This window comes from Heterodontus francisci, unplaced genomic scaffold, assembly GCF_036365525.1.
Source record: "Heterodontus francisci isolate sHetFra1 unplaced genomic scaffold, sHetFra1.hap1 HAP1_SCAFFOLD_221, whole genome shotgun sequence".
NCBI classification, from domain to species: Eukaryota; Metazoa; Chordata; class Chondrichthyes; order Heterodontiformes; family Heterodontidae; genus Heterodontus; species Heterodontus francisci.
The window spans coordinates 592,514-664,602 of NW_027141485.1; the positions used below are offsets into that span (position 1 = coordinate 592,514).

At 45.8% G+C, this 72,089-nt stretch overlaps 3 protein-coding genes across 3 annotated transcripts; 2 read left to right on the forward strand and 1 right to left on the reverse strand.

The window, feature by feature from the left end:
- Positions 1-3,211: 3,211 nt before the first annotated feature.
- On the forward strand, positions 3,212-29,564 carry LOC137363829 (histone H2B-like). Its single transcript, XM_068027387.1, has 3 exons — positions 3,212-3,450; positions 21,942-22,032; positions 29,220-29,564. The coding sequence occupies exons 1-3, from the start codon at positions 3,212-3,214 to the stop codon at positions 29,562-29,564; spliced, it is 675 nt and encodes a 224-aa protein (XP_067883488.1).
- An 856-nt stretch (positions 29,565-30,420) lies between these two features.
- Positions 30,421-30,777, forward strand: LOC137363831 (histone H2A-like; the record flags this gene model as incomplete). Its single annotated transcript, XM_068027389.1, has 1 exon — positions 30,421-30,777. A coding segment is annotated over exon 1 (357 nt), but the record flags the coding sequence as incomplete, so codon positions are not given.
- An 899-nt stretch (positions 30,778-31,676) lies between these two features.
- Positions 31,677-32,087, reverse strand: LOC137363833 (histone H3-like). The gene has a single exon (XM_068027391.1). It carries the CDS (start codon positions 32,085-32,087, stop codon positions 31,677-31,679), a length of 411 nt encoding a protein of 136 aa, XP_067883492.1.
- Between the last annotated feature and the right edge of the window lie 40,002 nt (positions 32,088-72,089).

The window sequence follows — 72,089 nt, forward strand, 5'->3', positions numbered from 1 at the left end:
AATGGGGTTTGGGGAGGGAATCTGCAATTGGATCCAACTGCTCTACACAAACATCAGTAGCGCAGTGTCAATCAACGGGTGGGAATCTGAAAGTCTCCCGATCAAATCTGGAGTCAGACAGGGCTGTCCTCTGTCCCCGGTCTTGTTTGTTTGCTGTATTGAACCCTTTGCTGAGTCTATTAGGAAGGATGCGAGCATAATAGGGGTGACAATCCCAGGCAGCGGAGGCACTCAGGTCAAAACCTCCCTGTACATGGATGACGTCGCCGTCTTCTGCTCGGATCCGCTGTCCGTGCGCAGACTGATGAGCATCTGCGACCAGTTCGAACTGGCCTCGGGAGCCAAAGTTAACCACCGCAAGAGCGAGGCCATGTTCTTTGGCAACTGGGCTGACCGATCCTTTGTCCCCTTCACCGTCAGGTTAGATTATCTGAAGGTGCTGGGGAAATGGTTCGGAAGTGCCGGGGCGTGCACCAAAACATGGGAGGAGCGAGTAGCCAAGGTACGACAAAAGTTGGGCATGTGGGGGCAGCGATCTCTCTCCATTGTGGGTAAGAACCTGGTCATCAGGAGCGAGGCGCTCACGTTGTGGCTTTCCGTGGCGCAGGTCTGGCCCATACCCCACTCCTGCGCCGTGGCAGTCACCGGAGCCATTTTCCGCTTCGTCTGGGGATCTAAAATGGACCGGGTCCGGAGGGACACAATGTTCAAATCTCTGGACATGGGCGGGAAAAATGTACCCAACGTGGCCCTCATCCTGATGACCACCTTCGTGTGTGGCTGCATCAAGCTATGTGTAGATCCCCAGTACGCAAACTCCAAGTGTCACTACGTGCTGAGGTTCTGTCTGTCCCCGGTGTTGCGAAGGATGGGCCTGGTCACATTGCCGCGGAACGCACCATGCAGTTCGGCGGCGCCGTCCCACCTATCCTTCGTGGAGCATTTTCTGCGGAAAAACACCTTTGACCACCGGTCCATCAGGCAGTGGTCTGCACGGAATGTCCTCAAGGCCCTACGGGAAAAGGAAACGGTGGATCCTGTCGGATGGTTCCCCGAGCAGACCGTCAAAGTCATTTGGCGGAATGCCTCATCACCAGAACTTTCAAGCAAGCACCAAAACATAGCTTGGCTGGTGGTGATAAGGGCCCTCTCCGTCAGATCCTTCATGCACACCCGAAGTCTCGCCCCCTCCGCACAGTGCCCCCGCGTTGGCTGTGGTGGGGAAGAAACGGTCGCCCACCTCCTCCTGGAATGTGCCTTTGCAAAGCAGGTGTGGAAAGAGATGCAGTGGTTTTTGTCAAGGTTCATCCCAAGCAGCTCTGTAACACAGGAGTCTGTGCTCTACGGGCTGTTCCCAGGGACGCACACCGAGACAAACATCAACTGCTGCTGGAGGACTATCAATTCGGTGAAAGACGCCCTTTGGTCTGCCTGAAACTTGCTGGTCTTCCAGCGCAAAGAGTTGTCCACCACCGAATGTTGCAGACTGGCACATTCCAAGGTCCAGGACTACGTGCTGAGGGACGCACTGAAGCTTGGGGCAGCCGCAGCAAAGGCTCAATGGGGAAAGACCACAGTGTAAGGTTCCCCCACCAAGCTGGACTGAGGGGCTGGAACCATGGGAAGCCCCTCGAACTGTATCGTTAATATTCTCAATTGCTGTAAATGTAAAACTGTAATTGACATGACAATTGTGAAACGGAAGAGTTGGGAAGAAACTCATGACATTATTGAAAGAAACTGATCTCTTTTGCAATGTTTGTATTTTTTCGTGCTGTTTGGAAACTGTTTGGCAATGTAATTTTTACAGATTTTTATGAATAAAGTATATTTTGGAAATTAAAAAAAAAAAAAAAATAGTAGGCGATTTTAACCAACATGAACTGGGATAGTTTTAATATGAAAAGAATTGAGGGAGCAGAATTCTTGAGCTGCATTCGGGAGAACATTTTTAGCCAATATGTCGCAAGTTCAACAAGAGAGGGTGCAGTTTTAGACTTAGTTTTAGGAAATGAAGATGGGCAGGTGGAAGGAGTGGCAGAGGGAGAGCATTTTGGTGGGAGTGATCATAATTCAGTCAGTTTTAACATAATTATGGAAAGGACAAGGATACAACAGGAGTTAGAGTTCTCAATTGGGGCAAGGCCAACTTTACGAAGCTGAGGAGTGATTCAGCGAAAGTGGATTGGAAACAGCTACTTGAAGGTAAATCAGTGTCAGAGCAGTGGGAGTCATTCAAACGGGAGATTCAAGGGGTTCAGAGTCAACATGTTCCCACAAAGAAAAAGGGTGGGAAGGCCAAATCTAGAGCCCCATGGATGTCAAGGAGCTTATGGGTATAATAAGGCAGTAAAGGAAAGCTTATGCCCGACACAGAGAACTCAATACTGCAGAAAGCCAAGAGGAGTATAGAATGTGGAGGGGGGAAATCAAAAATGAAATTAGGAAACTGAAGAGAAAGCATGAAAGAATATTGGCAATCAAAATCAAGGTGAACCCAGAGATGTTTGATCAATACATTAAGAGTAAAAGGATAACTAAGGAAATTGTATGGCCCATAAAAGACCAGAAAGGTAACTTGTGTGTCGGGGCAGAAGATGTTGGTAATGTTCTTAATGAATACTTTGCATCTGTCTTCACAAAAGAGAGGGGACGATGCAGGTGTTGTAGTTAAGGAAGAGCGGTGTGAAGTATTGGATGTGATCAACAGAGGGAGAGAGGACATATTAATAGGATTAGTGTATTTGAAAGTTGATAAATCACCAGGGCAGGATGAAAAGTACCCCAGGCTGTTAAAAGAACAAAGAGAGGAAACAGCAGAAGGTCTGACCATCATTTTCCAGTCCTCACTGGATACAGGTGTGGTTTTGGAGAACTGCTAACGTTGTACATCTGTTTAAAAAGGGAGTGAGGAACAGACCGAATAATTACAGGCCAGCCAGACTAACCTCAGTAGTGGGCAAATTATTGGAAACCATTCAGAGCGACAGGATAAACTGTCACTTAGAAAGGCACAGATAAATCAAGCATAGTCAGCATGGATTTGTTATGGGAAGATCCTGTCTGACCAACTTGATTGAATTTTTTGAAGAAGTAACTAGGAAGATAGACGAGGGTCGTGCAGTTGATGTAGTCTACATGGACGTAAACGTGCGGGTCACGATCCAAGAAATTTGCAGATGACACAAAGATTGGCCATCTGGTAAATAGCATGGAGGATAGCTGTCGGCTGCAGAAAGATATTGATGGTCTGGTCAGGTGGGCAGAAAAATGGCAAATGGAATTCAACCTGGAGAAGTGTGTGGTGAAGCATTTGGGGAGTTCAAACAAGGCAAAGGAAGACACGATTAATAAGAAAATGCTGATAGGTGTAGAGAAAGTGAGGGACCTTGGAGTAAATGTCCACAGATCCCTGAAGGTAGCAGGACAGGTCGATAATGTGGTCAGAAGGTATGTGGAATCCTTTTCTTTATGAGCCGAGGTATAGAATATAAGAGCAGGGAGGTTGTGCTGTAACTGTATAAATCATTAGTCAGGCCATAACATGAGTACTGTGTGCAGTTGTGATCATCTCATTACAGAAAGGATGTAATTGCACTAGAGAGGGTACAGAGGAGATTTACGAGGATGTTGCCGGGACTGGAAAAATGCAGCTATGAGGAAAGATTGGATAGGCTGGGGCTGTTCTCCTTGGTACAGAGAAGACTGAAATGTACAAAATTTTGAGGGGTCTGGATAGAGTTGAGGTGAAGGGTCTATTCACCTGAGCAGAGAGATCAGTGACTAGGGGCATAGATTTAAAGTGATTGGTAGAAAGGTTACAGGAGAGGAGAGGAAATGTTTTTTCAACCAGAGGGTGGTGAGGGTCTGGAACTCACTGCCTGAAAGGGGAGTTGAGACAGAAACCTTCAACTCATTCAAAAGGAGTCTGGATATGCACCTCAAATGCCATAATCTGCAGGGCTGCGGACCAAATGTTGGAAGGTGGGATTCGAATGGGTAGAATGTTTTTCATCTGGCACAGACACAATGGGCCAAGTGGCCTCTTTCTGTGCCTTCAACTTTCTATGATTCTATAAATTACCCAGCTGCTTTAGTGGAATTTGAACTCATGTCTTTGGACCATTCGTGGAGACTTCTGGATTACTCGTCCTGTAAAGTAACCACAAAATCACCATACCTCTGAGATTTTTTACTGGTTTGTAATGTGGATTTCAGTATACACAAATGGAATTGATAATCTGTTTCACTCTGATAATGTATGAATTTTTTGACTGGTAAGTAATGTGTATCTCTGTCTTTGTATTTTTCAATTCCGCAGTCTGGATGAGTTCTGTACAGGCATCTAATTTATATCACAGTTTACACTTCATATCAGTTTTGCTCAATCTAATACTGTATGTGATTTTTGGATTGGCAATGTTTAGATCAATCTGCACTATTGGAATTTATACTGCATCTTTCAATTTCACGGTGTGGGTGAGTTCTGAACTGGTATCTAATTTGTGTCTCAGGTTACAGTATCTTTCAGCACCTTTGAAGCTTTCATTGTAAAAAATGTTGGACTTGTATGTCACTCAAGGTACACTATGGGGATATTTAAACATCCTTTATCATGGGTGTGAGCTTTGGGTATGGTATTTAATTTAAATATCAGGCTACATCATTAGGTCAGATTCTGTGCCATTCAATCAGTACCGTGGGCCAATTCTATCTGATATTTAATTGCTAGCTAAGTCTGCATTATATTTAGACTGACACATTGCATTTCAATCTGCTAGTGGGTGTGATTTTGACCTGGGATTGAGGTATCTGACTGTCAATGGGACTGAATTGGGGTGAAATGGAAACAACCTCTTTCTCTCCTGCTTTGTTTGATTGTTGGATTGAAAATGTGCCTCTGGAACTTGGGATCAATGTGAGCCTGACTACTTCTGCAGTCCGAGACTAGGGACCTGATGAACTGTCTGTGCCTCTGTACTCTGAGTGATAATGTACCTACTGTGTGAGAGAGGAGCTGGCTGCACAGTTCCTTGTGCCTCAAGTGCAGGAACCATCACAATTCCTTCAAGTATCTGCCTGCATGAAGAAAAAGTATATCTTATAACTCAAGAACAGATGCGGTGCAAAATATCAGATGAATTAAATTTCTCAATGAATAATCATTAATAACAGCCACAAATGTAGACCAGTGTCAGTATCTGCCTCCACCGAAGTACTGAAGCTCCCAGCTCCTGCATCACAAGTGTTCTGGGCAGATCCATAGAGTCATAGAGTCATACGGCATAGAAACAGGCCCTTTAGCCCACCGCGTCCATGCCAACCACAATGCCCATCCATACTAATCACACCTGCCTGCATTAATTCCATATCCCTCTATGCCTTGCTCATTCAAGTACCTGTCCGGATGCCTCTTAAATGTTGCTACTGTTCCTGCCTCCACCACCACCTCAGGCAGCTCATTCCAGATACCCACTACTCTTTGTGTGAAAAATCTACCCCTTTGATCCTCTTTAAACCTCCTCCCTCTCACGTTAAATCTATGCCGTCTAGTTTTAGTCACCCCTTCCATGGGAAACAGACTCTGGCTGTCCACCCACCTATGCCTCATAATTTTATATACCTCTATCATGTCCCCTCTCAGACTCCTTCGCTCCACGGAAAACAGACCCAGCCTATCCAATCTCTCTTTATAACTCAAGCCCTCCAAACCAGGCAACATCCTTGTGAATCTTTTCTGCACCCTCTCTAGCTTAATCACATCTTTCCTGTCGTGTGGCGACCAGAACTGCACACCGTACTCCAAATGCAGCCTAACCAACGTTATGTACAACTGTAACATGTTGTCCCAACTCTTGTACTCAATGCCTCAGCCGATGAAGTCAAGCATGCCATATGCCTTCTTCACCATCCTGTCTACCGGTGTTGCTACTTTCAGGGAACTATGTACTTGCACCCCAAGGTCTCTCTGCTCAACAACACTCCCCAAGGCCCTGCCATTCACTATATATGTCCTGCCCTGGTTTAACTTCCCAAAATGCATCACTTCACACTTGTCTGCGTTAAATTCCATTTGCCAATCCCTTGCCCACTTTCCCAGTTTATCTATATCCTGTTGTAACCTTAGACAACCTTCTTCACTGTCCACTATACCACCAATTTTGGTGTCATCTGCAAACTTACTAATCATGCCCCCAACATTCACATCTAAGTCATTAATATATATGACAAACAGAGGGCAAAGCACCGACCCCTGCGGCACACCACTGGTCACCGGCCTCCGATCGGAAAAACAACCCTCCACTACCACCTTCTGCCTCCAATCACCAAGCCAATTTTGTATCCAATTTGCTAGCTTACCCTGGATCCCATGTGTTCGAACCTTCCGGACCAGCCTACCTTACGGGGCCTTGCTAAAGGCCTTGCTAAAGTCCATGTAGAAAACGTCCATCGCTCTGCCCTCATCAATCCTCTTGGTCACCTCCTCGAGAAACTCAATCAAATTCATTAGACATGATTTCCCACGCACAAAGCCATGCTGACTATCCCTAATCAGACCATGCCTTTCCAAATGCATATAAATCCTGTCTCTCAGAATCCCTTTCAATAACTTTCCCTCCACTGATGTAAGGCTCATCGGCCTGCAGTTCCCTGGCTTATCCCTGCTGCCCTTCTTAAATAAAGGCACAACATCAGCTATCCTCCAGTCTTCCGGTACCTCACCCGTGGCTAACGATGATACAAAAATCTCTGTCAGGGCCTCAGCAATCTCCTCCCTTGCTTCCCATAGCATCCTAGGATACACCTGGTCAGACCCTGAGGATTTATCCACCTTAATGCACTTCAAAACCTCCAACACCACCTCCTTTGTAATGTTGATATGCTCCAGGATATTGCTGTTCCCTCCCTTGAACTCACTAGATTCCATGACCTTCTCCACGGTAAATACGGACGAAAAATATTCATTTAAGACCTCGCCCATTTCCTGTGGCTCCACACATAGATTGCCACACTGATCCTTAAGGGGACCTACTGTCTCCCTAGCTACCCTCTTACTCTTAATATACTTATAGAATCTTTTAGGATTCTCCTTTATATTATCTGCCAGGGAAATCTCATGGCCCCTTTTCAAAGAACAAAGAAAAGTACAGCACAGTAACAGGCCATTCGGACCTCCAAGCCTGCGCCGATCTTGATGCCTGCCTAAACTAAAACCTTCTGCACTTGCGGGGACCGTATCCCTCTATTCCCTTCCTATTCATGTATTTGTCAAGATGCCTCTTAAACGTCGCTATCGTACCTGCTTCCACCACTTCCCCCGGCAGCAAGTTCCAGGCACTCACCAACCTCTGTGTAAAGAACTTGCCTCGCACATCCCCTCTAAACTTTGCCCCTATCACCTTAAACCTATGTCCCCTAGTAACTGACTCTTCCACCCTGGGAAAGAGCTTCTGACTATCCACTCTGTCCATGCCGCTTATAACTTTGAAAACCTCTATCATGTCGCCCCTCCACCTCCGTCGTTCCAGTGAAAACAATGAGTTTATCCAACCTCTCCTCATAGCTGATGCCCTCCAGACCAGGCAACATCCTGGTAAACCTCTTCTATACCCTCTCCAAAGCCTCCACGTCCTTCTGGTCATGTGGCGACCCTCCTAATTTCCTATTTCCTTCTTACGTGTAGTCCTACATCCCCTATGCTCCTCGAGGGACTCACTCGATCCCAGCTGCCTATACCTGACATGTGCCTCCTTCTTTGTCCTGACCAGACCCTCAATATCCCTCGTCAACCAAGGTTCCCTAAACTTGCCAGCCTTGCCCTTCCATCTAACAGGAACATGCTGGCCCTGAACTCTTCCGATCTCACTTTTAAAAGCCTCCCACTTGCCAGACGTCCCTTTACCTGTAAACAACCTCTCCCATTCAACTTTTGAGAATTCCTGTCTGATGCCATCAAAATTAGCCTTCCCCCAATTTAGGACTTCAACCTGAGGACCAGTCCTATCCTTTTCCATAACTATCTTGAAGCTAATAGAATTATGTTCACTGGTCCCAAAGTGCTCCCCCACTGACACATCAACCACCTGCCCATCCTCATTTCCTAAGAGGAGGTCGAGTGTAGCCCCTTCTCTAGTCGGGCCATCCACATACTGCTTCAGAAAACTATCCTGGACACATTTAAAACATTCTTACCATCTGATCCCTTAGCACGAAGGCAGTCCCAGTCAATATGAGGGAAGTTAAAATCACCTACTATTACAACCCTATAATTCCTACACCTATCTGTGATTTCCCTACCTATATGCTCCTCCACTTCCCTCTGACTATTGGGGGGTCTATAGTATAATCCCATCAAAGGGATCACCCTTTTATTATTTCTAAGTTCTACCCATTTGGCCTCACTGGACATTCACCCCGGGATATCCTCTCTAAGTACTGCCGTGATGTCTTCCCTAATCAATAGTGCAACTCCCCCTCGTCTCTTACCTCCACCTCTGTCACACCGGAAGGATCGGTACCCCGGAAAATTGAGCTGCCAGTCCTGCCCATCCCTCAACTACAATTCCGTAATAGCTATAATATCACAATCCCATGTACCGATCCATGCTCTGAGTTCATCTGCCTTACCTGTAAGGCTTCTTGCATTAAAATAAATGCAGTTTATCCATCCAGACAAAACACTGCACTGGGATTGTTCCAACTGCTCTATGCTCTACATATATTTCCAACCATCTTGCTTCATATGAATGAAAGATAAATAAAGTCCGATATGTATATCTCTCAATTCCTTTCTCCCCAGACACTTGTTCCACCTTCCCTGCATCGATACTATTTGCCTCAACCTCTCCCTGTGATAGCAAATCCCAGCTTCTAACCATTCACTAAATAAATACATATTTCATGAATTCCTCATTGGTTTTATGAATGGCGATTTTATATTTTTGGCTCTTGTTTCACCACAAAAGTAAACATGCCTCCTTGTACTTTATAAAAGCCGTTCATTATTTCCTCACTTTCTTCATTTGTTCATGGGATGTAGGCATCACTGGCTATGCCAGCATTCATTGCCCATTCCAAATTGCCCTAAACAAAGTGGTAGTGAGCTGCCTTCTTGAGCCGCTGCAGTCCTTGAGATGTCGGAACACCAACAGTGCTGTTTGGAAGGGAGTTCCAGGATTTTTACCCAGCGACAATGAAGGAATGGCGATATAGTTCCAAGTCAGGATGGTTTGTGGCTTGCAGGGGAACTTGGTGTTCCCATGCATCTGCTACCCTTGTCCTTTTAGGTAGTAGAGGTTGCGGGTTTGGAAGGTGCTGTCGAAGGAGCGTTGGTGAGTTGCTGCAGTGCAACTTGTAGATGGTACACACTGCTGCCACTGTGCATCGGTGATGAATGTTGAAGGTGGCGGATGGGGGCAATCAAACAGGCTACTTGAGTGTTGTTGGAGCTGCACTTATCCAGACAAGTGGAGAGTATTGCATCACACTCCTGACTTGTGCCTTGTAAATGGTGGACAGATGTGGGGAGACAGGAGGTGAGTTATTCGCCACAGAGTTCCTAGCCTCTGACCTGCTGTTGTCGCCACAGCATTTATGTGGCTGGTCCAGTTCAGTTTCTGGTCAATGGTAACCTCCAGGATGTTGATGGTGGTGGATTCAGTGATGGTAATGCCATTGATCATCAAGGAGAGATGATTAGATTCTCTCTTGTTTGAGATGGTCATTGCCTGGCACTTATGTGGCATGAATGTTACTGCCACTCATCAGCCCAAGCCTGGATGTTGACCAGGTCTTGCTGCATCTGATCATGGGCTATCTGAGGAGTCACGAATGGTGCAGAACATTGTGAATATCGCCACTTCTGGCCTTGTGATGGAGGGAAGGTCATTGATGAAGCAGCTGAAGATGGTTGGGCCTAGAACACTAGCCTGAGGAACTCCAGCAGTAATGTCCTGTGACTGAGATGATTGACATGAACAACCATAGCCATCTTCCTTTATGTTAGGTCTGACTCCAACCAGCGGAGAGTTTTACTCCTGATTCCCATTTACTCTAGTTTTGCTTGGGCTCCATGGTACCATACACGGACAAAGGCTGCCTTGATGTCAAAGGCAGTCACTCTCACCTCACAATGCAGTGTTGCTTTAACCCTAAAACAAAAGCAAAATACTGCAGCTGCTGGAAATTTGAAAAAAAAAACAAAAGTGCTGCAAATACTCAGGCCTTCAGGCAGCAAATGTGGAGAGTGAAACACAATAAAGGTTTCAGGTCTGTGTCCTTTCATCTTACGATATGTTTTATGTCCCGGTATGTAAGGTCAGGTGATAGGCGGGGTATAAAGAGCAGTGAGCCGAGGCCCGAGACCAGAAGCAGTGACAGTGTCGGTGGCGAGAGGAGCTGGGGTATAAAGAGCAGTGAGCTGAGGCCCGAGACCAGAAGCAGTGACAGTGTCGGTGGCGAGAGGAGCCGGGGTATAAAGAGTGGTGAGCCGAGGCCCGAGACCAGAAGCAGTGACAGTGTCGGTGGCGAGAGGAGCTGGGGTATAAAGAGCGGTGAGCCGAGGCCCGAGACCAGAAGCAGTGACAGTGTCGGTGGCGAGAGGAGCCTGGGTATAAAGAGCGGCGAGCTGAGGCCCGAGACCAGAAGCAGTGACAGTGTCGGTGGCGAGAGGAGCTGGGGTATAAAGAGCAGTGAGCCGAGGCCCGAGACCAGAAGCAGTGACAGTGTCGGTGGCGAGAGGAGCCCGGGTATAAAGAGCAGTGAGCCGAGGCCTGAGACCAGAAGCAGTGACAGTGTCGTGGCGAGAGGAGCTGGGGTATAAAGAGCAGTGAGCCGAGGCCCGAGACCAGAAGCAGTGACAGTGTCGGTGGCGAGAGGAGCTGGGGTATAAAGAGCAGTGAGCCGAGGCCCGAGACCAGAAGCAGTGACAGTGTCGGTGGCGAGAGGAGCCGGGGTATAAAGAGCGGTGAGCCGAGGCCCGAGACGAGAAGCAGTGACAGTGTCGGTGGCGAGAGGAGCTGGGGTATAAAGAGCGGTGAGCCGAGGCCCGAGACCAGAAGCAGTGACAGTGTCGGTGGCGATAGGAGCCTGGGTAAAAAGAGCGGTGAGCTGAGGCCCGAGACCAGAAGCAGTGACAGTGTCAGTGGCGAGAGGAGCTGGGGTATAAAGAGCAGTGAGCCGAGGCCCGAGACCAGAAGCAGTGACAGTGTCGGTGACGAGAGGAGCCGGGGTATAAAGAGCAGTGAGCCGAGGCCTGAGACGAGAAGCAGTGACAGTGTCGTGGCGAGAGGAGCTGGGGTATAAGGAGCAGTGAGCCGAGGCCCGAGACCAGAAGCAGTGACAGTGTCGGTGGCGAGAGGAGCCTGGGGATAAAGAGCGGTGAGCCGAGGCCCGAGACCAGAAGCAGTGACAGTGTCGGTGGCGAGAGGAGCTGGGGTATAAAGAGCAGTGAGCCGAGGCCCGAGACCAGAAGCAGTGACAGTGTCGGTGGCGAGAGGAGCTGGGGTATAAAGAGCAGTGAGCCGAGGCCTGAGACCAGAAGCAGTGACAGTGTCGGTGGCGAGAGGAGCTGGGGTATAAAGAGCAGTGAGCCGAGGCCCGAGACCAGAAGCAGTGACAGTGTCGGTGGCGAGAGGAGCCGGGGTATAAAGAGCGGTGAGCCGAGGCCCGAGACCAGAAGCAGTGACAGTGTCGGTGGCGAGAGGAGCTGGGGTATAAAGAGCGGTGAGCCGAGGCCCGAGACCAGAAGCAGTGACAGTGTCGGTGGCGAGAGGAGCCTGGATATAAAGAGCGGTGAGCTGAGGCCCGAGACCAGAAGCAGTGACAGTGTCGGTGGCGAGAGGAGCTGGGGTATAAAGAGCAGTGAGCCGAGGCCCGAGACCAGAAGCAGTGACAGTGTCGGTGGCAAGAGGAGCCGGGGTATAAAGAGCAGTGAGCCGAGGCCTGAGACCAGAAGCAGTGACAGTGTCGGTGGCGAGAGGAGCTGGGGTATAAAGAGCAGTGAGCCGAGGCCCGAGACCAGAAGCAGTGACAGTGTCGGTGGCGAGAGGCGCTGGGGTATAAAGAGCAGTGAGCCGAGGCCCGAGACCAGAAGCAGTGACAGTGTCGGTGGCGAGAGGAGCTGGGGTATAAAGAGCAGTGAGCCGAGGCCCGAGACCAGAAGCAGTGACAGTGTCGGTGGCGAGAGGAGCTGGGGTATAAAGAGCAGTGAGCCGAGGCCCGAGACCAGAAGCAGTGACAGTGCCGGTGGCGAGAGGAGCTGGGGTATAAAGAGCAGTGAGCCAAGGCCCGAGACCAGAAGCAGTGACAGTGTCGGTGGCGAGAGGAGCTGGGGTATAAAGAGCAGTGAGCCGAGGCCCGAGACCAGAAGCAGTGACAGTGTCGGTGGCGAGAGGAGCTGGGGTACAAAGAGCAGTGAGCCGAGGCCCGAGACCAGAAGCAGTGACAGTGTCGGTGGCGAGAGGAGCTGGGGTATAAAGAGCAGTGAGCCGAGGCCCGAGACCAGAAGCAGTGACAGTGTCGGTGGCGAGAGGAGCTGGGGTATAAAGAGCAGTGAGCCGAGGCGCGAGACCAGAAGCAGTGACAGTGTCGGTGGCGAGAGGAGCCGGGGTATAAAGAGCGGTGAGCCGAGGCCCGAGACCAGAAGCAGTGACAGTGTCGGTGGCGAGAGGAGCTGGGGTATAAAGAGCGGTGAGCCGAGGCCCGAGACCAGAAGCAGTGACAGTGTCGGTGGCGAGAGGAGCCTGGGGATAAAGAGCGGCGAGCTGAGGCCCGAGGCGAGAAGCAGTGACAGTGTCGGTGGCGAGAGGAGCTGGGGTATAAAGAGCAGTGAGCCGAGGCCCGAGACCAGAAGCAGTGACAGCGTCGGTGACGAGAGGAGCCGGGGTATAAAGAGCAGTGAGCCGAGGCCTGAGACGAGAAGCAGTGACAGTGTCGTGGCGAGAGGAGCTGGGGTATAAAGAGCAGTGAGCCGAGGCCCGAGACCAGAAGCAGTGACAGTGTCGGTGGCGAGAGGAGCCTGGGGATAAAGAGCGGTGAGCCGAGGCCCGAGACCAGAAGCAGTGACAGTGTCGGTGGCGAGAGGAGCTGGGGTATAAAGAGCAGTGAGCCGAGGCCCGAGACCAGAAGCAGTGACAGTGTCGGTGGCGAGAGGAGCCGGGGTATAAAGAGCAGTGAGCCGAGGCCCGAGACCAGAAGCAGTGACAGTGTCGGTGGCGAGAGGAGCCGGGGTATAAAGAGGGGTGAGCCGAGGCCCGAGACCAGAAGCAGTGACAGTGTCGGTGGCGAGAGGAGCTGGGGTATAAAGAGCGGTGAGCCGAGGCCCGAGACCAGAAGCAGTGACAGTGTCGGTGGCGAGAGGAGCCTGGATATAAAGAGCGGTGAGCTGAGGCCCGGGACCAGAAGCAGTGACAGTGTCGGTGGCGAGAGGAGCTGGGGTATAAAGAGCAGTGAGCCGAGGCCCGAGACCAGAAGCAGTGACAGTGTCGGTGGCAAGAGGAGCCGGGGTATAAAGAGCAGTGAGCCGAGGCCTGAGACCAGAAGCAGTGACAGTGTCGGTGGCGAGAGGAGCTGGGGTATAAAGAGCAGTGAGCCGAGGCCCGAGACCAGAAGCAGTGACAGTGTCGGTGGCGAGAGGCGCTGGGGTATAAAGAGCAGTGAGCCGAGGCCCGAGACCAGAAGCAGTGACAGTGTCGGTGGCGAGAGGAGCTGGGGTATAAAGAGCAGTGAGCCGAGGCCCGAGACCAGAAGCAGTGACAGTGTCGGTGGCGAGAGGAGCTGGGGTATAAAGAGCAGTGAGCCGAGGCCCGAGACCAGAAGCAGTGACAGTGTCGGTGGCGAGGGGAGCTGGGGTATAAAGAGCAGTGAGCCGAGGCCCGAGACCAGAAGCAGTGACAGTGTCGGTGGCGAGAGGAGCTGGGGTATAAAGAGCAGTGAGCCGAGGCCCGAGACCAGAAGCAGTGACAGTGTCGGTGGCGAGAGGAGCTGGGGTACAAAGAGCAGTGAGCCGAGGCCCGAGACCAGAAGCAGTGACAGTGTCGGTGGCGAGAGGAGCTGGGGTATAAAGAGCAGTGAGCCAAGGCCCGAGACCAGAAGCAGTGACAGTGTCGGTGGCGAGAGGAGCTGGGGTATAAAGAGCAGTGAGCCGAGGCCCGAGACCAGAAGCAGTGACAGTGTCGGTGGCGAGAGGAGCCGGGGTATAAAGAGCGGTGAGCCGAGGCCCGAGACCAGAAGCAGTGACAGTGTCGGTGGCGAGAGGAGCTGGGGTATAAAGAGCAGTGAGCCGAGGCCCGAGACCAGAAGCAGTGACAGTGTCGGTGGCGAGAGGAGCCTGGGGATAAAGAGCGGCGAGCTGAGGCCCGAGACGAGAAGCAGTGACAGTGTCGGTGGCGAGAGGAGCTGGGGTATAAAGAGCAGTGAGCCGAGGCCCGAGACCAGAAGCAGTGTCAGTGTCGGTGGCGAGAGGAGCCGGGGTATAAAGAGCAGTGAGCCGAGGCCTGAGACCAGAAGCAGTGACAGTGTCGTGGCGAGAGGAGCTGGGGTATAAAGAGCAGTGAGCCGAGGCCCGAGACCAGAAGCAGTGACAGTGTCGGTGGCGAGAGGAGCTGGGGTATAAAGAGCAGTGAGCCGAGGCCCGAGACCAGAAGCAGTGACAGTGTCGGTGGCGGGAGGAGCCGGGGTATAAAGAGCGGTGAGCCGAGGCCCGAGACCAGAAGCAGTGACAGTGTCGGTGGCGAGAGGAGCTGGGGTATAAAGAGCGGTGAGCCGAGGCCCGAGACCAGAAGCAGTGACAGTGTCGGTGGCGAGAGGAGCCTGGGTAAAAAGAGCGGTGAGCTGAGGCCCGAGACCAGAAGCAGTGACAGTGTCGGTGGCGAGAGGAGCTGGGGTATAAAGAGCAGTGAGACGAGGCCCGAGACCAGAAGCAGTGACAGTGTCGGTGACGAGAGGAGCCGGGGTATAAAGAGCAGTGAGCCGAGGCCTGAGACCAGAAGCAGTGACAGTGTCGGTGGCGAGAGGAGCTGGGGTATAAAGAGCAGTGAGCCGAGGCCCGAGACCAGAAGCAGTGACAGTGTCGGTGGCGAGAGGAGCCTGGGGATAAAGAGCGGTGAGCTGAGGCCCGAGACCAGAAGCAGTGACAGTGTCGGTGGCGAGAGGAGCTGGGGTATAAAGAGCAGTGAGCCGAGGCCCGAGACCAGAAGCAGTGACAGTGTCGGTGGCGAGAGGAGCCGGGGTATAAAGAGCAGTGAGCCGAGGCCTGAGACCAGAAGCAGTGACAGTGTCGGTGGCGAGAGGAGCTGGGGTATAAAGAGCAGTGAGCCGAGGCCCGAGACCAGAAGCAGTGACGGTGTCGGTGGCGAGAGGAGCTGGGGTATAAAGAGCGGTGAGCCGAGGCCCGAAACCAGAAGCAGTGACAGTGTCGGTGGCGAGAGGAGCTGGGGTATAAAGAGCGGTGAGCCGAGGCCCGAGACCAGAAGCAGTGACAGTGTCGGTGGCGAGAGGAGCCTGGATATAAAGAGCAGTGAGCTGAGGCCCGAGACCAGAAGCAGTGACAGTGTCGGTGGCGAGAGGAACTGGGGTATAAAGAGCAGTGAGCCGAGGCCCGAGACCAGAAGCAGTGACAGTGTCTGTGGCGAGAGGAGCCGGGGTATAAAGAGCGGTGAGCCGAGGCCCGAGACCAGAAGCAGTGACAGTGTCGGTGGCGAGAGGAGCTGGGGTATAAAGAGCGGTGAGCCGAGGCCCGAGACCAGAAGCAGTGACAGTGTCGGTGGCGAGAGGAGCCTGGATATAAAGAGCGGTGAGCTGAGGCCCGAGACCAGAAGCAGTGACAGTGTCGGTGGCGAGAGGAGCTGGGGTATAAAGAGCAGTGAGCCGAGGCCCGAGACCAGAAGCAGTGACAGTGTCGGTGGCGAGAGGAGCCGGGGTATAAAGAGCAGTGAGCCGAGGCCTGAGACGAGAAGCAGTGACAGTGTCGGTGGCGAGAGGAGCTGGGGTATAAAGAGCAGTGAGCCGATGCCCGAGACCAGAAGCAGTGACAGTGTCGGTGGCGAGAGGCGCTGGGGTATAAAGAGCAATGAGCCGAGGCCCGAGACCAGAAGCAGTGACAGTGTCGGTGGCGAGAGGAGCTGGGGTATAAAGAGCACTGAGCCGAGGCCCGAGACCAGAAGCAGTGACAGTGTCGGTGGCGAGAGGAGCTGGGGTATAAAGAGCAGTGAGCCGAGGCCCGAGACCAGAAGCAGTGACAGTGTCGGTGGCGAGAGGAGCTGGGGTATAAAGAGCAGTGAGCCGAGGCCCGAGACCAGAAGCAGTGACAGTGTCGGTGGCGAGAGGAGCTGGGGTATAAAGAGCAGTGAGCCGAGGCCCGAGACCAGAAGCAGTGACAGTGTCGGTGGCGAGAGGAGCTGGGGTACAAAGAGCAGTGAGCCGAGGCCCGAGACCAGAAGCAGTGACAGTGTCGGTGGCGAGAGGAGCTGGGGTATAAGGAGCAGTGAGCCGAGGCCCGAGACCAGAAGCAGTGACAGTGTCGGTGGCAAGAGCTCTGTTCAGTTCTGTGGACCTGCTTGACCAGCAATAATCGAAGTGTGACATCACAGGAGAGCCGGTAAGTGATTGGTGGGTATTTCTTCCATGTCTGTTTTGTTTTGGCCAAGTGATTTAAATCAGGAGATGTCATTACAGGTTAAGATTACAATTAAATGTTTTTTTTTAAATACTGCAATCCAAATTAATTAATTAAATAGAATAGAGATGGCTGGGCAGGCGATGTGTTACAGCTGTAGTATGTGGGAGCTGGTGGACGCCGATGCAATCCACGGTGACCACATCTTCAGCAAGTGTTAGCTGATTGAGGAACTTTGGCTCAGAGTTGATGAGCTGGAGTCCGAGCTGTGGACACTGCGACGCATCAGGGAGGGCGAAAGTTACCTGGACACTGTTTCAGGAGACAGTCACACCCCTTAGATTAATTACATCCAATTTGGACCATGTTCAGGGACAGGAGGGTGTGACTGCGAGTGAGGCAGGTATGGTGATCCAGAATTTAGCTTTGCAGGAGCCTCAGCCAGTGCCCTTATCCAATAGGTACGAGATTTTTGCTTCCAATGTGGATAAGGGCACAGGCTGCAGGGAGGATGAGTGAACTGACCACCCTGGTTCAGAGCGCCATTCAAGTGGGGGGAGAAAAGAGAAATATTGTAGTCATAGGGGATAGCATAGTTAGGGCAATAGATACTGTTATCCACAGCAAAGATATAGAGAGTCCCGAAGATTGTGTTGCCTACCTGGTGCCAAGGTTAAGGACATCTTTTCCGGGCGAGAGAGGAATTTGGAGTGGGAAGGAAAGGATCCAGTTGTTGTGATCCACATAGATACCAACAACATAGGTCGGACTAGGAAAGAGGTTCTGCTGAGGGACTATGAGCAGCTTGAGGCTAAATTAAAAAGCAGAACCACAAAGGTAATAATCTCCGGATTACTATCTGAGCCACGTGCAAATTGGCACAGGGTAAATAAGATTAGAGAGGTAAATGCGTGGCTCAAAGATTGGTGTGGGAGAAATGAGTTCCAATTCATGGGACACTGGCACCAGTACTGGAGAAAGAGAGAGCTGTTCCATTGGGATGGGCTGCACCTGAACCATGCTGGGACCAGTGTCCTGGCGAATCGTACAACTAGGCTTGTAGATAAGGCTTTAAACTAAATAGTGGGGTGGAGGGTTCTGTTGAAGGGAAGTTTATAAAGTTGAAAAGTAACGAGAGAACAGAGGTGCAGGGTCGTGAAGGGGCATACATTAATCAGAGTGTGACCGGTAGGAACAGAGAATACAAGCATAAGAGTACAGTAGACATTAGAACTAGAATAGGTAAAAATGGGAATAAGTCAACGCTTCAGGCTCTTTATCTGAATGCACATCGCATTTGTAACAAGATAGATGAGCTGACGGCACAGAGAGAAATAAATGAATATGATTTGATAGCTATCACTGAGACGTGGTTGCAGGATGACCAGGACTGGAATCTCAATGTTCAAGGATATTCGACGTTCCGGAAGAATAGGCAGAAAGGAAAAGGAGGTGGGGTAGCTTTGTTAAAGGAAGGGATCAGTGCAGTTGTGAGGAATGATATAGGTGTAATAGATGGTAATGTAGAATCAGTTTGGGTGGAAATAAGGAATAGCAAAAGGAAGAAATTACGGATGGGAATGGTCTATTGGCCCCTGAGGAGTTGTGCCTCTGTAGGACAAAATATTAATCAGGAAATAATGGAGGCGTGTAAGAAGAACACTGCAATTATCGTGGGTGATTTTAATCTTCATATAGACTGGACAAATCAAATTGGCAAGGGTAGCATGGAAGATGAATATGTAGAATGCATCAGGGATTGTTACTTAGAACAATACATTGCAGAACCTACCCGGGAACAGGCTATTTTAGACTTGGTAATGTGTAATGAGGTAGGATTAATAAGATATCTCGTAGTTAAGGATCCTCTGGGGGGAAGTGATCATAACATGGTCGAATTTCAAATTCAGTTTGAGGGTGAGCAACTGGGGTCTCAAACCAGTGTCTTCAACTTGAACAAGGGCAATTACAGAGGTAGGAAGAATGAGTTGTCTAAAGCAGGCTGGGAAAATAGACTACGGGGGAAGTCAGTCGATGAGCAGTGGCAGACTTTTAAGCAGATATTTCATAACACTCAGCAAACATTTATTCCGGTCAGAAGGAAGGACTCGAGGAGAACGATGAACCACCCGAGGATAACAAAGTAAGTTAAGGAGAGTATCAAATCAAAAGCAAAGGCATACAAAGCAGCAAAAGCTAGTGCTAGGCCAGAGGAATGGGAATTTTTTAGAAACCAGCAGTGCATGACTTAAAAAATGAATAAAGAGAGAAAATTGATTGAGAGTAAATTGGCAAGAAATATAAAAACAAACAGCAAGAGCTCGGGGGCCTATAGACCACTCCAATGCGTGATTTCTTTCCCTTGCTATTCCTTATTTTCACCCAAACTGATTCTACATCACCATCTATTACACCGATATCATTCCTCACAACTGCACTGATCCCTTCCTTTAATAACAAAGCTACCCCACCTCCTTTTCCTTTCTCCCTATTCTTCCGGAATATCGAATATCCTTGAACATAAAAAGGAAGAGAGTAGCTAAAGTACATGTGGGACCCTTAGAGGATGAGACTGGGGAATAAATAACATGGAACAGGGGAATGGCAGATAATTTAAGCCAATATTTTGCATCGGTCTTCACGGTGGAAGACACTATAAACATCCCAACAATAATAGATGAGCAAGGTGTAAATGGGAGGGAGGAACTTGTAACAATCTCTATCACGAGGGAAAAGGTGCTGGACAAACTGATGGGACTAAAGACAGACAAGTCGCCAAGACCTGATGGCCTCCATCCAAGGGTTTTAAAAGAAGTGGCTGCAGAGATAGTAGGGGCATTGGTCATAATATACCAAAATTCACTGGATTCCGTAGGGTGCCAGCGGATTGGAAAACCGCTAATGCGACGCCCTTATTCAAGAAAGGAGGGAGACAGAAGGCAGGAAACTATAGACCAGTTAGCTTAACATCTGTCATTGGAAAAATGCTAGAGTCCATTATTGAGGAAGAAATAGCAGGACATTTAGAAAAACAGAATGCAATCAAACAGAGTCAACATGGTTTTATGAAAGGGAAATCATGTTTGACAAACTTGTTAGAGCTCTTTGAGGATATAACAAGCAGAGTGGATAAAGGGGAACCAGTAGATGTAGTGTATTTGGATTTTCAGAAGGCGCCACATAAAAGGTTATTGCACAAAATAGGAGCTCAGGGTATTGGGGGTAATGTGTTAGCATGGATTGAGGATTGGCTAACACACAGAAGGCAGAGTGTCGGGATTAATTGGTCTTTTTCAGGTTGGAAAGCCGTATTTAGTGGGGTGCCACAAGGATCAGTCCTAGGGCCTCAACTATTTACTATCTATATTAATGACCTGGAGGAAGGGACAGATTGTAGAGTATCCAAATTTGCTGACGATACAAAAATAGATGGAAAGGCATGTTGTGATGAGGACACAAAGAAACTGTAAAGGGATATGTTAAGTGAGTGGGCAAAAACTTGGCAGATGGAGTTCAATGTGGGAAAGTGTGAGGTAATCCACTTTGGCAGGAAGAATAAAAAGGCAGATTATTATTTAGATGGAGAAAAACTACAAAATTCAAAATGCAGTTCAGAGGGATCTGGGTGTTCTTGTGCAGGAAACACAAAAAGTTAGCATGCAGGTGTAGCAAATAATTAGGAAGGCAAATGGAATTTTGGCCTTTATTGCTCAGGGGTGAGAGTTTAAAAATAGGAAAGTCTTATTACAACTGTACAGGGTGTTGGTGAGGCCACACGTGGAGTACTGCGTACAGTTTTGGTCACTGTATTTAAGGAAGGATATCCAAGCATTGGAGGCAGTTCAGAAAAGGTTCACTAGGCTGATTCCTGGAATGCAGGGGATGTCTTATCAAGAACAGAATGAGAGGTGATCTTAATGAAACAAATAAGATTCTAAGGGGGCTTGACAGGGTAGATGTTGAGAATATATTTCCACTGGTGGGGGAATCTCGAACTAGGGGACATTGTTACAGAATAAGGGGGCACACATTTAAAACTGAGATGTGTATGAATTTTTTTCTCTGAGGGTGGTGAATCTCTGGAATTCTCTACCTCAGAGAGTTGTGGAGGCTAGGTCACGAAATGTATTTAAGGAGGTGGTAGATAGATTTTTGAAATCTCAGGGAGTGGAGGGTTAAGCGGAGCAGGCCCAAAAGAGGAGTTGAGGCATGGGAGAGATCAGCCATGATCTTATTGAATGGCGGGCCAGGCTTGAGGGGCTGAATGGCCTGATCCTCCTCCTACTTGTGCTCAGTTTGCAGTAATGGAAGACTATGTCTTCCATTTTTACCATTTATGAGTTTTGTGGAGTAGTGTGTAACATGCAGCTCAGTCTGCAATCTCACATTATTGAGATTAATTCTGTACTTTACTATCAGGTCCTGTTTGTCTTTCCCATCTGACATAGAATTTGTAGTTCAGGCTGCACTCTTGTGAGAATGACACAGTGCCTTGCAATCTGATAGTGGGTGTGATTTTGTGCGGAGATTGATGTATCTACCTGGGACAGAGTTGGGGTGAAATGGAACCAACCTCAGTCTGTCCTGCGCTGTGTGACTGTTGGATTGAATAAATGTGTCTGGAACTTGGGATCAGTGCCGGTCTGACTACGTTTGCTGTCGGTGATTGTGGAACTGATGTCTCTGCTCTCTGTGAGTGATACTGTACTTACTGTGTGTGAGGAGTTGGCTGCACTTCCTCTTGTGTCGAGGAATCACGACATTTATTCTGCTTCCATCAAGTATTTGCCTGTAGAAAGGAAATGTATTTATTATAATTCAGGAAGAGATGTGGTAGAAGATACAAAAGTGACCAAAACAATTTTTCAATTAATTATCATTATGAACAATCACAAAGGAAACCCAGCAACACAAACAGAGTCAGTGTCTGATTCCACTGCAGTCCTGCAGCCCCCAGCGACTGCATACCAGGGGCTTTGGCCATTTTACAACAAGTAAATGACATCCAGAAACAATCCACTGGGCCATGAATAGGACTGACCGACGGAACAGGGACTTTTACACAGGTCAGATTTCCAGTTCCCGCTCCCATGGTCTAACCGTTCAAGCGAAACCAAACAGCCACTGTTTAAAATGTGTCCTTCACACTTCTCACCTGGTGCCTATAATAGATTCTCTTTGTGTAACTCCCCACATCCCACTGTCCAATAACAAACTATGGGATTAGACTGGATTGCTGCCTTTGCATTGGTGTGGATACGATGGGCCAAATGGCCTAATTCTGTGCTGGAACTTTTTGATGTTTCTGTTTGGTGAATTCTTGCAGAAATCTGCGCCTGCGCTCCCCTCCCCCATCTACCTGTCATGGGGCAGTGCAATGGTTAAAGAATGGAGGGTTTCACCAACTGGATGGTGACGTATATTTAATATAACAGTGACGTGCTGTCTACTACACCACAGAGCCATTCACAGACAAAGCCCAACCACCAGCTCCTTCTCACACACAGTACGTACATTGTCACACACACAGCGCAGAGACACAGACAGGTCATCAGTTCCACAGTCTCAGACAGCAGAAATCGTTCCAGAGACACATTTTCAATCCATCTATCCAACAGAGCAGGAGAGACAGACGTTGTTTCCATGTCACCCCAACTCAGTACCACTGACAGGTAGATTCATAATTCCCAGTCCAAATTCTCTCTCACTATCAAATTATCACTGTGTCAATCCCACAATATTGCAAGCGAATAATGCAAGGCTGGATTTCATCTATTTTAACGCAAGGCGTCTTACAAGTAAGGCAGATGAATTGAGGGATAAAAACAAGAAATGCTCAAAATACTCAGCAGGTCTGGCAGCATCTGTGGAGAGAGAAGCAGAGTTACCATTTCAGGGCATTTGGGGCAGCACAGTGGTTAGCACCGCAGCCTCACAGCTCCAGCGACCCGGGTTCAATTCTGGGTGCTGCCTGTGTGGAGTTTGCAAGTTCTCCCTGTGTCTGCGTGGGTTTTCTCCGGGTGCTCCGGTTTCCTCCCACATGCCAAAGACTTGCAGGTTGATAGGTAAAATTGGCCATTATAAATTGCCCCTAGTATAGGTATGTGGTAGGGAAATGTAGGGACAGGTGGGGATGTGGTAGGAATATGGAATTAGTGTAGGATTAGTATGGATGGGTGGTTAATGGTCGGCACAGACTCGGTGGGCCGAAGGGCCTGTTTCACTGCTGTAACTCTAAATAAACTCTTCAGAACTCCGAAGATGAATTGAGGGCGTTGATTAAAACATGGCAATATGATATTGCTATCACAGAAACATGGTTGAGGGAAGGGCAGGACTGACAGCTCAATATTCCAGGGTATAGAATCTTCAGGTGTGACAAGGACTGGAGTGGGGGCGAGGGCGAGGGGGAGGGCGAGGGGAATGTTAAAGAGGAGGTGGCATTGCACTATTGACCAAGGAATCATTTTCTACAGTAAGGAAGGATGATATATTAAAAGGTTCTTTAAATGAGGCCATATGGTTAGAACTTAAAAACAAAAAGGGGGCAAGCACTTGGCTGGGAGTGTACTACAGGCCTCCAAACAGTCAGGGAGAGATAGAGGAGCAGATATGTAGGCAAATCTAAGAGGGGTGTAAAAATAATAGGGTAATAAGAGGCAATTTCAACTTCCCCAATATTAACTGGGATAGTCGTAGTGCAAAAGGTTAAAGGGGGTGGAATTCTGAAAATGCATTCGGGAGAGCTTTTTGAGCAAGCACGTAGAGAGTCCTGCAAGAGAAAGTGGTACTGGACCTAATCTCGGGGAATGAAGCCGAACAAGTGGTAGAAGTGTCAGTGGAGGAGCATTTCATGGATAGTGACCAGAACTCTAAGATTTAAGGCAGTTATGGAAAAGGACAAAAATGAACTGGAAATAAAGGTACTGTTTTGGGGGAAGGTCAATTTCAATATGATAAAACAGGATCTGGCCAAAGTGGACTGGGAGCAGCTACTTCTAGGAAAGTCGACATCAGACCAGTGGGAGTCATTTATAAAGGAGATAGTGAGAGTTCAGGGCCCACATGTTCCCGTAAAGATGAAGGGTAGGACCAACAAGTTTAGGGAACCCTGAATGTCAAGGGATATCGAGGATTGAATAAGGAAAAAAAAAGGCTTATGGCAGATTCAGAGGGCTGAAAACAGCAAAGGCCCCAGAGGAGTATAGAAAGTGCAGGTGGGGGGGTACATTAAAAAAAAAGTAATTAAGAGAGCGAAGAGGGGGCATGGAAAAACACTGGTGGGCAAGATAAAGGAAAATCCCAAGGCATTTTATAAGTATATTAAGGGCAAGACGATAACCAGGGAAAGAGTAGGGCCCATTAGGGACCAACGTGGCAATCTGTATGTGGAGCCGGAGGATGTAAGCGAGGTTTTGGTTGGTTACTTTTCGTCTGTGTTCACTATGGAGAAGGACAGTGTTGGTGTAGAGATCAGGGAGGGGGATTGTGATATACGTGAACAAATTAGCATTGAAAGGGAGGAGGTGTTAGCGGTTTTAGCGGGCTCAAAAGTGGATAAATCATCAGGCCCAGATGAGATGTATTCCAGGCTGCTATGTGTGGCAAGGGAGGAGATTGCATGGTCTCTGACACAAATTTTCAAATCCTCTCTGGCCACAGGAGAGGTGCCAGAGGACTGGAGGACAGTGAATGTGGTACCATTATTCAAGAAGGGTAGCAGGGATAAACCAGGTAATTACAGGCCAGTGAGTCTAACATCAGTGGTAAGAAAACTATTGGAAAAAATTCTGAGGGACAGGATTAATCTCCACTTGGAGAGGCAGGGATCAATCAGGGATAGTCAGTATGGCTTTGTCAGGGGGAGATCGTGTCTAACAAATTTGATTGAATTTTGTGAGGTGGTGATTAGGCATGTAGATGAGGTTAAAGCAGTTGATGTAGTCTACATGGACTTCAGTAAGGCTTTTGATAAGGTCCCACATGGGAGATTGGACAAGAAGGTAAGAGTCCATGGGATCCAGGCCAATTTGGCAAATTGGATCCAAAATTGGCTTATTGGCAGGAGGCAGAGGGTGATGGTCGAGGGTTGTTTTTGCGATTGAAAGCCTGTGACCAGTGGTGTACCACAGGGATTGGTGCAGGGACCCTTGCTGTTTGCAGTGTACATTAATGATTTAGATGTGAATATAGGTGATATGATCAGTAAGTTCGCAGATGACATGAAAATTGGTGGGTGTCGTAAATAGTGAGGAGGAAAGCCTTAGATTACGGATGATATAGATGGGTTGGTAAGGTGGGCAGAGCAGTGGGAGATAAAATTCAATTCTGAGAAGTGTGAGGTGATGCATTTTGGGAGGACTAACAAGGCAAGAGAATATGCAATAGATGAAAGGACCACAGGAAGTACAGAGGGACATTGGTATACTTGCCCATTGAACACCGAAGGCAGCAGCACAGGTGGAAAAGGTGGTTAGGAAGACATATGGGATAGTTGCCTTTATTAGCCGAGGCATAGAATATAAGAGCAGGGAGATTATGATGGAGTTGTATAAAATGCTGGTTCGGCCACAGCTGGAGTACTGTGTACAGTTCTGGTCGCCACACTATTGGAAGGATGTGATTGCACTGGAGAGGTTGCAGTGGAGATTCACCAGGATGTTGCCTGAGCTGGAACATTTCAGCTGTGAAGAGAGACTGGATAGACCATGGTTGTTTTCCTTAGAACAGAGAAGGCCGAGGGGGGACTTGATTGAGGTATAAAAAATTATGAGTGGCATAGATACGGTAGATAGGAAGAAACTTTTTTTCCCTTAGCAGAGGTGTCAATAACCAGGGGGCATGGATTTAAGGTAAGGGGCAAGAGGTTGAGCGGGGAATTGAGGAAAAACCTTTTCTCCCAGAGAGTGGTTGGAATCTGGAACACACTGCTTGAAGGGGCGGTAGAGGGAGGAACCCTCACAACATTTAAGAATAATTTAGATAAGCACTTGAAATGCCATAGCATACAAGGCTACAGGCCAAGTGCTAGAAAATAGGATTAGAATAGATAGGTCCTTGATGGCTGACATGGACACGATGGGCTGAAGGGCCTGTTTCTATGCTGTATAACTCTGACTCTATGACTAACCTCAGCTACAATTTAAATACATATAGAACTGGCACGTGGTTCCCGTTTCAAAGTTACAGAATTAACCTCAATAATGTACTCTGAGATTCAGGTTAAATACCAGCTAAATATTTACACGTTATGAGTTTAGAAGTTGCAGTATTAATTCCCATAATGTATTTATTTTTATTTATAGATACAGCATTGAAACAGGCCTATCGGCCCACCGGGTCTGTGCCGACCAACAACCACCCATTTATATTAACCCTACATTAATCCCATACTCCCTACCACATCCCCACCATTCTCCTACCACCTACCTACACTAGGGGAAATTTACAATGGCCAATTTACTGATCAACCTGCAAGTCTTTGGCTGTGGGAGGAAACCGGAGCACTCGGTGGAAACCCACGCGGTCACAGGGAGAACTTGCAAACTCCACACAGGCAGTACCCAGAACTGAACCCGGGTCACTGGAGCTGTGAGGCTGCGGTGCTAACCACTGCATCACCCACACTTGGACACTAGTCCATATCTCAACTGCATAATCAGATTGAGAGATTATGAAAAACAGTATAACCTGAGATACAAACTCATATTCCAGTTTAAAACTTATCTGGATTGTGGAACTAAAAGATACAATATAAATTTGATTTCTCTAGTGAGCTATAAGTTTTCTACCAGTCCAAAAACCACATATAGTGTCAGATGGAAGATACTGTACAGTTCCAGACTGAGCTCATTTTACATGCAAGTCCAAAATTATCACTGTCCGACTGAATGGCACTGATCAAATTGCTTCGTACATTCTGAGTTACACTTGCACACCAATCCGGTATTAGATTGTAGGATACATTATCTTTCACTATTGTGTTCACAGTGACAGATATTTAATACTCGGCAAAACCTCAAACGTATTGTCTGCTTAAAACCGACCACATCAGTGGCCTGTTGCTGTGCTGACATTTTATGTAGAATGAATCCAGACTTGCAAACAGTCCCAGGGACAGAAGATTATATAATGAATCCCATACTCATACAGAGTACCAGACACTGCCAGATGGAGAGTGATGCTGAAACACATGCTCAGTGCCAGGTGCTGAAAGGCATCGGTTGATGACTGCACTCACTCACAATTCCTCAGCCTGAGTCATCTAAAGCAATCTAACACACAAATAGTAGCACTGAGAGATTGAGAAAGAGTCCAAAACTCACATGGAGCACTCGATGCTGACAGATACAAACTGAGGACTATACACACATGGATCTAGGATTAGCTAACTCACAGGAAACAGAGAGTGGGGATAAATTGGGCATTTTCATTTTGGCAATCTGTAACTAATGGAGTGGCACAGTGATCAGTGCTGGTGCCTCAACTATGTATGGTCTATATTAATAACTTACATGAAGCGATCAAGTGTATTGTTGCCAAATTTATGGATGTGACAAAGATCGATAGGAAAGCAAGTTATGAGGAGGATAAAGTGTCTGCAAAGAGATATAGATAGGTTAAGTCAATGGGCAAAAATTTGGCAGCTGGAGTATAATGTGGGAACATGTGAGGTTGTCTAATTTGACAGGAAGAATAGAAAAACAGAATATTACTTACATAGAGAGAGAGACTGCAGAATGCTGCTGCACCAAGGGATCTGGGTGTCCAGGTACACGAATTACAAAAAGTTAGCATGAAGGTATAGCAAGTAATTAGGAAGGAAAATGGAATGTTGGCATTTTTAGCAAGGGGAATGGAGTATAAAAGTAGGGAAGTTTTACTATAACTGTCTAGGGCATTAGTGACAACCCAACTAAAGGACTCCATACACTTTTGGTCTCCTTACTTAAGGAGGGATATACTTGCATTGGAATCAATTCAGAGAAGGTTCACTAGGCTGATTTCTGTGATGAAGGATTGCCTTATGAGACAATGTTGAGCAGGTTGGGCCTATACCCACTGTAGTTAGAAGATTGAGAGGTGATCTTATTGAAACCTATAAGATTCTCAGTGGGCTGGACAGGTAGATGCTGAGAGGATGTTTCTCCTTGTGGGGGAATGTAGGGGCGAGAGTTTCAAGCTAAGTGGTCTTCCATTCAAGAAGGAGATCAAGAGGAATTTCTTTTCTCAGAGGGTTGTTCATCTTTGGAATTCTGTTCCCCAGAGGACTGTGGAGGCTGAGTCATTGAATCAAGGCTCTGTTAGACAAATTTTTGATCTACATGGGAATCAATGGTTGGGAATCAATGGTTATGGGTGCAGGCAGGAAGGTGAAATTAAGGTCACAATCAGAAGAGCCATGATCTTATCGAATGGCAGAGCAGGCTTGGTGGGTCAAATGGCCTATTTCTGCTCCTATTTCGTATCTTATTATATTCTTACACACACGCGTACACACACACACACACACACACAACCAGTGTGTGGCAGATCTAGAATTCATCTCACTTTCATACACAATACCAGTGACTGAAAGGTACAGAATCAATCCCACAGATGCATACAGTACCACCGACAAGTACAGGATGAATCCCATGCTCACACACACCACTAGGTATTAAAAGATACATGTGATTCCCACTCGCACATGACAATATGAGACGGAGTTACAGAATGATTTCCACATTCACATAGAGCACCACTGACTGCTGATTAATTCATTCCACAATCTCTCACACTACCAGAGGCTGAGAGATACAAAATTAATCCCACACTCCGATGTAGTAGCAAAGACTGACACATACAAAATCAATCACAAACACTCCTACAGTACCACTGGCAGATTCAGTAACTGCCAAAATTACCAGAGACTGACAAATAAATCGTGAACTGCTACATATTGTGAGATGCTGACACAGATAGCTTGAATTCCACACATACAGAACCACTGACAGATTCAGAGTAAGTCCCAAATTCACGTACCATCCCAGAGACCGACAGATACAGAATGGATGTCATACTCAAACACAGTACCAGAGTCTGACAGATAGAGAAGGAATCCATACAAAACCAGATACCGAGAGCTACCGAATTACATAACATGTGCAAACACAGTACCACAGACTAAAAGCAGTGGAATTAATTGCACATTCACATGCAATAGCAGAGACACAACGACACTGAATCATCAATTAGTGTCCTACCACCAACAGCCAGGACATTTCCAGGGAGCTGTACACAGGGAGCGGCTCTTTCAATATCAACTGGGTCCGGAGAATCTTTGTGAAATATCCTTCCTGATTGCAGGAAGGGTGTTTGTGACTGGTTGCAAATATTTATTCTGATTGGATGGGGAAAAACACCAATTAGAGAATTACAGTAAAAAACCTTTATGACATCACTCCCAATCACCCAATCACAATCTTTACTTTCCCCCCATCCCTCATTAGCATAGAGCTGTGGGATTGTCTATTTAATCCGCACTCAGAAGGGGTTTGGTTTATTTCTGTGTCTGAAATTGAATCTGAAGATGGTTGAGGAGAAGAAGAAAGCAGCTGCTAAGAAGGGCGCCAAGAAAACTGTGAGTAAACCGTCAGCAAAGGGCGGCAAGAAGCGGAGAAAGTCGAGGAAGGAGAGTTACTCCATCTACATCTACAAAGTGATGAAGCAGGTTCACCCCGACACCGGCATCTCCTCCAAGGCCATGAGCATCATGAACTCGTTTGTGAACGATATTTTCGAGCGCATCGCGGGTGAGGCTTCCCGCCTGGCCCATTACAACAAGCGCAGCACCATCAGCTCCCGGGAGATCCAGACCGCCGTGCGCCTGCTGCTGCCCAGGGAGCTGGCCAAGCACGCCGTGTCTGAAGGGACAAAGGCGGTGACCAAGTACACCAGCTCCAAGTAAAACTGCACAATGGACTGAAAAACATCCCAAACACAACGGCTCTTTTAAGAGCCACCCACAATCTCTCTGAAAAAGCTGCATCCGACATCTCCATTAAATTATTTTAAAACAATGTACAACATAATAACGTTCCCACTGCTGTACCTGTGTCTCCTGTCCCATAAACTGTACACGGACACATAATCCGCTCATCCACCTTCGCTTTTTTGCTTAAAGCTGTTATTATGGCACAGCTCCTGAATGATTGCATTAACAGCTGTTTTTAGCTGCAACGGTCAGACCTTAGTCCCTTCACTCTATTCCTGAAATGTGAACTGATTCATCGTTTTATTAACAGCAACTCGCCGGAACAGGAACAGAGCAGATTAAGCAGATCCGGCTTCCTCTTTTCAGGGAAGGACACTGGGCTCTGATTGAAGACTAAACTGAGTGTTTTCCTTCAGTGAAATGCTGTGAACAGGGATTTATTCCCACCTGGAACAGTTTGTAAACGATTGTAGAATGAACCATAATTTAAACAACATTTTGAAACCGCGCTTGTGATTGGTGATGGAAAGAATTGAATAAAACAAAAAAAAGAGAAGGGATTTGAAATCTTTGACGAAGGATGACATTTATTTTAATCCGCTCTTTTCCGGTAATGAAATTGGCGGGCTTTGTGAAATTGACAAATTCTCTGCTTCTGGTAGTGTGGCGGTAAATCCCGCCCTCTTCTGTTTGTGTCCTGATTGGTGAAGAATATAGGCAAATGAGGTGAATTAAGTACCGACCAATGAGATGGGTTCTCAGTCTATAAGTACAGTAAATGCTGCAGAAAATAACCATTCTTTGTGAAAGTATTTGTGAGATTGTGAAAATGACTGGAAGCGGAAAGACCAGCGGGAAAGCTCGGGCCAAGGCCAAGTCTCGCTCCTCCAGGGCTGGACTGCAGTTCCCGGTGGGCCGGGTTCACAGGCTCCTGAGGAAGGGTAACTATGCTGAGCGTGTGGGTGCCGGAGCCCCGGTCTATTTGGCTGCTGTGCTCGAGTATCTGACCGCTGAAATCCTCGAGCTGGCCGGTAACGCGGCCCGGGACAACAAGAAGAGCCGCATCATCCCCAGACACCTGCAGCTGGCCGTCCGCAACGACGAGGAGCTCAACAAGCTGCTGGGAGGAGTGACCATCGCTCAGGGCGGGGTGCTGCCTAATATCCAGGCCGTGCTGCTGCCCAAGAAAACCAGCGCTCAGAGCTCCCAGAAGAAGTAAAGCGGCCAAAATATCATCGAATAAACCAAAGGCTCTTTTCAGAGCCACCCACAGTCTCTGTGAAAGGGCTGGTTACTGTCAGGAGGGAATCAGAGATGGAGTTATTGTAACAGTGGATTGACCTGTTTCGCATGCAGACAGTTTGAATTCTGTTTTTTTTCTCTCTCCGGCTTCTCAATGAGAATTTGCTCCCGGAACAGAGTAAATGCAGGAAGGAAGAGGCCATTCTCGGGCTGTGTGTTTCTCTCCTAACCTGATCTGTTTAGACAGCACTTCTCAGAGGACGGAATCTGAGAGTTGCTCACACACGGGAGCTGAGTCCATTGCAGCGCTTTAATATGTGCCTTCCCCCCGGCCCTCCCTATTCTCCGGACACAAAACTGTCTAATCCCCCGGCGGCTGGAGAGTCGGGGATTCTCTCCCCGCAGTGTCAGGGTTTGCAAACCTGGGCAACTGGCGGTTCGAGTCAGAGTGACCGAGCTGCCTCACCTGTCCTGTGTACCGATTTCCAAGGGATTCAACTATTAGCGAACTCATTGGGTAATGTTTGTAAATAACCCTCATGTGAACGGGGCTGGCTCCATTAATTCCTTCCAAATAAAACTGGGATCTATTTCTTTTCCCCAACTGTCAGCTAACGGATCCCAGGAGCAGGGTTGAGATTGTGCTGAACAGCAATGAGTGTCCGGTAATGCTGCTTTCTAAATTCCAGATCAGCTCTCAGTCATACAGGCCTTTACCAGAAACCATGCGGCCGCCCCTCCAATCTAATGGGTTTGATGATGAACAGAGATGGCAGCTCTTTCCTTTGCTGATTTGGTGGCTCTGAAAAGAGCCCTTGTTACACTTGTTACTGAAGCCGTGTTTTAGGCGCGTTCCCCGCGGATGCGGCGGGCCAGCTGGATGTCTTTGCGCATGATGGTGACTCGCTTGGCGTGGATGGCACACAGGTTGGTGTCCTCAAAGAGCCCCACCAGGTAAGACTCGCTGGCCTCCTGCAGGGCCATGACGGCCGAGCTCTGGAAGCGCAGGTCTGTCTTGAAGTCCTGAGCGATCTCTCTGACCAGGCGCTGGAAGGGCAGTTTGCGGATGAGGAGCTCAGTGGATTTCTGGTAACGGCGGATCTCCCTGAGAGCCACAGTGCCGGGTCTGTAGCGATGAGGCTTCTTTACTCCACCCGTGGCTGGAGCGCTCTTCCGGGCCGCTTTGGTAGCCAGCTGTTTGCGAGGAGCTTTCCCTCCGGTCGATTTACGCGCTGTCTGCTTTGTCCGGGCCATTTTCTCAACAGATTCTGCACAATCTGAGACACACAGACTGTTAATACTGAATCTTCTTCACATCCGCCTTTTTAAACTCTGTGAGGAACCGCCCTGAGCAGTAATTGGCTGGAACCCGACGCCCAGTCAGTTAGAACCAAACTCCGATAATGAACAGAAACACAGGAAGCTATTGCCTCCGATTGGCCGATTATTACTGATACATCAATTTTTAAAAAACCGCCAATATCAGTGCCGGAAACAACGGTTTTGACAAAGGAAAAATTTGCTTTAATTCATCTTCTGAACATGATCCGAACATTTCAATGATATTTGTCAGCAAAGATCTTTTACAGCAAAGATTTTAAACTCTTTCTCTTGTATTATTCTACACTTTGTCACAAGTTCCAGATACACTTTTCCAATCCGGTATCTATTCGGGTTTATTCTCCGTCCTTTTTGAAACAGTCTGGAAGCGGAGGCAGAAAGTCTCATTCACAACATTCTGCAAGCGGATACATTTCAGGTCAATCTTTGTCAAGATACCGCATCACTGATTCTCGATTGAACCTATTTGTGGGAGACAAAAGCGGAGAGAAGATTTTTACTGTCAGGTGTTGAAATGTGAGACTGAGGGTTCCTACAACAGCGGGGTTTCCAGATAATGTACTTATTAATTATTGAGGCCAAGCTTGAACAAGGGAAACAAGTGACTGAGAACTGATGTGTCAGCTTTTATGAACGGAATACAGGAAAGGGGCCGAATATGAATGCGCGTCCGAAATCAAAGCGCACTTGGGGTCAGTGGTCAGTAATTAATTTACGCGGCATTATTAAGTAGAGACACAAAGATCTCACAGACAGTGAAAGTGAATTACCCAAATATACCTGGGATAAAACAGAGATCACAAAGGCAATTAGAAAGTTCCAGACTTTTCATATATAAAAAACAAAACAAACCGATACATTAGAGATGAAGTTGGAGCTTTTTCAGAGAGATTGTGGGTGGCTCTTAAAAGAGCCGTTGTGTTTGGGATGTTTTTCAGTCCATTGTGCAGTTTTACTTGGAGCTGGTGTACTTGGTCACCGCCTTTGTCCCTTCCGACACGGCGTGCTTGGCCAGCTCCCCGGGCAGCAGCAGGCGCACGGCGGTCTGGATCTCCTGGGAGCTGATGGTGCTGCGCTTGTTGTAATGGGCCAGGCGGGAAGCCTCACCCGCGATGCGCCCGAAAATATCGTTCACAAACGAGTTCATGATGCTCATGGCCTTGGAGGAGATGCCGGTGTCGGGGTGAACCTGCTTCATCACTTTGTAGATGTAGATGGAGTAACTCTCCTTCCTCGACTTTCTCCGCCTCTTACCGCCCTTTGCTGACGGTTTACTCACAGTTTTCTTGGCGCCCTTCTTAGGAGCTGCTTTCTTCTTCTCCTCAACCATCTTCAGTTTCAATTTCAGACACAGAAATAAACCAAACCCCTTCCGAGTGCGGATTAAATAGACAATCCCACAGGTCTATGCTAATGAGGGATGGGGGAAAGTAAAGATTGTGATTGGGTGATTGGGAGTGATGTCAGAAAGGTTTTTTACTGTAATTCTCTAATTGGTGTTTTTCCCCATCCAATCAGAATAAATATTTGCAACCAGTCACAAACACCCTTCCTGCAATCAGGAAGGATATTTCATAAAGACTCTCTCCAAACCCAGTTTATATTGAAAGAGCCGCTGCCCGTGTAAACCTCCCTGGAAATGTCCTGGCTGTTGTTGGGAGGACACTTATGTGTCCTTGTGTCTCTGCTATTGCATGTGAGTGTGCACTTAATTCAATTATTTTACTCTCTTCTTTTGTGTTTGAGTGCATTCTGTCATTCGGTAGCTCTCAGTGTCTGGTGCTGTATGGATTAATTCTGTATCCTCAGACTCTGGTACTGTGTGTGAGTTTGACATCCATTCTGTCTCTGTCAGACTCTGGTACTGTGCTTGAGTGTGACATCTATTCTGTCTCTCAGTCTCTGGTAATGTGAGTGTGAGGAGATGAGGTGGAGTGTTGTGCCGAGGATGATAGAAAAGAGCATTGGTGTGATGACACAGCCTTGCTTGAGCCCAGTTTATATTAGCATTGGTTCAGTGGTAGGGCTGTTGGGAAGGATTACAGCTTGCATGTCCTCATGCAGTCATTGGAGGATGGTGACGAATTTCTCCAGGCAGCCAAATTTGAGGAGGACGTTCCATAATCCCTCCCGGTTAGTCGAGTCGAAGGCCTTTGTCAGGTCAGAGAAGGCCATTTATAAAGGTTGTTGCTGCTCCCTACATTTTCTTGAAGTTGTCTTGCTGTGAAGATTATGTCCACTGTGTCTGTTGATGGACAGAATCCACATTGTGATTCCAGTAGGAGGTCTTCAGCCATGGGGAGGAGGCAGTTGAGGTGGACTCTTAGGATGACCTTCCCTGTGGTGGACAGCAGGGATACCCCTCTGTAGTTACCACAGTCTGTCTTGTCACCTTTTTTTGAAGATGATCACAATTACGGCATCTCAGAGATCCCCTGTCATGCTCTCTTCCTTCCAGATGAGAGAAATGAGACCATGTATTTGTGTCAAGAGTGCTTCTCTGCCATATTTTAGAATTTCAGTGGGAATTCCATATACGCAAGCGGCCTTATGGATTTTTAGCTGTCAGTTTGCCTTTTCAGTCTCTGTCAGTCTGGAATTGTGCTGACAGCACGGTGGGTAACATGCATTGGAATGTAGTCAAGGACGGGGGCCCGTCATTTTACTTATATTTTTAGTTCTTTTTTCTTTTTTACATATTTTACAATTTTTTTCTTTTGTTCATTTCATTTCCTTGTAGTTTGTTCAGTTTGCTTACCCACTGATTTTTTTTCATGTTTGTACTTGCTGCTGTTCAATCGTCAGTTCGTTAACACCCTATCTGTACTAATGCTTCGTCTTTCAACACAAAATTAACATATTGTTTGTCTTTGCTCCATGACCTCTTGGTCAGCTATGTGGCCTTGTCCAATCTACTCCTTCTCCTTTGTTATCTCTTGCCCCACCCCCGGCTTACTTGCTTCTAACCTTTGACATTTCTAATATTTGCCAGTTCCGAAGAAGGGTCACTGACCTGAAACGTTAACTCTGCTTCTCTTTCCACAGATGCTGCAAGACCTGCTGGGAAACTGTTTAACATATGTTGCCTCCAGTCCAGATGCAAGGCTATTCCAACCTCTGTCATCGAGCTGCAGTATGCTGATGACACTGGCATATGCACACCCTCAGAGGCCAAGCTTCAAACCCTTATCGATGCATTCACAGAGGCATATGAAATAATTGGCCTTAAGCTAAACATCCAGAAGACAAAGGTCCTCTACCAACCTGCTCCCTGACACTGCCCCCCGACTATCAAGATCCACGGCGAACCACTGGACAATGTGGATCACTGCTCATACCTTGGGAACCTCCTGTCACCAAGGACAGATATCGACGATGACACTCAGCATCGCTCCAGTGTGTCAGCGCAGATTTCAGTCGTCTGAAGAAAAGAATGTTTGATGACAAAGACCTCAAATCAGACACCAAGCTCTTGGTTGACATGGCTGCAGTGTTACCTGCCCTCCTGTATGCGTCAGAAACATAGATACTGTACAGCAGACATCCCAAAGCCCTGGAGAGATATCACCAGTGGTGCCTCCGCAAGATCCTGCAAATTCAGTCTGATATTGTTCTGTGAGGGTGGGAATCACATGTATCTTTCAATTCCTGATGCTGTATGTGAGCATGGGATTCATTCTGTCCCTGTCGGTGGCACTGTATATAGCTGTGGGATTAATTCTGTACCTTTCAGTCTCTGGTATTTTGTACGAAAGTGGGATTAATTCTAGATCCGCCACACATTGGTTGAGTGTGTGTGTGTGTAAGAAGATAATAAGAGACAAAATAGGAGCAGGAGAATGCTATTTGGCCCATCAAGCCTGCTGCACCATTCAATAAGATCATAGCTGTTCTGATTGTGGCCTTAATTCCACTTTCCTGCCTGCGCCCATGACCATTGACTCCCTTGTAGGTCAAAAATCTATCTATCACAGCCTTGAATATATTCAATGACCCAGCCTCCACAATCCTCTGGAGAGCAGAATTCCAAAGATGAACAACCCTCTGAGAGAAGAAATTCCTCCTCATCTCCTTCTTGAGACCACTTATCTTGAAACTGTGGCCCCTAATTCTACATTCCCCCACAAGGAGAAACATCCTCTCAGCATCTACCTGTCCAACAACTGAGAATCTTATAGGTTTCAATAAGATCACCTCTCAATCTTCAAAACTCCAGTGAGTATAGGCCCAACCTGCTCAACCTTTTCACATAAGACGGCACAGCGGCATATAGGGCTGCACAGTGGCGCAGTGGTTAGCATCGCAGCCTCACAGCTCCAGCGACCCGGGTTCAATTCTGGGTACTGCCTGTGTGGAGTTTGCAAGTTCTCCCTGTGTCTGCGTGGGTTTCCTCCGGGTGCTCCGGTTTCCTCCCACATGCCAAAGACTTGCAGGTTGATAGGTAAATTGGCCGTTAAAAATTGCCCCTAGTATAGGTATGTGGTAGGGAAATATAGGGACAGGTGAGGATGTGGTAGGAATATGGAATTCGTGTAGGATGAGTATGGATGGGTGGTTGATGGTCGGCACAGACTCAGTGGGCCGAAGGGCCTGTTTCAGTGCTGTATCTCTAAACTAAACTAAAAATGCCACTCAGCATCACCTCCAGTGTGTCAGCACAGCCTTCAGTTGTCTGAGGAAAAGAATGTTTGATGACAAAGACCTCAAATCACACACAAACGCATGGTTGACATGGCTGCAGTGTTACCTGCCCTCCTGTATGTGTCGGAAACACCAACACTGTTCAGCAGACATCTCAAAGCCCTGGAGAGATATCACCAGCGGTGCTTCCGCAAGATCCTGCAAATTCAGTGGCAGGACAGGCGCTTCCAATATCAGTGTCCTCTCTCAGGCCAACAACCCCAGTGCTCATGGCTAGTCAGTTATGTTGGGTGGGCCACATTATCCGCATGCCTGACACCAGACTTCCAAATCAAGCTTTTTACTTTGAGGTCCGTCAGGGCAAGAGACTACCAGGAGGGCAGAGGAAACGTTACAAGAATTTCCTTAAAGACTCCCTGAAAAAAAAGTAACATCTCCACTGATTCGTGGGCATCTCTTACCTGAGACCACCCAAAATGGTGAAGAAGCAACCGTGAAGGTGCCAGCCAGTTTGAACAACGTCGGCATGCCCAGGTAGCAACCAAACGCAAACAGTGGAAGGAGTATTTGGAAATTCAAGTATCCTATTCATCCACCTCACCAAACACCATCTGCCCCACCTGTGGCCGAGTGTGTGGATCAAGAATTGGACTATTCAGTTACTTAAGGACCCACAACCCTGTAGTGGAAGAAAGTCATCCTTGTTCCCAAGGGACTGCCTAAGAAGAAGTTTGAGTGTGACATCCATTCTGCATCTGTCAGTCTCTGGTATTGAGTATGAGTGTGGGATTCATTCTATATTGTCAGTCGCTGGAATTATGTGCGAGTGTGGGATTCATTCTGTATCTGTCGGTCTCCAGTATTGTGTTTGAGTGTGGCTTTCAGGCTGTATCTTGTGTTTGAGCTTTGTATTCATCTGTATCTTTCAGCCTCTAACACATTAATTGAGTTTGTTAGTCATTCTGAACTGACCCTTGGTAATGTATGTGTGTTTGAGGTTGATATTTTACCTGTCAATCTGTTGCACTGTACATGAGTGTGAGATTCATTCTGTATAACTCTATCTCTGTTCCTGTTGTGGGTATGTGATTCATTCTGTATGCTCCATCGCTGGTATCACATATGTGTGTGTTATCAATTCCATTTCAGTCATCTCTGGTACTGTATGAGAGTGTTTAATTCATTCTGTAGTTGTCAGTCTCTGGCGCTGTCTGCAAGTTCTGGATCCATTTTGTAACTATCAGTCTCTCACGGAGTGTGAATGTGGAATTAATTTTGTATCGGTCCATCTCGAATTTCATGTGTAAATTTGGGATTAATTCTGAATTGTCATTGGTACTGTATCTGTCATTCTCTAGGACAGTTTATGAATTTGGGATTCATTCTGTACCTGTCACTCAATTTGTGAAAGTGTGAGATAGATTCTGTATCTGTCAGCCTCTATAGTGTGTGTGATTGTGGGATGAATTAATTAGCAGTCAGTGGTGCTCTATGTGAATGTGGAAATCATTCTGTAACTCAGTCTGATATTGTTCTGTGAGGGTGGGAATCACATGTATTTTTCAATCCCTGGTGTTGTGTGTGAGCATGGGATTCATTCTGTACCTGTCAGTGGTACTGCGTGCATATGTGGGATTAATTCTGTACCTTTCAGTCAATGCAATTGTGGATGAAAGTGGGATTCTTTCTAGGTCCACCACACACTGGTTGAATGTGTGTGTGTAAGAAGATACAAAATAGGAGCAGGAGAAGACCATTTGGCCCATCGAGCCTGCTCCGCCATTCAATAAGATCATAGCTGTTCTGATTGTGGCCTTAATTCCACTTTCCTGCCTGCGCCCAAAACCATTGACTCCCTTGTAGATCAAAAATCTGTCTGTCACAGCCTTGAATATATTCAATGACCCAGGTTCCACAGTCCTCTGGGGAACAGAATTCCAAAGATGAACAACCCTCTGAGAGAAGAAATTCCTCCTCATCTCCTTCTTGAATGGGAGACCACTTATCTTGAAACTGTGGTCCCTAATTCTACTTTTCCCCACAAGTAGAAATATCTTCTCAGCATCTCCCTGTCCAGCAACTGAGAATCTTGTAGGTTTCCATAAGATCAACTCTCAATGTTCTAAACTCCAGTGAGTATAGGCCCAACTTGCTCAACTTTTTCTCATTTGACAATCCAACATCCCAGGAATCAGCCTAGTGAACCTTCTCTGAACTGCTTCCAATGCAAGTATATCCCTCCTTAAGTAAGGGAACCAAAACTGTGTGGAGTTGGGGTGTCACTAATGCCCTGTAAAGTTATAGCAAAACTTCCTTACTTTTACACTCCATTCCCCTTGCTAAAAATACCAACATTCCATTTGCCTTCCTAATTACTTGCTATACCTTCATGCTAACTTTTTTGTAAATCATGTACCTGGACACCCAGATTCCTTGGTACAGCAGCATTCTGCAGTCTGTCACTGTGTAAATAATATTCTGTTTTTCTATTCTGCCTGCCGAAGTAGACAATCTCACATTTTCCCATATTATACTCCATCTGTCAAACTTTTGCCCACTGATTTAACCTATCTATATCTCTTTGCAGACACATTGTGTCCTCCTCACAACTTGCTTTCCTACCTATCTTTGTACCATCCATAAATTTGGCAACAGTACACTTGGTCCCTTCATGCAAGTTATTAATATAGACCATAAATAGTTGAGGCCCCAGCATTGATCCCTGTGACATTCCATTAGTTACAGTTTGCCAATCTGAAAATGCTCCATTTATCCCCACTCTGTTTTCTGTGAGTTAGCCAATCTTATATCCATGTGTGTGTAGAGTCTTCAGTTTGTATCTGTCAGTGCCTGGTACTCGATGTGAGTTTTGGACTCTTTCTCAATCTCTCAGTGCTACTATTTGTGTGTTAGGTTGCGTTAGATGACTCAGGCTGAGGTACTGTGAGTGAGTGCAGTGATCAACCTGTACCTTTCAGCATCTGGCACTGAGCATGTGTTTCAGAATCACTCTGTATCTGTCAGTATCTGGTACTCTGTGTGAGTGTGGGATTCATGATATAACCTTACGTCCCTGGGACTGTTTGCAAGTCTGGATTCATTCTACATAAAATGTCAGCACAGCAACAGGCCACAGATGTGGTCGGTTTTAAGCAGACAATATGTCTGAGGTTTTACCTGATATTAAATATCTGTCACTGTAAACACAATAGTGAAAGATAATGTATCCTTCAAGCTGATACAGGATTGGTGTGCAAGTGTAACTCAGGCTGTACTAATCAATTTGATCAGTGCATTTGATCTTGGACTTGCATGTAAAATGAACTCAATCTGGAATTGTACAGTATCTTCCAACTGACACTGTATGAGGTTTTAGGACTGGTATGTAATTTATAGCTCAGACTACACAAATCAAATTTATATTGTAACTTTTATTTTCATAATCCAGATGAGTTTTAATGTATATGTCTGGACACATTATGGCAATTATTACTGATAAACTCAGATCGTGTTGGGCTGGTATTTAACTTGAATCTCAGAGTATATTTTTATATTATTTAGAGATACAGCATTGAAACAGGCCCTTCGGCCCACCGAGTCTGTGCCAACCAACAGCCACCCATTGATACTAATCCTACATTAATCCCATATTCTCTACCACATACCCACCATTCTCCTACCACCTACCTACACTGGGGGCAATTTACAATGGTCAATTAATCTATCAACCTGCAAGTCTTTGGAGGTGGGAGGACACCGGAGCAGCCAGCGGAAACATACGCAGACACAGGGAGAACTTGCAAACTCTGCACAGGCAGTACCCAGAACTGAACCCAGGTCGCTGGAACTGTGAGGCTGCGGTGCTAACCACTGTGCCGCCCATAAACACACATAATGCCTCCATTATTGAGGTTAATTCTGTAACTTTGAAAAGGGAACCATGTGCCAGTTCTATGTGTGTTTAATTTGTAGCTGAGGTTGCACTATCGTGGGATTGGCACAGTGATAATTTGATAGTGGATGTGAATTTGGACTGGGATTTATGTATCTACCTGTCAGTGGTACTGAGTTGGGGTGACATGGAAACAACGTCTGTCTCTCCTGCTCCATTTGATTGATGGATTGAAAATGTGTCTCTGGATCTATTTCTGCTGTCTGAGACTGTGGAACTGATGACCTGTCTGTGTCTCTGCGCTCTGTGAGTGATAATGTACGGACTGTGTGTGAGAAGGAGCTGGTGACACTCTTCCATGTAACTTGGTGGAGGAAACATCACATTTATTCTGGTTCATTCAATTATTTGCCGTTTTGAACAAAAGTATGTTTATAACTCAAATACAGGGAAGGTAGAACATGCAGGATTTTAAAGAATTTAATCTCTCAAATAATAATGATGAACGCCCGCAAAGGAAGCCCAGCCATACAAATATTATAAAAGCAAAATACTGCGGATGCTGGAAATCTGAAACAAAAACAAGAAATGCTGGATTCACTCAGCAGGTCTGGCAGCATCTGTAGAAAGAGAAGCAGAGTTAACGTTTCGAACAGTTCCGAAGAAGGGTCACTGACCCGAAACGTTAACTCTGCTTCTCTTTCTACAGATGCTGCCAGACCTGCTGAGTGAATCCAGCATTTCTTGTTTTTGTGTCATACAAATATTATCATTGTTTGACTGCACTGCAGTAACAGGTTCTTCCCATTCTGTCTCCATCCCCTTGTCCACACACAGCCCGAGAATGGCCTCTCCCTTCCCCCAGTCACTCCATGTTCCGGGACCAGTTACTGCTCCATTACACCTCTTACAAACAGCCCCCGCCTCCCCCTGAACTTGCCCCGGACTCGATGCTGATCTCTGAGTCCATCTGCGGACACGCTCCCAAAGCGATGTCCTGCTGGAAGGAGGCTGCTGTTTGCTCTCTTCCCCCGGGACCGGGATCTCTCCATTGCCGGCTGTTTTAAACCATCTTCTTCCGCTCACAGGCAGTGCTGGGGGAGGGGAGCGCAGGGGCAGATTTCTGCAACAATTCAGCAAACAGAAACATGGCAAATTTCCGGCACAGAATGAGGCCATTCGGCCCATCGTGTCCGCGCCAGCGCAAAGAGAGCGATCCAGCCTGATCCCATAGTTTGTTGTTATTGGACAGTGAAGTGTGGAAACAGAAGCGGACAGTCAGGATGTGGGGAGTTACACAAAGAGAATCTATTATAGGCACCAGGTGAGAAGTGTGAAGGACACATTTTAAACAGTGGCTGTTTGGTTTCGCCTAAACGGTTAGACCATGGGAGCGGGAACTGGAAATCTGACCTGTGTAAAAGTCCCTGTTCCGTTGGTCAGTCCCATTCATGGCCCAGTGGATTGTTTCTGGATGTCATTTAATTGTTGTAAAATGGCCAAAGCCCCTGGTATGCAGTAGTTGGGGGCTGCAGGACTGCAGTGGAATCAGACACTGACTCTGTTTGCATTGCCGGGTTTCCTTTGTGATTGTTCACAATGATTATTCATTGAAAAATTGTTTTGGTCACTTTTGTATCTTCTACCACACCTCTTCCTGAATTATAATAAATACATTTCCTTTCTACAGGCAAATACTTGAAGGAAGCAGAATAAATGCAGTGATTCCTCGACACAAGGGGAAGTGCAGCCAGCTCCTCACACACAGTCAGTACAGTATCAACTCACAGAGAGCAGAGACATCAGTTCCACAATTACCGACAGCAGAAGTAGTCAGACCGGCACTGATCTCAAGTTCCAGAAACATTTATTCAATCCAACAGTCACTCAGAGCAGGAAAGACTGAAATTGTCTCCATTTCACCCCAACTGACCAGTAGATACATCAATCCCAGTCCAAAATCACACCCACTATCAGATTGCAAGGCCCTGTGTCACTCTCACAAGAGTGCAGCCTGAACTACAAATTCAATGTCAGATACAGCAGACAAACAGTACCTGATTGTAAAGTACAGAATTAATCTCAATAATGTACCCAGACCGCAGACTGAGCTCCATGTTACACACCACTCCACAAATCTCACAAATGGTCAGAGTGGAAGACACAGTATTAATTCCATTACTGCAAACTGAATGAACCTGACCATTACATACCAGGACATAAAACATATTGTAAGATGAAAGGACACAGACGTGAAATGTTAATTCTGTTTCTCTCTCCTCATACGCTGCCTGAACTGCTAAGTATTTCCAGCAATTTTGTTTTTTTTAATTTCAGATTTGCAGCATCTGCAGAATTTTGCTTTTATTTTAGAGTTAAAGAAACATTGCCTTGTGAGGTGAGAGTGACTGCCCTTGACATCAAGGCAGCTATTGACCATGTATGGCATCAAGGAGCCCAAGCAAAACTGGAGTAAATGGGAATCGGGCAAAACTCTCTGCTGGTTGGAGTCATACCTAGCACAAAGGAAGATGGGTGTGGTTGTTCAGGTCAATCATCTCAGTCTCAGGACATTACAGCTGGAATTCCTCAGGCTCATGTTCTAAGCCCAACCATCTTCAGCTGCTTCATCAATTACCTTCCCTCCATCACAAGGCTGAAAGTGGGGATGTTCACTGATGATTGTGCAATGTTCAGCACCATTCATGACTCCTCAGATACTGAAGCAGCCCGTGCCCAGATGCAGCAAGACCTGGACAACATCCAGGCTTAGGCTGATAAGTGGCAAGTAACATTCACGTCACATAACAAATGAAAAAAGTGAGGAAATAGTGAAGGGCTTTTATGGAATACACGGAGACATGTTTCCACTTGTGGTGGTGTCTGAAACAAGAGCCAAAAATATAAAATCATCATTCCGAAAGCCAATGAGGAATTCATGAAAATTGTATTTACGCAGTGAATGGATAGAATCTGGAATTTTCTGTCACATGGAGAGATTGAGGTGAATAGTGTTGATGCACTTAAGGGGAGGTGGAACAAGTGAGCAAGTGTATGGGGAGAAATGAATTGAGCGATATACATATCAGGCTTTATTTTTCTTTATTTGTGCAAATGATGCAGGATGGCTGGAAATATTGTGTAGAGCATAGAGCAGTTGGGACGATCCCAGTGCAGTGTTTTGTCTGGATGGATCTGCCCAGAATACTTGTGATGCAGGAGCTGGGAGCTTCAGTACTTCAGTGGAGGCAGATACTGACACGGGTTTTCAATTGTGTGTGTTCTTAATAATTATTAATTCAGAAAGTAAATTCACATCTTTGATATTTTGCACCTCACCTGTTCTTGAGTTATAAGATGTATTTTTTCTTCATACAGGCAAATACTTGAAGGAATCGTGATGAATGTGATGGTTGCTGCACTCGAGGCACAAGGAACAGTGCAGCCAGCTCCTCTCACACACAGTAGGTACATTATCACTCAGAGTACAGAGGGATAGACAGTTCATCAGTTCCCTCGTCTCAGACTGCAGAAGTAGTCAGGCCCACATTGATTCCAAGTTCCAGAAACACATTTTCAATCCAACAATCAAACAAAGCAGGAGAGAAATAAGTTGTTTCCATTTCGCCCCAATTCAGTCCCATTGACAGTCAGATACCTCAATCCCAGGTCAAAGTCACCCTCATTAACAGATTGAAATACAATGTGTCAATCTAAATATAATGCAGACTTAGCTATCAATTAAATATCAGATAGAATTGGTACACGTTACTGTTTGTTATTGATTCCATCAATATCGGCGACCACACTCTGGAAGTGGTTCAAGAGTTCACCTACCTAGGCTCAACTATCACTAGTAACCTATCTCTCGATGCAGAAATCAACAAGCGCATGGGAAAGGCATCTGCTGCTATATTCAGACTGGCCAAGAGGGTGTGGGAAAATGATGCACTGACACGGAACACAAAAGTCCAAGTTTATCAAGCCTGTGTCCTCAGTACCTTGCTCTACAGCAGCAAGGCTAGACAACGTACGTCAGCCAAGAGTGACATCTCAACTCATTCCATATTTGCTGCCACCGTAGAATCCTTGGCCTCAGGTGGCAGGACTGTATCTCCAATGCAGAAGTCCTCGTGACGGTCAGCATTCCCAGCATATACACCCTACTGAGCCAGCGGCGCTTGAGATGGCTTGGCCATGTGAGCCACATGGAAGATGACAGGATCCCCATCTCGCATTGTGCAGGGAACTGGTCACTGGTATCAGACCCACCGGCCATCCATGTCTCCGCTTTAAGGACGTGTGCAAACGCGACATGAAGTCCTGTGACATTGACCACAAGTCATGGAAGTCAGTTGCCAGAGATTGCCAGAGCTGGCGGGCAGCCATAAAAGTGGGGCTAAAGAGTGGCGAGTCGAAGAGATTTAGCAGATGGCAGGAAAAAAGACAGAAGCACAAGGAGAGAGCCAACTGTGTAACCACCCCGACAACCAATTTTATCTGCAGCGCCTGTGGAAGTGTTTGTCACTCTAGAATTGGCCTTTATAGCCACTCCAAGCGCTGCTTCACAAACCACTGACCGCCTCTAGGCACTTACCCATTGTCTCTCGAGACAACGAGGCCAAAGAAGAAGAAGACTGTTTGAATGGCACAGAATCTAACCTAATGATGTACCCTGAGATTTAAATTAAATACCATACCCAAAGCTCACACCCATTGATTATAAAGGATGTTGAAACATCCCCATGGTGTACCCTGAGATACAAGTCGCATACAAGTCCAACATTCATTACAGTGAAAGTTTCAAAGGTGCTGAAAGATATTGTAAGCTGAGACACAAATTAGATACGAGTTCAGAACTCACCCACACTGTGAAATGGAAAGATACGGAATCAATTCCATTAGTGTAGATTGGTCTAAACATTATAAACCATTCTAAAAACTCATACAATACCAAACTGAAATACAGTATCAATACTATTCATGTAGATTGATCTAAACACTGTATACCATTCTAAAAACACACAGTATCAATTCTATTAGTGCAGATTGATCTAAACATTATATATCATTCTAAAAACTCATACAGTATCAATTCCATGATTGCAGATTGATCGAAACATTACATACCATTCTAAAAACTGATACAATATCAAACTGAAATACAGTATCAATTCCATTACTGTAAATTTATCTAAACATTGCCAGTCCAAAAATCACATACAGTCTCAGACTGAGCAATGCTGATACGAAGTGTAAACTGTGATGTAAATTAGATGCCTGGATAGAACTCACCCAGACTGCAGAATTGAAAAATACAGTTGACTGTGATACACATTATTTACCAGCCAAAAACATCTCATACATGATCAGAGTGAAATAGATTATCAATTCCATTTGTGTAGACTGAACTCCACATTACAAACCAGTAAAAACTGTCATACAGAGGTATGGTGATTTTGTGGTTACATTAAAGGACGAGTAATCCAAAAGTCTCCACTAATGGTCCAGAGACATGAGTTCAAATTCCACTGCAGCAGCTGGATAATTTATAGAATCAAAGCAAGTTTATGGCACAGCAAGAGGCCACTTGGCCCATCGTGTCTGTGCCAGATGAAAAACTTTCCACCCATTCTAATCCCACATTTCAGCATTTGGTCGGTACCCCTGCAGATTACGGCATTTGAAGTGTATATCCAGACTCCTTTTGAATGAGTTGAGGGTTTCTGCCTCAACTACCCTTTCAGGCAGTGAGTTCCAGACACCCACCACCCTCTGGCTGAAAAAACTTTTCCTCATCTCCCCTGTAATCTTTCTGCCAATCACTTTAAATCTATTCCCCGAGTCACTGATTTCTTTGTTAAGGTAAACAGGCCCTTCACTTCAACTCTATCCGGACTGCACAAAATTTTGTACATTTCAGTCAGGTCTCCCCTCAGCCTTCTCTGTGCCAAGGAGAACAGCCCCAGCCTATCCAATCTTTCCTCACAGCTGAATTTTTCCAGTCCCAGCAACATCCTCGTAAATCTCCTCTGTACAGGCTCAGGGAGACACAATGGGAAGAAATCACTATTGAAAATCACTGACAATTTCACCACCCAAAGAAGAGGGAATTTTCCTGCTTTCATTCCAGTCTCTCACTCTTTGTTGGATCGTGAACAGTGGGGGAAAAATAGCCGCAAAATAACGATGTGGACAGTTAGACAAAGAGCATTTATTGCAGACACCAGGTGAGAAGTGTGAAAGGCACATTTTAAATAGTGGCTGCTTGTTTTCCGTTGAAATAGAAATGTGACTGTGTAAAGGTCACTGCTCTATCGGATAGTCCCAGTCATTGAGCAGTGCAGGGCTTGTGTTGTTTCTGAATGTCACAAACTTGTAAAACCACTGCAAACACCTGGTAAACAGAAGCTGAATACTGCAGTACTGCAGTGGACTCAGACACTGACACTGCTTGTGTTCCTGGTTTTCATTTTGTGATTGTTCATAATGATTATTATTGGGACGATTACATTGATCGCTTTTGTATCTTCTACCTCACCAGTTCTTTCATTCCTGCAGGAAAATACATGAAGGAACCTGAATGGTTGTGGTGATTCTTGGACACAAGGAAAAGTGCAGTGATCTCGTTCCAACACACAGTCGGTACAGGATCACTCCCAAAGCACAGAGATACTGCCAGCTCATCAGTTCCACTGGAACAAACAAAAGAAGTAGTCAGACAGACACTGATCCCAAAGTCAAGAGACACATTTTCAATCCAACAGTCAAACAACAGCAGGACAGACAGAAGTTGTTTCTATTTCACTCCAATTCAATACAGCTGACAGGTTGATACATCAATCACAGTCCAAAAACAAACTCACTATCAGATCTAAATAAACTCTGTCACCATGGCCACATTTTAAATATAAAACTTGAAATTGAACAGACAAAATTTACCTGATTGAAAGGTACTGAATGAATGCAAGGAGGCTTCAAGGGGATTTGGACAGGTTAAGTGAATGGGCTAGAACACGGCAGATGGAATATAATGTGAATAAGTGTGAAGTTCTCCACTTTGGTAGAATAAACAGAAAGAAAGAGTATTTCTTAAATGGTGAGAGGTTGGGAAGTGTTGATGTCCAAAGGGACCTGGGTGTCCTTGTTCATGAGACACTAAAAGCTAGTGTGCAGGTGCAGAAAGCAATTAAGAATGCAAATGGTATGTTGGCTTCATTGAAAGGGGATTTGAGTACATGGTTAAACATGTATTGCTTCAATTGTATAAAGTCTAGATGAGACCGCACCTGGAATATTCTGTACAATTTTGGTTTCCTTATCTAAGGAAGGATAGACTTGTCATGGAGAGAGTGCAACGGAGATTCACCAGACTAATCCCCTGGGATGGTAGGATTGTCTTATGATGAGAGACTGCAGAAACTGGGCCGAAATTCTCTGGAGTTTCGAAGAATGAAAGGTGATCTCATTAAAACTTACAAAATTCTTACAGGGTGTGACAGGGTAGATATGGATAGGATGTTTCCTTTGTCTGGTGAGTCTAGAACAAGGGGACACAGTCTCAGAATAAGGACAGGCCATTTGAGACTGAGATGAGCAGGAATTTCTTTACTCAGAGGGTGGAAACTCGGTGGAATTCTTTATCCCAGAGGGCTGTGGAGCCTCAATCTTTGAACTTATTCAAGACCGAAATCGATAGATTTCTAAATACAAACGGGATCAAGGGATATGGAGATAGCAGGAAAAAATGGCGTAGAGGTAGATGATCAGCCACGATCTGTTTGAATGGCGGAGCAGGCTCGATGGGCTGAATGGCCTAATGCCCCTATTTCCTATGATCCTCTGAATCCCAATAATGTACATCAGACGTTAGACCGAGCTATGCATTACATACCAGTTCAAAAATCCCACAGAGATTAAGACTGAAAGATACAGTATCAATTCCATTACTACAAAATGAAGGACTTGGAGCTTGCAGACCAGCCCATGTATAAGATTGAAAGTTATATTTTCATTCACAATCGTTTTCACAGAGCTAAATATTGAATACCAATCCACAACTTGCACAGGACTGCCAAATAAAACCTACAACTGTAAAATACAGTTAATCCATATTTTAAATTAAACGCAAGGCAAACAAATATTGATACATTAAGAGAGCGGGAAACAGTGAAAGCGAAGTGGAGCATAAAGAGCCCAGGAGAGAAAGGGAGCAAGAGTTCACTCGGAGAGCAGGGAACAGCGAGAGCAGACGTAAAAAAAGGCAAAGGAATACACAATTAACGGGAGAACACTGAACGGTGTCGAGGAAGTGAGAGACGTTGGAGTGAATGTCCACAGATCCCTGAAGTAGCAGTACAGGTCAATAAGGTGGTTCAGCAGGTATATGGAATCCTTTCCTTTATTAGCTGAGGTACAGAATATAAGGGTGACCTGGGTGTCCATGTCAATAAGTCACTGAAAGCTAACATGCAGGTGCAGCAAGCAATTAAGAAGACTATTGGTATGTTAGCCTTTATCACAAGAGGATTTGAGTACAGGAATAGTGAATTCTTGCTTCAATTGTAAAGAACCTTGGTTAGACCGCACTTGGAGTACTGTGTGCAGTTTTGGTCCCCTTACCTTAGGAAGGATATTATTGCCACAGAGGGAGTGCAACAAAGGTTCATCAGACTTGTTCCTGGGATGGTGGGACTGTCCTATGAAGAGAGATTGGGGAAACTGGGGCTGTATTCTCTAGAGTTTCAAAGAATGAGAGGTGATCCCATTGAAACCCACAAAATACTTAAAGGACAGTCAGGGTAGATGCAGCTGAGATGTTTCTCCTGGTTGGGGAGTCGAGAACCAGGGGACGCAATTTCAAAATAAGGGGAAAACCACTTAGAACAAAGAACAAAGAAAATTACAGCACAGGAACAGGCCCTTCGGCCCTCCAAGCCTGCGCCGATCCAGATCCTCTATCTAAACCTGTCACCTATTTTCTAAGGGTCTGTATCTCTTTGCTTCCTGCCCATTCATGTATCTGTCTAGATACATCTTAAAAGACGCTATCGTGCCCGCGTCTACCACCTCCGCTGGCAACGTGTTCCAGGCACCCACCACCCTCTGTGTAAAGAACTTTCCACGCATATCCCCCCTAAACTTTTCCCCTCTCACTTTGAACTCGTGACCCCTAGTAATTGAATCTCCCACTCTGGGAAAAAGCTTCTTGATATCCACCCTGTCTATACCTCTCATGATTTTGTACACCTCAATCAGGTCCCCCCTCAACCTCCGCCTTTCTAATGAAAATAATCCTAATCTACTTAACCTCTCTTCATAGCTAGCGCCCTCCATACCAGGCAACATCCTGGTGAACCTCCTCTGCACCCTCTCCAAAGCATCGACATCCTTTTGGTAATGTGGCGACCAGAACTGCACGCAGTATTCCAAATGTGGCCGAAACAAAGTCTTATACAACTGTAACATGACCTGCCAACTCTTGTACTCAATACCCCGACCGATGAAGGAAAGCATGACGTATGCCTTCTTGACCACTCTATTGACCTGCGTTGCCACCTTCAGGGAACAATGGACCTGAACACCCAAATCTCTCTGTACATCAATTTTCCCCAGGACTTTTCCATTTATTGTATAGTTCACTCTTGAATTGGATCCTCCAAAATGCACCACCTCGCATTTGCCCGGATTGAACTCCATCTGCCATTTCTCTGTCCAACTCTCCAACCTATCCATATTCTGCTGTATCCTCTGACAGTCCCCTTCACTATCTGCTACTCCACCAATCTTAGTGTCGTCTGCAAACTTGCTAATCAGACCACCTATACTTTCCTCCAAATCATTTATGTATATCACAAACAACAGTGGTCCCAGCACGGATCCCTGTGGAACACCACTGGTCACACGTCTCCATTTTGAGAAACTCCCTTCCACTGCTACTCACTGTCTCCTGTTGCCCAGCCAGTTCTTTATCCAGCTAGCTAGTACACCCTGGACCCCATGCGACTTCACTTTCTCCATCAACCTACCATGGGGAACCTTATCAAACGCCTTACTGAAGTCCATGTACATGACAGCTACAGCCCTTCCCTCATCAATCAATTTTGTCACTTCCTCAAAGAATTCTATTAAGTTGGTAAGACATGACCTTCCCTGCACAAAACCATGTTGCCTATCACTGATAAGCCCATTTTCTTCCAAATGGGAATAGATCCTATCCCTAAGTATCTTCTCCAGCAGCTTCCCTACCACTGACGTCAGGCTCACCGGTCTATAATTACCTGGATTATCCCTGCTCCCCTTCTTAAACAAGGGAACAACATTAACAATTCTCCAGTCCTCCGGGACCTCACCCATGTTTAAGGATGCTGCAAAGATATCTGTTAAGGCCCCAGCTATTTCCTCTCTCGCTTCCCTCAGTAAACTGGGATAGATCCCATCCGGACCTGGGGACTTGTCCACCTTAATGCCTTTTGGAATACCCAACACTTCCTCCCTCCTTATGCCGTCTTGACGTCGAGTAATCAAACATCTATCCCTAACCTCAACATCTGTCATGTCCCTCTCCTCGGTGAATACCGATGCAAAGTACTCGTTTAGAATCTCACCCATTTTCTCTGACTCCACGCATAATTTTTCTCCTTTGTCCTTGAGTGGGCCAATCCTTTCTCTAGTTACCCTCTTGCTCCTTAAATATGAATAAAAGGCTTTGGGATTTTCCTTAACCTTGTTTGCTAAAGATATTTCATGACCCCTTTTAGCCCTCTTAATTCCTCGTTTCAGATTGGTCCTACATTCCCAATATTCTTCCAAAGCTTCGTCTTTCTTCAGCTGCCTAGACCTTATTTATGCTTCCTTTTTCCTCTTAGCTAGTTTCACAATTTCACCTGTCATCCATGGTTCCCATATCTTGCCATTTCTATCCCTCATTTTCACAGGAACATGTCTCTCATGCACGCTAAATCAACCTCTCTTTAAAAGCCTCCCACATATCAAATGTGGATTTATCTTCAAACAGCTGCTCCCAATCTACATTCCCCAGCTCCTGCGAATTTTGGTATCGTTGGCCTTCCCCCAATTTAGCACTCTTCCTTTAGGACCACTCTCATCTTTGTCCATGAGTATTCTAAAACTTACGGAATTGTGATCACTATTCCCAAAGTAGTCCCCTACTGAAACTGCAACCACCTGGCCGGGCTCATTCCCCAACACCAGGTCCAGTATGGCCCCTTCCCGAGTTGGACTATTTACATACTGCTCTAGAAAACCTTCCTGGATGCTCCTTACAAATTCTGCTCCATCTAGACCTCTAACACTAAGTGAATCCCAGTCAATGTTGGGAAAATTAAAATCTCCTATCACCACCACCCTGTTGCTCCTACATCTTTCCATAATCTGTTCACATATTTGTACCTCTATCTCATGCTTGCTGTTGGGAGGCCTGCAGTACAGCCCCAACATTGTTACCGCACCCTTCCTATTTCTGAGTTCTGCCCATATTGCCTCACTGCTCGAGTCCTCCATAGTGCCCTCCTTCAGCACAGCTGTGATATCCTCTTTGACCAGTAATGCAACTCCTCCACCCCTTTTACCTCCCTCTCTATCCCGCCTGAAGCATCGATATCCTGGGATATTTAGTTGCCAATCGTGCCCTTCCCTCAACCAATTCTCAGTAATAGCAATAACATCATACTCCCAGGTCCTAATCTAAGCCCTAAGTTCATCTGCCTTACCTACTACACTTCTTGCATGAAAACAAATGCACCTCAGACCACCAGTCCCTCTGCGTTCATCATCTGCTTCATGCCTACTCTTCCCCTTAGTCACGCTGACTTTATTATCTAGTTCCTTACAGGCTTTAGTTACTACCTCCTTACTGTCCACTGACCTCCTCATTTGGTTCCCATCCCCCTGCCACATTAGTTTGAACCCTCCCCAACAGCGTTAGCAAAAGCACCCCCAAGGACACTTAGGACAGAGATGAGGAGAAATGTTGTTGCTCAGAGGGTTGTGAATCTTTGGAATTCTTTACCCCAGAGGGCTGTGGAAGCTCAGTCATTGAGTATGTTTAAAGCAGAGATTGACATATTTCTAAATACAAATGATATAAGGGAATATGAGGAAAGTGTGGGGAAAAGGGCATTGAAGTGGACGATCAGCCATGATCATATTGAATGGTGGGGCAGGCTCGATGGGCTGAATGGCCGACTCCTGCTCCTATGTTCCGATGTTCCTAACTCCACATGATCGGCGAGGCACAGCTTCAGGCCGACTTGTCGGGTGGTGTAAACAGATATCACTGCTTCTGATCTTCACCAGAACAGAGTGAGATGTAACATTGATCATCAAACAGACTGTGAGAGAATACAACAGAGTAAAACACATGGAGAGACACTGTGGAATAACAAATAGATTTGATTGGAATGTTGAATTTTGATTGGAATGGATAAAACAGCAGATGAAATTGGGATTCTCATCATTATATTGATCTGGGACAGAAAAACGAAACTGATGGAAAGAAGGGAAGAAGGAAGAAAAGAAAGGATGGAACTGTTCAGTGTTTTTGAGTTTTTTCACCCACCCATCAAAGCTGGATTAAAAAGAAGATGCAAATAACAAAGAATTTCACCAAAAAGAGAGATTAAATGCTGCCGAAACCTTGGATCGAAGGATGCCCCAATAGATCACCTGTTTAACTGTCTCCTCACTGGGGGATTTCAATCAGTGAGTAATATTATTCTCGACCTTTTTTTTGTTAAATGAACCCAGAACTGTCACTTGGAATTAATATCTGTGTTTCGACTCCTGAATAACAAAATTGTGAGTTTCTCGATATTTTCTGGACACATTTCCAGCTGAAAGAACTAAGAACTCTTTTCTAATTTACACAATACTATATACACACTCATCAAGCCTCCTAAGCTAGCATCCTTGGTGCTGCTCTCACTTCTCCCAAACCTCATCTCATGTGACTGTAACATCATCACTCTGACAGTGGGAGGGGTTGATCCCACTGTTTTCAGCATTAACCCTTTACATCCTTGTAATACACTGTCTGTCCAAAAAATGGGTGGAGGGAACTTCTTTCATTTATTGAAACACCAACAGCTGCCAGTTGAAAATCAACTCAAACCCATCAGAGAGAGAGAGAGAGAGAGAGAGAGAGACTGTCAGAGAACTTCCTGCATCCAGTACTGACCCTGTTACACTCCGCAACTGCTCACCCAGACCCCACTGAACACTGTTCCCGAGACACTTCAAATACTGTTTACAAAAGGCAGAAAAGGTCAAAGTTAATCACAGCTGTATTGAATAGAACAAAGTTTAATATCTTCTCACCGTCTCTCGGTAACCACATGAGACACAGGTTTTCTTATTTACTTCCTTTGATTTTTCTTGTTCCTGACTGACAAATATTCCAAACCTCGGCTCAACCCTCTCGCTTGCGTCATGTCCCAGTCACGGTTGAAAGCAACACATAACGACAGAAACACTCTGAAACATACAACACGGTCACACTTTCCTTCAGTGAGATTAATGTCGAGCTGTTTTCCAGGTTGAATGCAACTGTGAACAAACTTCTATGAAAGAAGTTGCCTTTGAAATATCAGCACTGAATTTCTGTACAAGGAGGAACAGCCATTCCAAACTCACATCCTTCACAATGGCTGTTTTCTCCTTTGACTGAAATTCATTATGTAATTTGAATTCGAAGTCAAAGTTCACAAGACATCGATAAAATTATTGATTAGGAAACTTCTAAAGCACACTGTAATAAGGATTTGCTGGGAGTTGAACCCAGGATCTCCTGTTTACTAGACAGGTGCTGTAATCAACTAAGCTACAGAGCCAGATTAAAAGCGCTTGTGCAGTTGAAATCAGAGAAGGGCACTATTTATTCTCAAAAAAAAAACAAGAAATGCTGGAACCACTTTGCAGGTCTGGCAGCATCTGTGGAAAGAGAAGCAGAGTTAACGTTTTGGGTCAGTGACCCTTCTTCAGAACTTCGGAACTTCCGAAGAAGGGTCATTGACCCGAAACGTTAACTCTGCTTCTCTTTCCACAGATGCTGCCAGACCTGCTGAGTGGTTCCAGCATTTATTGTTTTTATTTCAGATTTCCAGCATCCGCAGTATTTTGCTACTATTTATTCTCATCCCATTTCTCCACTGGTCACAGCATATTTTAACTTTTCCCACTTACTGATACAGTCAATCATATTCTCTATTTTTCCCAGAACTGAGAATGAATGTTTTGGAAGAAAATACATAATTCAATTTTTTCCAAAAGGTTACAAAACACAACATGTGAGTAATATTCCCCATTGCTTTCTCAGTACTGATGGATTGTGAAGCGGGAGTCAGCCAGAAGTCCCACTGAGCCGCAGTGACTCTGAGCTGACAATGAAATGAGATAAAGTTCAATCTTTCACAGTGAGATGCTGCAGAGAGATAAGATTCCCGAATCAAAGTGAGACTTTCTCATACTGTTGTTGAATTTCATTGCAAACACTCCTTGTACTCTCTGCTAGTGAAGCCTAAAAAATGGAGAAACAGAATGGCACTCAAACTCACAACCCTGAGATTAAAAGTCTCATGTTCGACTGACTGAACTATCACTTCTACTCGGTCTCTTATTGGATGGATGCAATGTATGCTCCGATGCTGGGGCAGCTTTCAAATCCTGCAATGGATCCACATGTCAGAGTGAGTTACATGTTGTAGACTCAAGCAAAGGAAATCTGCTCACTTCTAAAACTATCAGCGAGTTGAAGCTGATTACGATCAACATCATCAGAGGTCAGAACTACCTGGTGAAAGAAAATACCCTGAAGAAGGATCCACAATTATTCAAACGCATCGGCAAAGTGAAAAACAAAAAATCGATGAGTTAATCCAAGACAAACAACAGAAACACAGAAGAATTCCATTCCATACCAGAACCCAGTCCTGTTGTTTTTGGATCCAGCTCTCAGTTACTGCTTCACCTTCATACACACACTTGGCAATCTGTACATTTAGTTCATTTCAATTTTGTCAACAGGCTCTTTGAATCCAGTTCTCTGGTCCTCAAACAGGCTCCGTGTGAAAGTCAACTCCGCTTTTTGTAAGGCTGCAACCAATCAATGACCTTCAACTAAAAACACAAATGAAGTAGGAGTCATGCAGGATTTGAAACCAGGATCTCTCACATGCTATCCAATCACACACCCAAAGTGAAAAACACACCCCTAGACCAACAAGCCATTTGCAAAAAGTGCAATTTTTAGCTCTCTTTAGAACTGTGCCATTAAGTATATATTGCCTCTCCCTGTTCCTTCTGCTGAAGTGCATCACCTCACACAAGTCACTATTAAATTCCATCTGCCACCTGTCTGCCCATTCTGCTAGCCTATCACTGTCCTGTTGCAGGCAGGTCATTTCATCCTCACTGTTTACCACTCTTCCAGGTTTGGTGCTTTCGGTATATTTTGAGATTCTACTCTATATTCCAACATCCTAGTCATTTACATATCGCAGGAAAAGCAGTGGTTCTCGCAGTGACCATTGGAGAACACCCACTGTCGACTATCCTCCAGTCTGACAAAGAACCATTTACTACGATTCGCTATTTTCTGTCCTTAAGGCAATTTTAGATTAGATTAGATTAGAGATACAGCACTGAAACAGGCCCTTCGGCCCACCGAGTCTGTGCCGAACATCAACCACCCATTTATACTAATCCTACACTAATCCCATATTCCTACCAAACATCCCCACCTGTCCCTATATTTCCCTACCACCTACCTATACTAGTGACACTTTATAATGGCCAATTTACCTATCAACCTGCAAGTCTTTTGGCTTGTGGGAGGAAACCGGAGCACCCGGAGAAAACCCACGCAGACACAGGGAGAACTTGCAAACTCCACACAGGCAGTACCCGGAATCGAACCCAGGTCCCTGGAGCTGTGAGGCTGCGGTGCTAACCACTGCGCCACTGTGCCGCCCCTGCGCCCAATTGGACAGGGAGTCTCCTATTCCATGAACCTCAATTTTGTTCACCGCCATTTTATGTGGTACCTTCTCATCCATTCTTAATCCATCCATCCATCCTGTCTTAAAATCCATCATCTTCCTGTTTGTTCATCAAAAAATGCAGTTAGTCAAGCATGAACTCCCATTTATTAATCCATGCTCACTCTCCTCAATTAACTCAAATCTCTCCAAGAGACTGTTGATTTTTTTCCCTAATTATTGTTCCTAAAACCTTACTCACCACTGCTGTTAATCTAACTGGCCTGTAGTTACCTGGATTGTCCTTACACCCTTTGTTGAAATAGGAAGTCACATTTGCCACTGTTCAATCCTCTGGCACCTCCACAGTGCTTGTTGGGAGGGTGTTCCTGGTTTTTGACCATGCAACAGTGAAGGAATGGCGGTATCGTGCCAAGTCAAGATGGTGTGTGATTTGGAGGGGAACTTGAAGGTGGTGATGTTCCCATGCGTCTGCTGCCTTTATCCTTCTAGGTGGTAGTGTTTGTGGGTTGGAAGGTGCTGTTGAAGGAGGCTTGGTAAGTTGCTGCAGTACGTATTGTAAATGTTACACACTGTTGCCACTCTGCACTGGTGCTAGAGGGAATGAATGTTTAAGGTCGTGGATGGGGTGCCAATCAAGTGGGCTGCTTTGACCTGATGGTGTCAATCACTTGAGTGTTGTTGGAGCTGCACTCATCCAGGCATGAGTATTCCATCAAATTCCTGACTTGTGCCTTGTAGATGGTGGGCAGGCTTTGGTGAGTCAAGAGTTGAGTTAGTTGCCGCAGAGTTCCCAGCCTCTGACCTGCTCTTGTAGTTGTAGCTGTAGTTGTAATTGTAATAGGCAACCGTCCATCTCGGAAGGCGATGGACTACACCCAGGGTGTACGTCACTTCTGTATTAAACATCATTTGTTGTGGCTGTGGAGGACGACTCGCGTGTGACAATCCCTTCCGCAGCTGGTACAGATGAATATCATTGGCCCGAGGTTGACTGATATTTTTTCCTTCCTCTGGGCTCTCTTTCCCCCCATCTGGTCATTTCTTTTGTCCTCTGCTTTTCCCATGGTCTTCCTGAATGCCTTTCTCCAGGAATTCCAGTCAGCAGGAAGGACTTCCCATGCATCAACTCCAATCCCAGTCAGCTTGAGATCTCTCTTGCAGATGTCCATGTATCACAGACGTGGGTGACCTGTTGGTCTCGTGCTGATAGCAAGCTCACCAAAGAGCGTGTCTTTGGCAAGGCGACCGTCATCCATTCAGAACACATGACCCAGTCAACAGAGTCACCGCTGACTCAAGAGGGCAAACATGCTGCAGATCCCTGCACACTGGTGTACTTCCGCATTCGGCTCTCTGCCCTGCCAGGAGATGCCCAATATCCATCTGAGGCAGCGGAGGTGGAAGCTGTTCAGCTACTTTTCTTGAATTGCATAAGTTGTTGATGCTTCTCTACTATAAAGGAGGGTGCTGAGAACACAAGCCTGGTACACGCAGAGCTTTATATTTTCGATCAGTTTGCTGTCGGTTCATACTCGTCTTCTCAACTTTGACATGACAGCTGCAGCATTGGAAATCCTGGTGCTGATTTCAGTATCAAGGGACAGATTGCTGGTGATTGTTGATCCAAGGAATGTGAAGCTGTTGACAACCTCCAAAGTGAGGTTGTCGATGTTGATAGAAGGTGGAGTCTCTACGTCCTGGCCCATAACTTTGATCTTCCTGATGCTGATCACCAGTCCAAATTCCTTGCACGCCAGGGAGAAGCGATCTACAAGCTGCTGCAAGTGAACTTCATTATGGGATGTTAGCACAGCGTCATCAGCAAAGAGCAACTCACAGACTAGGAATTTACCCACTTTGGTCATGGCGCGCAGTCTTGCCAAGTTGAACAGCTTGTCGTCAGCTCTGGTATGCAGGTGGACACCCCCATCTGAGTCACTGAAACTGTAAAATAGCAGGATGGAGAAGAATATGCCAATTGTAAAGGATGTGAGCTGTGAGGAGGTTACAAGGAGATTTCCAGGGGTCTTGGAGAGGCTAAGTGAATGGGAAAGAACATGACAGATGGAAAATAATGTGAATAAATGTGAAGTTATCCACTTTGGTAGAATAAACAGAAAGATAGAATATTTCTTAAATGGTGAGAGCTTAAGAAGTGTTAATGTCCAAAGGGACCTGGGTGTCCTTGTTCATGAGACACTAAAAGCTCACATGCAGGTGCAGCGATCAATTAGGAAGGCAAATGGTATGTTGGCCTTCACACAAAGGGTCTTGAGAACAGGAGTAAAGATGTCTTGCTGCAATTGTACAGAGCCTTGGTGAGACCGCGCTGGAGTATTGTGTCCAGTTTTGGCTTCCTTATCTAAGGAAGGATATACTTGCCATAGAGGGAGTGCAGCAGAGGGTCACCAGATGAATCCCTGGGATAGTGGGATTGTCCTATGAAGAAACTGGGCCTGTATTCCTTAAAGTTTCGAAGAGTGAGAGGTGATCTCATTGAAACTTGCAATATTCTTACAGGGTGTGATAGTGTGGATGTAGACAGGATGTTTGCCCTGGTTGGTGAATCCAAAACCAGGAGACATAGTCTCATAATAAGGGATAGGCCATTTAAAACTGAAATGGGTGGAATTTCTTCATTCAGAGGGTGGTGAATCTTTGGAATTCTCTACCCCAGGGGTCTGTGGAAGTTCAATCATTGAGCATGTTCAAGACAGAAATTGATAGAAATCTTGATACTCATGACTTCAAGGGATATGGGGATAGCATGGGAAAGCAGTGTTGAGGTAGATGATCAGCCATGATCATTGAATGACAGAGCAGGCTGGACGGGCTGAATGGACTCCTCCTATGTTCCGAAGAGATTTGGCACCAGGACGCAACCTGCTTTATCCCACTGCTGATCGTGAAAGCGTCTGATGTTGCTCTATTGTAACTCACGGAACTGTGCATGTTTTCGTAGAAAGAAGCGATGAGGTCCAAGAGTTCAGGAGGGCAGCCTAGTTTCCATAGCAGTTTGAAGAGTCTTTCTTTGCTGACAAGATCCAAGGCCTTGGTGATGTCTATAAAGACAATGTAGAGTGGTCTGTACTGTTCACAGTACTTCTCCTGTAACTGCCAAAGTGAGACAATCATGTCGACTGTCAATCTACCAGCTCTGAAGCTGCACTGAGACTCATGATAGATGTGTGATGTCAGGGTCTGCAATCTGGTCAGAGAAATGCGAGCAAAGACCTTCCCCACAATACTTAGCAAGCAGATGCCTCGGTAATTTCTGCAGTCACTGCGATTCCCCCTTATTTTTGAACAAGGTGACAATGCTTGCATCACGTATGTTTTGAGATGCAGATCTTTCCTTCCAACAGAGACACAGAAGTTAATGGAGATGCTGCAGCAGAGCCTCTTTTCCACTTTAGATGATTCCAGGTGGAATACCATCATTTCCCGGGGCTTTACCACTGGCAAGACGGTCAATGACCTTGTTGAGCTCTATTATGGTGGGGTCACTGTCCAGCTCCTCCATGACAGGGAAGTCTGGAATGGCGCTGAAAGCTACTTCAATGACAATGTTCTCCGTTATGTAGAGTTCAAGGTAATGCTCCACTCACCTTTCCATCTGCTTGTTAGGTTCAGTGATGATCACCCCTGTCTTTGTCTTCAAAGGTGCTGATTTAGTTACTGCTGGTCCCATTCCTTTCTTAATTCCTTCATACATCCCTCTAGCATCCCCGGATTCTGCAGCAGATTGCATGCTGCCGCAGAGTTTTAACCAGTATTGATTGGTGCAGTGCCGAGCAGTTTTTTTATATTTCCAAAATATACTTTATTCATAAAAAATCTGTAAAAAATACATTACCGAACAGTTTCAAACAGCACCAAGTCAAAAAATGCAAACAGCGCAAGGGAGATCAGTTTCCTTCAATACAATCATGAGTTGCCTCACAACCCTTCCATTTCATTTGTCATGCCATATACATTTTTACATTTTACAGCAAATGAAAATTTTCCCAATACAGTTCGAGTGGTTTCCCATGGATCCAGCTCCTCAGTTCAGCTTGGTGGGGGGACCTTACACAGTTGTCTTTCCTCATTGAGCCTTTGCTGCGGCTGCCCCAAGCTTTAGTGCGTCCCTCAGCACGTAGTCCTGGACCTCGGAATGTGCCAGTCTGCAACATTCGGTCGTGGACAACTCTTTGCTCTGGAAGACCAGTAAGTTTCGGGCAGACCAAAGGACGTCTTTCACTGAATTGATAGTGTTCCAGCAGCAGTTGATGTTTGTCTCAGTGTGCGTCCCTGGGAACAGCCGGAGAGCACAGACTCCTGAGTTACTGAGCTGCTTGGGATGAACCTCGACAAAAACCACTGCATCGCTTCCACACCTGCTTTGCAAAGACACATTTCAGAAGGAGGTGGGCCGAGCAGTCTGCAGAGACTTGTTTCTGGCAGCTCTGAGAGCATCTAGATGTTGTTAGCTGGGGACTGGTTTGTAGTTCATGAGGGCTCTCCTCTTAGTTGCAATAACTGACTCTATTTCAGTCCAATAAGCCTCAAACCAGTCAGCATTCCTCCCATCTCTTTTCACATACACAGTGAGTGCAGAGTTATAGATGGTGGTGTGCAGATGATTCCACTTTGACACTGCACTGAGGCCTTGAGCATTGTTGTTTGAAAGAGCCTGATCGAGGATGTTGAGGAACTCCTGGGTCCTTTCTGGATCAGTGGTTCGGCAAGTGTTGATCAGAGGACGACCTTTCTTCATGGATGGATGAAGCTTCCTTGTCTGAAGCCTGACCTTGTTACACACCAGGGAGTGGTCAGTGTCACAGTCAGCGCTGTGATAGTTGTGCGTGATGAGGACACTGCTGAGGGTGGTACGTCTGGTGATGATAAGGTCTAGCTGGTGCCAGTGGCGTGATCTCGGATGTCTCCAGGACACCTTGTAGCACAGCTTGACCTGGAAGTAGCTGTTCATCACACAGAATCCATGGTGACAGCATAGCTCCAGCAACCTCTGTCCATTTTTGTTGATCTTGCCAATCCCCTGGTGCCCTAAGCTCATTGGCCAAGCTATAGTCAGTATCCAAGTTTGCGTTGACGTCTCCTAGAAGGTACAGTCCCTCAGTGCTGGGAATTCTACTGATGGCAGTGTCAAGTGTCACATAGAATTGATCCTTGACATCTGGGGTGGAGGTGAGGGTCGGGACATAGATGCACATGAGATTAACTGGGCCCGCGCTTGTTGACAAGTGAAGAGTAAGAAGTCTCTCTGAGCCTACTGTGGGTGGTTCACTCCTCGCAAGTAGCATGTTTTTTACTGTGAAACCCACTCCATGCTCACGAGTTCCCTCTTGGGCTTTCCCCTGCCAGAAGAAGGTGTAGTGTTTCTCTTTGAGGGATCCACTTTGAACGAGTCTAGTTTCTTGCAGAACAGCAATGTCCACATTGAGTCTTGTGAGTTCTTTGTCCATCACAGCTGTCTTGTGTGTGTCATCAACCTGCAGAAGGTTGTCGGTAAGGCCAGGACACATGGTCCTCACATTCCAGCTTGTGATGCGAAGGACTGGTGTCTTCTGTGTTGCGTTTGTCTTGCCTGATGCATAGATTATCGATCCACCTGTTGAGAGATGACTCTCTAAGCTCCAAGCACCCATTGAAGCAAGCAGGTCGTGGCAGGATAGCAACTAACTGACTGGGGGCTGCCCGGCTTGGAGTACATGGTAGTTATCCAATGAGATCTGATGTTGTCTCCCACTGTCGGAAGTAACCCCTGGTGCTCATACTCTACACCAATTGAATGAGAGCTTATAATCGGTAACTGTTTCTTCCCATGTTGTGTTAATGTTTAACCACAAAGCTGGAGTGTCCTCTCCTGGGCAAATAGTATGGAGACCCTGAGCATCAGGACCCCCTCTCAGCATTGCTGGTATTGTCCAAAGGAAAGGGAAAATCCAGTACTGTCTGGTACCAGCTCTGCTACAGGAGTTGCTGGAAAACTGCCTGATAAGTAACAGGTAACTGCCTCCAGGACTCCACTCCGGATTTACTGTCCAGGTTTACTCCCTAACCCTGCTTTTCTCTCAAGACACCCAAAGAGAAGTGAGACTTTTTGCCCATCGATGGGGCTCTGTTTCTTGGCATCAGGATGGAACCGCAAGCCAGTGGGCCTGCATGACATGCACAAGGATATCACACACTGCCCCATCCCTGTGACAGCTCAGAGAGAGACCCTGATGATAATGCACCCCACAGGAACATCACAAACAGCCCCCACCCTAAAACATCTCAGGGTCAGACACTGCACACACTGCAACAACAGTGACATGACTGTATTAGTCCCTCCATTCTGAAAAACAAGCATTCACCCTACTTTATGCTTTCTGTCCCTCAGCAAATTTTGTATCTACATGCCACTGCCTCTTTAATCCCATCTGCTCCAATTTTATTAACAAGTCTATTTTATGGTACTTTTTCAAACACAATTTTGAAGTCCAGACACACACCATCAACCTCACCACCCAGGTCAACTCTCTGTGAAACTTCATCAAAGAAATTAATTCATTATTTCAGACACAATCTTCTGTTAACCAATCTGTACTGGCTGTCATTTATTAGCCCATGTTCTACCAAGTGACAGTTAATTTTCTCCTGGATAATTGTCTCTAAAATTTTCCCCACCACCGACTTTAGACGAACTGGTCTGTAGTTCCTGGGTTTATCTCCCTTTTTAAACAGGGCTGTAAAATTAGCAATCCTTGCAGACTTATCTTTCAGTTCTGGAAAGTCTATTGTGGACAATCTCTTTGGGCATGACTTTAACCAATTAAGGCAACAGGATAATTGATTAATAAGTCCTGAACATTTATTGAGAGTAAAATAGTACTTAATAATTGAAAGTAAAATTATATTTAACAAACTTGGACAATATAACTTTACAGCTCTAGCAGGTGTGTGGACTGGTCGAGCTTGGTCTCAGAGTGTCACGGTCCTCTTTGTCCAGCCTAGATCCCTCGTCAAGTGGAGAACTTGGTTGATGATCTGAGCCTTTACCCCTGAGATCTTCTAGTGTTCCTGCACACTGAAACCTTACAAGATCCCTACTTTTAACCCCTGGATGGCCATCACACCACCATGTAAAATACTAATTGCTCCTATCTGTTGCTTGGTACATTTAATTAGTTCTTAATGATGTCTTCCACTAAGAGCCACCTGTCCTCAGAATCTCAGACATGAGTACAATGGAGTGGTTTCACACTGTCTCCCAATCTGATCTGAAACACGTTTCCGATTCATTAAATCGAGACTCCTGAAGGTCACGATGTACCAGACCATGGGTTTTATCAGGGGTCCTAGAAAGGTCCATTGTTTGAATACATTTCGCTGAAACTGCCCTTTCCCACAAAGACACAGAAACTCACAGTAATTAGATTGAACTAACTTTAAATGAAAACCCATTCTCTCTAAAATGATTATTGATTCATTAATTATAACTCAATCATGGTTCATTACTTTTACAATCATCTGTTTTATGATGGGTAGCTACTCATTAATTACACAGGATATAAACGTTAGTACTGAACACAAAATGGTTCCTTTGGTCATGTGTTAATTATAAAATAGCTTTCTTAACCTTGTTAGTTATTACAATGGATACATGATAAAAATGGTCAAGTTAAACTGAGATCGAACTACCCAAGCTTACCTCCATCCTCCAGTCCTCTGGCATCATTCCCATATTCAAGGAGGATTGAAAGATTGTGGTTCGAGTCTCCGCTATTTCCACCCTGACTTCCCTCAGCAACCCAGGATTCAGCCCATCCAGACCGGGTGACCTTTCTACTGTGAACACTGCCAACCTTGTAATTGTCTCCTCTTTATCTATTTTCATCCCCTCCAAATTCTCCACAACCTCCTCCTTTACTGTGACATTTGCAGCATCCACTTATTTTGTGATGACAGATGAAATGTACTTAATTAATACCTCAGCCACACCCTCTGCCTCCACAGGATCTCTAATTGACCCACCCTTTCATTTACTGTCCATATGTTGGGAAAAGACTTCAGTGTTCCCAGTTTTGTGACCTGCTAATCTTTTCTCATACACTCTCTTGCTGATCTCATTTCCTTTTTCAGCTCTCCTCTGCACTTTCTGCATTCTGCTTGTTTCTCTACTGCATATGAATCCTCACATGATTTGCAAAAACCCACACGGCCACCGGGAAAACCTGCAAACTCCGCACAGGCAGTACCCAGTAACAAACACGGGTCGCTGGAGCTGTGAGGCTGCGGTGTTAACCACTGCGCCACCCTAAAATCTGACTTTGGTGGGACTCGAACCCACAACTTTTCAATATCATTTTTCTCAATATGTGGAAGTTCAACACACTATCCATTGCGCCACAGAACCACCTTTTTCTTGCATGGATGTTACTTGCCACTTATCTGCCCAAGCCCAATATGGTTCCGGTCTCTCCAAATGTGGACATGGACTGCTTTATTATCTGAGGAGTTGCTAATGCGACTGAACATTTTGCAATCATCAGTGAACATCCCCACTTCTGACCTTATGATACAGGGAAGGTCACTGATGAAGCAGCTGAAGATGGTTGGGGCCTAAGACGTGACCCTGAGGAACTCTTGAGCAATGTTCTGGGACTGATATGATTGGCCACCAACAACCATCACCATATTCCTTTGCGCGAGGTATGACTCCAACCAGTGGCGAGTTTCCCCCTGATTGACATTGACTTCAATTTTGCAAGGGCTCCTTGATGCCCTTGGCAAGAACAGTCAATGTTACCTCACCTCACCTCCTGAATTCAGCTCTTTTACCCATATTTTGGCCAAGGCCATATAAAGGTCAGGAACTGAGTGGCTCTGGCGGAACCCAAACTGAGCATCGGTGAGCAGGTTATGACTGTGTAAGTGCTGCTTGATAGCACTGTCAACGACACCTTCCATCACTTTACTGATGATCAAGAGAAGGCTGATGGGGCAGTAATTGACAGGGTTGGATTGTCCTGCTTTTTGTATACAGGACATACCTGGGCAATTTTCCACATTTCCGGGTAGATGCCAGTGTTGTAGCTGTATTGGAACATCTTGGCTAGCGGTGCGGCTAGTTCTGGAGCACAAGTCTTCAGCACTACAGCTGGGATGTTGTCAATATCCAGTGCCTTCAGCCATTTCTTGATATCATGTGGAGTGAATTGGATTAGCTGAAGATTCGCATCTGTGATGCTGGGGACATCAGGAGGAGGCCAAGATGGATCATCTACTTGATACTTCTGGCTGAAGATGGTTGTAAATGATTCAACGTTGTATTTTGCACTGATATACTGGTCTCCCCTTTCATTAAGGATGGGGATATTTGTGGAGCCTTGACCTCCTGTGAATTGTTTAATTATCCACCACCATTCAGGACTGGATGTGGCAGGACTGCAGAGCTTTGATCTGATCTGTTGGTTGTGAGATCACTTAGCTCTGTCTATTGCATGCTGCTTCCGCTGTTTGACATGCAAGTAATCCTGTGTTGTATCTTCACCAGATTGACACCTCATTTTTAGGTCTGCTTGGTGCTGCTCCTGACATGCCCTCCTGCACACTTCATTGAACCACTATTGCTCCCTTGGCTTGATGGTAATGGTAGAGTGAGGGATATGTCAGGCCATGAGGTAACATATTGTGTTTAAATACAAATCTGCTGCTGCTGATGGCCCACAGTGCCTCATGGATGCCCAGTTTTGAGCTGCCAGATTCCTTTGCGCTAGGTATGACTCCAACAAGTGGAGAGTTTCCCCCTGATTGACATTGACTTCAATTTTGCAAGGGCTCCTTGATGCCCTTGGCAAGAGCAGTCACTGTTACCTCATCTCACCTCCTGAATTCAGCTCTTTTGCCCATATTTGGGCCAAGGCCATAATGAGGTCAGGAACTGAGTGGCCCTGGCGGAACCCAAACTGAGAATCGGTGAGCAGGTCCTCAGAAATAATTGGAAAAAAGTTCCTAAGGAATTCTAAGTGTCTGGTGCTTGATAGCACTGTTGGTGACATCTTCCATCACTTTGCTGATGATTGGTAGCAGACTGATGGGGCGGCAATTGGTCAGATTGGATTTGTCCTGATTTTTTTTACGGACAGGGCACACCTGGGCAATTTTCCACATTGTCCAGTAGATGCCTGTGTTGTAACTCTACTGGAACAGCTTGGCTGAGGACGCAGCTAGTTCTGGAGCACAAATCTTCGGTACTGGAACCGGGATGTTGTTAGGGCCCATAGTCTTTGCTGTATCGAGTGACTTCAGCTGTTTCTTACTATCATGTGGAGTGAATCGAATTGGCTGAAGACTGGAAACTGTGATGCTGGGGACCTCAGGAGGCCGAGATGAATCATCCACTGAGCAATTTCTGACAGAAGATTGTTAGCAATGCTTCAGCTTTGGCTCCAGCATCATTGAGGATGGGGATGTTTTTGGAGCCTCCTCATCTCATCTGTCCACCTCCATTCATGACTGGATGTGGTAGGACTAAGGACCTGTGATCTGATCGTGAGGGAGAAATCTATGCGTGGAGTGGTGGGATCTATGGAGAGTGACCTGAAGAGGGTGTCCGAGCCTGGAGTGGTGGGATCTATGGAGGGTGATCCTGACGAGTGTGTGTAAACCTGGAATGGAAGCTTTCTGTGGAGGTACAGGAGTAGGCCGTTCAGACCCAGTATTTTATAAAGGTTTATCATAACTTATTTACTTTTACTCTATGCCTCTATTAATAAAGCCAAGTGTCCTGTTTGCTCTTTGAAGCCTTTTCAAACCTTCTAAGATTGGTGTACATTGTCACTTTGTTCCTGCACCCACTTTAGAAAAGTACCATTTCATTTATATGGCCTCTCCTTATTCTTCCTCCCAAATTGTATCTCTTCACAATTCTCTGTGTAAATTTTATCTGCCATGTGAAAGCCCATTTTACTAGTTTTTTGAAGTTCCCCTGAAGTGTGTTATTATCACTGGCACAGGATGAAATTCCCGAGCATTCTTTGATGCTATCTCCATGGAAAGAGCAATCTTACACGTTAGCTCAAATGTAGGATTTTGTGTGTTTAGTATCTTTTCTCATCCACCAATATAAGCACAAATCTGTCTCATAATGCACGGTCTAAGAATATGCCAAAGTTGCAATGTAGTGATAAATTCTTCATGCCACAATGTACTCACCAACTGTTTCACTACTTTTCTGATCTCTGGTTCCAAATTTCTAGCTTGCCGTGATCTCTAGTGGCTTCGGGTTAAAATGTTCCTCCAACTTGGTGATGATTGTTTTGAATGGCACATCTTTTGCCTTGATCGGAGCAGGAAGCTTTGTTGGCATGTCATACACTTCCAGGCTAATTTCCATTCGCAAAATTGCTTTCTTGCCCTCAAGAATTGCCTTATTCTGAGTCTTGACCTCTTTATTTTCATATTCACATTCCAATATGTTATTAGCTCTGAAAAACATGTCCATTCTTTCAATATATCAACTACATCGTTCTCGAGCCTTTTCGTATGTTCCGAGCCTTCCGATGTATCCCATGGGTGTAGCCATATTGTCCCAAATAATCACTTTGAATCTGATGCACACTAAGACCCTGCAACATCTCATTCAACTGAGGAGACAGTGTGTGGCCCAGGCTTCACACAATCCACCCAAATTCTCCACCATCCGAACAGGTAGGTCACCAGGAGCTGACTGATCTTGTTCACTTCAGTCCCTGCTGCTGTTTGCTGCCTATATTTACAGACTTTTATCTCATCCTCATCACCATTTTCTCAAAGATATTCAAGGGGCATCAGCAGAGAAAATATACACCAAGCGTGGCAAGTGCAAGGAATTGTTTATTTACATCATTAGATCATGAATATAATATACAAATACATTACCTGTGTGAGTCACGTCTCGATCACTGATACTTTTACACCAGATGTGTCTGAATCAATGGAACCTCGTGACAATATACACTGTCACCTTTCAATGTTTCGTGGAAAGGTTTGATGGCTTGATATGTGTGATTCCCACATTAATGTGTTTGTACAAAGTTCGGAGCAAGACCGAGATATGAATAATTTATTGGGAAATCTTTAAGCACATCTCCATGTCTCTCACTCACAAAGATCTGCAAACACATGGATTCAGAAAGAACATGAGTACAAAATCAACAGAAGAAAACACAGCCAGAGAGACTTGCAATAACCTATAGCTCACAAAATCACAAGCTTTTGTTTGTAGCAGTCAATGTATTTTACCTTCTGGAGTGAGCAGCTGATAAAGTTAGTCTGAAGAAGTGTCAAGGAAGGAGAGAAGACCACAACCCAGCTTGTTTTGCAGCAAATCTTTAAAAGACTGTGAGAAGTTCACTTTGTCAATTCATCTCATCTCCTGTCTTTGAAGAAAGCCTGCTAAAATTAATTCTCAACACTGCCTCTAAAAAACTGTTCTAAAAGACCCTAGTGGCCTGTCTACGTATACTCGGAAATTAGACTTTACGCCAGTTTTGGAACAACATATCTCATCTGCTGTTTTGTTCAGAAATGAGCAAGTAATCAGTCCAAGTGTTTTTTTTTGTCTTTAACAGAGCTCTGAATTGTAAAAAATAATCCCTTTTATTTTTTTCAGTTAACCGGTGTATGTGTGTGTGCGTGTGTGAGGCTGAGGTAAGAAAGGGACTTTAAAAGTCGGTTAAGATAAAAAGGGAACTTTTAAAATTTCCACCTGTGTATTTATACTTTAATTCATGACTGGTTAAATCTTGTTCGATAAGAAACTGATAATTTTGTTGTTCATTAAAGAAACCTGGTCAGTGTCTTCTATTCTGTGAAAAATAGAGTATATGATTGACTCGATCAGTAAGTGGGAAAAGTTAAAATTTTTGTTGTGACCTGTGGAAAAGTGGTATAAGAATAAATAGCAACCACCTCTGATTTCAATTGTAGTACCATTTGTAAACTGGCTCTGTCGCTTAGCTGGTTAAAGCACCTGCCTAATAAACAGGCGATCGTGGGTTCAACTTCCAGCCGTGCCTTATTTCACATTAGTGATGGGCTTTATCTGTTTCCATATCAACATTTACATCAGTGTCTTGTGAACTTTAACTTAGAATTCAAATTTCATGATGAGTTTCAGTCACAGGAAAAAACAGCCTTTGTGAAGGATGTGAGTTTGGAATGGCTGTTCCTCCTTGTACAGAAATTCAGTGCTGATAGTCCAAAGGCAACTTCTTTGATAGAAATTTGTTCACAGTTGCATTCAACCTGGAAAACAGCTCGACATTAATCTCACTGAAGGAAAGTGTGACCATGTTGTATGTTTCAAAGTGTTTGTGTCATTGTGTGTTGCTTGTAACTGAGACTGGGACATGGGGTAAGCAGGAGGATTGATCCAAGGTTTGGAATATTAGTCAATCAGGAACAAGAAAAATCAAAGGAACCAAATAAGAAAACCTATGTCTCGTGGTTACCGAGAGACAGTGAGAAGATATTAAATCTTGTTCTACTCAATACAGCTGTGATTAACTTTGACCTTTTCTGCCTTTTATCAACAGTATTTGAAGGGGCTCGGTAACAATGTTCAGTGTTGATGAGAGTGGGGTCTGGGTGAGCAGCTGCTGAGTGTGACAGGGTCAGGACTGGATGCAGGGAGTTCTCTGACACTCTCTCTCTCTCTCTCTCTGATGGGATTGAGTTGATTTTTAACTGGCGGCTGTTGATGTTTCAATAAATGAAGGAAGTTCCCTCCAACCATTTTATTTTGACTTTCAGTGTAATATAAGGAGGTAAAGGGTTAATGCTGAAGACACAGTGGTGCAGTGGTTAACACCACAACCTCACAGCTCCATGGACCCGGGTTTGACTCTGGGTACTGCCTGTGTGGAGTTTGCAAGTTCTCCCTGTGACCGTGTGGGTTTTTGCCGGGTGCTCTGGTTTCCTCCCACAGCCCAAGACTTGCAGGTTGACAGATAAATAGGTCATTGTAAATTGCCCCCATTGTAGGTAGGTGGTAGGGAATATGGGATTATTGCAGGGTTAGTATAAATGGGTGGTTGGTGGTCGGTACAGACTTGGTGGGCCGAAGGGCCTGTTTCAGTGCTGTATCTCAGAATAAAAAATAAAATAAATAGTGGGAACAACCCCTCCCACTGTCAGAGTGATGATGTCACATGAGATGAGGTTTGGGAGAAGAGAGAGCAGCACCAAGGATGCTAGTTTAGGAGGCTTGATGAGTGCGTATCTAGTATTGTGTAAATTAGAAAAGAGTTCTTAGTCCTTTCAGCAGTAAGTGTGTCCAGAAAATATCGAAAAACTCACAATTTTATTATTCAGGAGTTGGAACACAGATATTAACTCCAAGTGACAGTACTGGGTTCATTTAACAAAAGAAGAGAATAATATTGCTCACTGATTGAAATCCCCCAGTGAGGAGACAGTTAAACAGGTGATCTGTTGGGCCATCCTTCGATCCAAGGTTTTGACAGCATTTAATCTCCCTTTTTGATGAAATTCTGTTATTTGCAACTTTTTTATCCAGCTTTGATGGTCGAGTGAAAAAACTGAAAAAGTGAACAATTCCATCCTTTCTTTTCTTCCTTCTTTCAATCAGTTTCTCTTTTCTGTCCCAGATCAATATAATGATGAAAATCCCAATTTAATCTGCTGTTTCTGGTGTTTTATCCATTCCAATCAAAATTCAACATTCCAATCAAATCGATTTGTTATTCCACAGTGTCTCTCCATGTGTTTTATTCTGTTGTATTCTCTCACAGTCTGTTTTATGATCAATGTTACATCTCACTCTCTGTTCTGGTGAAGATCAGAAGCAGTGATATCCGTTTGCACCACCCACCAATTCGGCCTGAGGCTGTGCCTCACCGATCATGTGAAGTTGGGAACATAGAAACATCGCTCATCGCCAGAACTTTCAAATAAGCACCAAGATGTAGCTTGGCTGGTGGTGAGAAGGGCCCTCCCTGTCAGATCTTTCCTGCATGCCCAGAATCTCACAGCCTCCACACGCTGCCCTTGAGGTGGCTGTGGAGGGGAAGGGACAGTTGCCCACCTCCTTCTGGAAAGTGCCTTTGCAAAACAGGTGTGTTTAGTTTAGATAGTTTAGAGATACAGCACTGAAACAGGCCCTTCGGCCCACCGAGTCTGTGCCGACCATCAATCACCCATTTTTACTAATCCTACACTAATTCCATATTCCTACCACATCCCCACCTGTCCCTATATTTCCCTACCACCTACCTATACCAGGGGCAATTGCTAATGGCCAATTTACCTATCAACCTGCAAGTCTTTGGCATGTGGGAGGAAACCGGAGCACCCGGAGGAAACCCACGC

What these genes read in the sequence shown, in the direction of transcription:
- LOC137363833 (XM_068027391.1), bottom strand. Translation starts at nt 32,087, where the DNA reads ATGGCCCGGACAAAGCAGACAGCGCGTAAATCGACCGGAGGGAAAGCT.
- LOC137363829 (XM_068027387.1), top strand. Translation starts at nt 3,212, where the DNA reads ATGGAGGATAGCTGTCGGCTGCAGAAAGATATTGATGGTCTGGTCAGG. An exon ending in GTCGATAATGTGGTCAGAAG is followed by an intron (nt 3,451 to 21,941) that starts GTATGTGGAATC and finishes GAATTCTTGCAG; the next exon opens with AAATCTGCGCCTGCGCTCCC. An exon ending in TTCACCAACTGGATGGTGAC is followed by an intron (nt 22,033 to 29,219) that starts GTATATTTAATA and finishes GCAGCTGCTAAG; the next exon opens with AAGGGCGCCAAGAAAACTGT.